The sequence below is a fragment of the Argiope bruennichi genome, chromosome 1 (genome assembly GCF_947563725.1).
Source record: "Argiope bruennichi chromosome 1, qqArgBrue1.1, whole genome shotgun sequence".
NCBI classification, from domain to species: domain Eukaryota; kingdom Metazoa; phylum Arthropoda; class Arachnida; order Araneae; family Araneidae; genus Argiope; species Argiope bruennichi.
This window is the reverse complement of record NC_079151.1, coordinates 4,024,377-4,096,465: the sequence shown is the minus strand read 5'-3', so window position 1 is coordinate 4,096,465 and position 72,089 is coordinate 4,024,377.

The following is a 72,089-nucleotide window of genomic DNA, read 5'->3' as shown; positions in this document are numbered from 1 at the left end:
ATTTAAGAAAAAAAAGGAGAGATTTTCGAGAAAAATAGAAATGCTTGGAAAAATATGGAGAAATGTTCAGAAAAATACAGGAAATTCTGGAGAGAAATAGTGAAAATTTCAGTGTAAAACTATAAAAATTATAAAAATTTAAGGAAGAAATAGGGGAAATTTTAGAGAAAAATAGGAGAAATGCTTGGGAAAATAGGGAGAAAGGTTCAGAAACATAGAGGAAGTTTTGTAGAGAAATAGTGAAAATTTGAGTGTATAACAGGAAAAATTATAAAAATTTAAGGAAAAGAGGAGAGAATTTAGAGAAAAATAGAACTGCTTTGAAAAGTAGGGAGAAATGTTCCAAAACACGGAGGTTTAGGAGAGAAATTGTGGCAATTTTAGAGTTAAACTGGAATAATTATGAAAATTTAAGGAAAAACTAGGTGTAATTTTAGAGAAAAATAGGAGAAATGCTTGGAAAAATAGAGAGAAATGTTCCAAAACATAGAGGAAGGAGAGGAGAGAAATATTGAATATTTTAGTGTAAAACTGGAAACAGTATGAAAATTTAAGGAGAAATGCTTTGGAAAATAGGGAGAAATGTTCAAAAACATAGAGGAAGTTTTGGAGAGAAATAGTTAAAATTTCAGTGTAAAACTATAAAAATTATAAACATTAAGGAAGAAATAGGGGAAATTTTAAAAATAATAGAAATGCTTTTGAATGTTCAGAAACATAGAGGAAGTTTTGTAGAAAAATAGTGAAAATTTGAGTGTATAACAGGAAAAATTATAAAAATTTAAGGAAAAAATGAGAGATTTTAGCGAAAAATAGGAGAACTGCTATGTAAAGTAGGGAGAAATGTTCCAAAACCCAGAGCAAGTTTTAAGGAGAAATAGTGGAAATTTTAGAGTTAAACTGGAAAAATTATGAAAATTTAAGGAAAAAATAGGAGAGATTTCAGAGAAAAAATGGACAACTGCTTTGGAAAGTAGGGAGAAATGTTCCAAAACACAGAGGAAGTTTTGGAGCGAAATAGTGGAAATTTAAGTATAAAACGAAAAATTATAAATTTAAAAAAAAGGATAGATTTTAGAGAAAAATATGAGAAATTCTTGGGAAAATATGGAGAAATGTTCCAAAACTGAGAGGAAGATTTGTAGAGAAATATTGAAAATTTGAGTGTATAACAGGAAAAATTATAAAAATTTAAGGAAAAAATGAGAGATTTTAGCGAAAAATAGGAGAACTGCTATGTAAAGTAGGGAGAAATGTTCCAAAACCCAGAGCAAGTTTTGGAGAGAAATAGTGGAAATTTTAGAGTTAAACTGGAAAAATTATGAAAATTTAAGGAAAAAATAGGAGAGATTTCAGAGAAAAAATGGACAACTGCTTTGGAAAGTAGGGAGAAATATTTCACACAGGAAGTTTTGGAGAAAAATAGTGAAATTTAAGTATAAAACAAAAAATTATAAATATTTTAAAAAAAAAGGATAGATTTTAGAGAAAAATATGAGAAATGCTTGGGAAAATAGTGAGAAATGTTCCAAAACATAGAGGAAGTAGAGGAGAGAAATATTGAAAATTTAATGTAAAACTGGAAACATTATAAAAATTTAAGGAGAAATGCTTGGGAAAATAGGGAGAAATGTTCAGAAACACAGAGGAAGTTTTGGAGAGAAATAGTGGAAATTTAAGTGTAAAACGAAAAAATATAAATATTTAAAAAAAAAGGATAGATTTTAGAGAAAAATAGGAGAAGTGCTTGGGAAAATAGTGAGAAATGTTCCAAAACATAGAGGAAGTAGAGGAGAGAAATATTGAAAATTTTAGTGTAAAACTGGAAAAATTATGAAAATTTAAGGAAAAAAGGAGAGATTTTAGAGAAAAATAGAAATGCTTGGGAAAATAGTGAGAAATGTTCCAAAACATAGAGGAAGTAGACGAGAGAAATATTGAAAATTTTAATGTAAAACTGGAAACATTATAAAAATTTAAGGAGAAATGCTTTTGAAAATAGGGAGAAATATTCAGAAACATACAGGAAGTTTTGTAGAGAAATAGTGAAAATTTTAATGTAAAAAAGGAAAAATTCAAAAAATTTAAGGAAAAAAGGAGAGATTTTAGAGAAAAATAGAAATGCTTGAAAAAATATGGAGAAATGTTCAGAAAAATACAGGAAGTTCTGGAGAGAAATAGTGAAAATTTCAGTGTAAAACTATAAAAATTATAAAAATTTAAGGAAGAAATAAGGGAAATTTTAGAGAAAAATAGGAGAAATGCTTGGGAAAATAGGGTGAAACGTTCAGAAGCATAGAGGAACTTTTGTAGAGAAATAGTGAAAATTTGTGTATAACAGGAAAAATTATAAAAATTTAAGGAAAAGAGGAGAGATTTTAGAGAAAAATAGAAGAACTGCTTTGGAAAGTAGGGAGAAATGTTCCAAAACACGGAGGAAGTTTTGGAGAGAAATAGTGGAAATTTTAAACTGGAATAATTATGAAAATTTAAGGAAAAACTAGGTGAGATTTTAGAGAAAAATAGGAGAAATGCTTGGAAAAATAGGGAGAAATGTTCAGAAACAGAGGAAGTTTTGTCGAGAAATAGTGAACATTTTAGTGTAAAACAGGAAAAATTATAAAAATTAAAGGAAAAAAGGAGAAATTTTAGAGAAAAAAATGAGAAATGCTTCGGAAAATAGGGAGAAATATTCAGAAACATACAGGAATTTTTAGAGAAAAATAGTGAAAACTTTAGTGTAAAAAAGAAAAATTTATGAAAATTTAAGGAAAAAAGGAGAGATTTTAAAGAAACATAAGAAAACTGCTTTGGAAAATAGAGAGAAAGGTTCAGAAACATAGAGGAAGTTTTGTAGAGAAATAGTGAAAATTTGAGTGTATAACAGGAAAAATTATAAAAATTTAAGGAAAAGAGGAGAGATTTTAGAGAAAAATAGAAGAACTGCTTTGGAAAGTAGGGAGAAATGTTCCAAAACACGGAGGAAGTTTTGGAGAGAAATAGTGGAAATTTTAGAGTTAAACTGGAATAATTATGAAAATTTAAGAAAAACTGGGTGAGATTTTAGAGAAAAATAAGAGAAATGCTTGGAAAAATATGGAGAAATGTTCAGAAAAATACAGGAAGTTTTAGAGAAAAATAGTGAACATTTTAGTGTAAAACAGGAAAAATTATAAAAATTTAAGGAAAAAAGGAGATATTTTAGAGAAAAAAAATGAGAAATGCTTCGGAAAATATGGAGAAATGTTCAGAAACATACAGGAAGTTTTAGAGAAAAATAGTGAAAAGTTTAGTGTAAAAAAGAAAAATTTATGAAAATTTAAGGAAAAAAGGAGAGATTTTAAAGAAAAATAAGAAACAGTTTTGGAAAATAGAGATAAATGTTCAGAAACATACAGGAACTTTTAGAGAGAAATAGTGAAAATTTTAGATTAAAACTAGAAAAATTATGAGCATTTAATAAAAAATAGGAGATATTTTAGAGAAAAATAGGAGAAATGCTTGGGAAAATGTGGAGAAATGTTCCAAAACAGAGAGGAAGTTTTGGAAAGAAATAATGAACATTTAAGTGTAAAACTGGAAAAATTATGAAAATTCAATTAAAAAATAGGAGATATTTTAGAGAAAAATAGGAGAAATGGTTGGAAAAATAGGGAGAAATTTTCAGAAACATAGAGGAAGTGTTGTAGAGAAATAGTGAAAATTTGAGTGTATAACAGAAAAAATTATAAAAATTTAAGGAAAAGAGGAGAGAATTTAGAGAAAAATAGAAGAACTGCTTTGTAAAGTAGGGAGAAATGTTCCAAAACCCAGAGTAAGTTTTGGAGAGAAATAGTGGAAATTTAAGTATAAAACGAAAAATTATAAATATTTAAAAAAAAAGGATAGATTTTAGAGAAAAATAAGAGAAATGCTTAGAAAAATATGGAGTGTAAAACTATAAAAATTATAAAAATTTAAGGAAGAAATAGGGGAAATTTTAGAGAAAAATAGGAGAAATGCTTGGGAAAATAGGGAGAAATATTCAGAAACATACAGGAAGTTTTAGAGAAAAATAGTGAAAACTTTAGTGTAAAAAAGAAAAATTTATGAAAATTTAATAAAAAATAGGAGATATTTTAGAGAAGAATAGGAGAAATGCTTGGAAAAATATGGAGAAGGGTTCCAAAACAGAGAGGAAGTTTTGGAGAAAAATAATGAAAATTTTAGTGTAACACTGGAAAAATTTTGAAAATTCAATTAAAAAATAGGAGATATTTCAGAGGAAAATAGGAGAAATGCTTGGAAAAATAGGGAGAAATCTTCAGAAACAGAGAGGAAGTTTTGGAAAGAAATAATGAACATTTAAGTGTAAAACTGGAAAAATTATGAAAATTCAATTAAAAAATAGGAGAAATTTTAGAGAAAAATAGGAGAAATGGTTGGAAAAATAAGGAGAAATTTTCAGAAACATAGAGGAAGATTTGTAGGGAAATAGTGAAAATTTGAGTGTATAACAGGAAAAATTATAAAAATTTAAGGTAAAAATGAGAGATTTTAGCGAAAAATAGAACTGCTTTGTAAAGTAGGGAGAAATGTTCCAAAACCCAGAGTAAGTTTTGGAGAGAAATAGTGGAAATTTAAGTATAAAACGAAAAATTATAAATATTTAAAAAAAAAGGATAGATTTTATAGAAAAATAGGAGAAATGCTTGGGAAAATAGAGAGAAATATTCAGAAACATAGAGGAAGTTTTGTAGAGAGTGAACATTTTAATGTAAAAAAGGAAATTATAAAAATTTAAGGAAAAAAGGAGAGATTTTAGAGAAAAATAAGAGAAATGCTTGGAAAAATATGGAGTGTAAAACTATAAAAATTATAAAAATTTAAGAAAGAAATAGGGGAAATTTTAGAGAAAAATAGGAGAAATGCTTGGGAAAATAGGGAGAAATATTCAGAAACATACAGGAAGAGAAAAATAGTGAAAACTTTAGTGTAAAAAAAAAAATTTATGAAAATTTAATAAAAAATAGGATATTTTTTAGAGAAGAATAGGAGAAATGCTTGGAAAAATATGGAGAAGGGTTCCAAAACAGAGAGGAAGTTTTGGAGAAAAATAATGAAAATTTTAGTGTAACACTGGAAAAATTTTGAAAATTCAATTAAAAAATAGGAGATATTTTAGAGAAAAATAGGAGAAATGCTTGGAAAAATAGGGAGAAATCTTCAGAAACAAAGAGGAAGTTTTGGAAAGAAATAATGAACATTTAAGTGTAAAACTGGAAAAATTATGAAAATTCAATTAAAAAATAGGAGATATTTTAGAGAAAAATAGCAGAAATGGTTGGAAAAATAGGGAGAAATTTACAGAAACATAGAGGAAGTTTTGTAGAGAAATAGGGAAGATTTGAGTGTATAACAGGAAAAATTATAAAAATTTAAGGAAAAGAGGAGAGAATTTAGAGAAAAATAGAAGAACTGCTTTGGAAAGTAGGGAGAAATGTTCCAAAACACAGAGAAAGTTTTGGAGAGAAATAGTGGAAATTTAAGTATCAAACGAAAAATTATAAATATTTAAAAAAAAAGGATAGATTTTAGAGAAAAATAGGAGAAATGCTTGGGAAAATAGTGAGAAATGTTCCAAAAAGAGGAAGTAGAGGAGAGAAATATTGAAAATTTTAGTGTAAAACTGGAAACATTATAAAAATTTAAGGAGAAATGCTTGGGAAAATAGGGAGAAATATTCAGAAACATAGAGGAAGTTTTGTAGAGAGTGAACATTTTAATGTAAAAAAGGAAAATATAAAAATTTAAGGAAAAAAGGGGAGATTTTAGAGAAAAATAGGAGAAATGCTTGGAAAAATATGGAGAAATGTTCAGAAAAATACAGGAAGTTCTGGAGAGAAATAGTGAAAATTTCAGTGTAAAACTATAAAAATTATAAAAATTTAAGGAAGAAATAGGGGAAATTTTAGAGAAAAATAGAAATGCTTGGGAAAATAGGGAGAAAGGTTCAGAAACATAGAGGAAGTTTTGTAGAGAAATAGTGAAAATTTGAGTGTATAACAGGAAAAATTATAAAAATTTAAGGAAAAGAGGAGAGATTTTAGAGAAAAATAGAAGAACTGCTTTGGAAAGTAGGGAGAAATGTTCCAAAACACGGAGGAAGTTTTGGAGAGAAATAGTGGAAATTTTAGAGTTAAACTGGAATAATTATGAAAATTTAAGCAAAAACTAGGTGAGATTTTAGAGAAAAATAGGAGAAATTCTTGGAAAAATAGGGAGAAATGTTCAGAAACAGAGGAAGTTTTGTCGAGAAATAGTGAACATTTTAGTGTAAAACAGGAAAAATTATAAAAATTTAAGGAAAAAAGGAGATATTTTAGAGAAAAAAAATGAGAAATGCTTCGGAAAATATGGAGAAATGTTCAGAAACATACAGGAAGTTTTAGAGAAAAATAGTGAAAAGTTTAGTGTAAAAAGAAAAATTTATGAAAATTTAAGGAAAAAAGGAGAGATTTTAAAGAAAAATAAGAAACAGTTTTGGAAAATAGAGATAAATGTTCAGAAACATACAGGAACTTTTAGAGAGAAATAGTGAAAATTTTAGATTAAAACTAAAAAAATTATGAGCATTTAATAAAAAATAGGAGATATTTTAGAGAAAAATAGGAGAAATGCTTGGGAAAATGTGGAGAAATGTTCCAAAACAAAGAAGAAGTTTTGGAAAGAAATAATGAACATTTAAGTGTAAAACTGTAAAAATTATGAAAATTCAATTAAAAAATAGGAGATATTTTAGAGAAAAATAGAACTGCTTTGTAAAGTAGGGAGAAATGTTCCAAAACCCAGAGTAAGTTTTGGAGAGAAATAGTGGAAATTTTAGAGTTAAACTTTAAAAATTATGAAAATTTAAGGAAAAAATAAGAGAGATTTTAGAGAAAAATAGGAGAACTGCTTTGGAAAGTAGGGAGAAATATTTCACAGAGGAAGTTTTGGAGAGAAATAGTGGAAATTTAAGTATAAAACGAAAAATTATAAATATTTAAAAAAAAAGGATTGATTTTAGAGAGAAATAGGAGAATACTTGGGAAAATAGTGAGAAATGTTCCAAAACATAGAGGAAGAAGAGGAGAGAAATATTGAAAATTTTAGTGTAAAACAGGAAAAATTATAAAAATTTAAGGAAAAGAGGAGAGAATTTAGAGAAAAATAGAAGAACTGCTTTGTAAAGTAGGGAGAAATGTTCCAAAACCCAGAGTAAGTTTTGGAGAGAAATAGTGGAAATTTAAGTATAAAACGAAAAATTATAAATATTTAAAAAAAAAGGATAGATTTTAGAGAAAAATAAGAGAAATGCTTAGAAAAATATGGAGTGTAAAACTATAAAAATTATAAAAATTTAAGGAAGAAATAGGGGAAATTTTAGAGAAAAATAGGAGAAATGCTTGGGAAAATAGGGAGAAATATTCAGAAACATACAGGAAGTTTTAGAGAAAAATAGTGAAAACTTTAGTGTAAAAAAGAAAAATTTATGAAAATTTAATAAAAAATAGGAGATATTTTAGAGAAGAATAGGAGAAATGCTTGGAAAAATATGGAGAAGGGTTCCAAAACAGAGAGGAAGTTTTGGAGAAAAATAATGAAAATTTTAGTGTAACACTGGAAAAATTTTGAAAATTCAATTAAAAAATAGGAGATATTTCAGAGGAAAATAGGAGAAATGCTTGGAAAAATAGGGAGAAATCTTCAGAAACAGAGAGGAAGTTTTGGAAAGAAGTAATGAACATTTAAGTGTAAAACTGGAAAAATTATGAAAATTCAATTAAAAAATAGGAGATATTTTAGAGAAAAATAGGAGAAATGGTTGGAAAAATAAGGAGAAATTTTCAGAAACATAGAGGAAGATTTGTAGGGAAATAGTGAAAATTTGAGTGTATAACAGGAAAAATTATAAAAATTTAAGGAAAAAATGAGAGATTTTAGCGAAAAATAGAACTGCTTTGTAAAGTAGGGAGAAATGTTCCAAAACCCAGAGTAAGTTTTGGAGAGAAATAGTGGAAATTTAAGTATAAAACGAAAAATTATAAATATTTAAAAAAAAAAGGATAGATTTTAGAGAAAAATAGGAGAAATGCTTGGGAAAATAGAGAGAAATATTCAGAAACATAGAGGAAGTTTTGTAGAGAGTGAACATTTTAATGTAAAAAAGGAAATTTTAAAAATTTAAGGAAAAAAGGAGAGATTTTAGAGAAAAATAAGAGAAATGCTTGGAAAAATATGGAGTGTAAAACTATAAAAATTATAAAAATTTAAGAAAGAAATAGGGGAAATTTTAGAGAAAAATAGGAGAAATGCTTGGGAAAATAGGGAGAAATATTCAGAAACATACAGGAAGAGAAAAATAGTGAAAACTTTAGTGGAAAAAGAAAATTTATGAAAATTTAATAAAAAATAGGAGATTTTTTAGAGAAGAATAGGAGAAATGCTTGGAAAAATATGGAGAAGGGTTCCAAAACAGAGAGGAAGTTTTGGAGAAAAATAATGAAAATTTTAGTGTAACACTGGAAAAATTTTGAAAATTCAATTAAAAAATAGGAGATATTTTAGAGAAAAATAGGAGAAATGCTTGGAAAAATAGGGAGAAATCTTCAGAAACAAAGAGGAAGTTTTGGAAAGAAATAATGAACATTTAAGTGTAAAACTGGAAAAATTATGAAAATTCAATTAAAAAATAGGAGATATTTTAGAGAAAAATAGCAGAAATGGTTGGAAAAATAGGGAGAAATTTACAGAAACATAGAGGAAGTTTTGTAGAGAAATAGGGAACATTTGAGTGTATAACAGGAAAAATTATAAAAATTTAAGGAAAAGAGGAGAGAATTTAGAGAAAAATAGAAGAACTGCTTTGGAAAGTAGGGAGAAATGTTCCAAAACACAGAGAAAGTTTTGGAGAGAAATAGTGGAAATTTAAGTATCAAACGAAAAATTATAAATATTTAAAAAAAAAAGGATAGATTTTAGAGAAAAATAGGAGAAATGCTTGGGAAAATAGTGAGAAATGTTCCAAAACATAGAGGAAGTAGAGGAGAGAAATATTGAAAATTTTAGTGTAAAACTGGAAACATTATAAAAATTTAAGGAGAAATGCTTGGGAAAATAGGGAGAAATATTCAGAAACATAGAGGAAGTTTTGTAGAGAGTGAACATTTTAATGTAAAAAAGGAAAATATAAAAATTTAAGGAAAAAAGGGGAGATTTTAGAGAAAAATAGGAGAAATGCTTGGAAAAATATGGAGAAATGTTCAGAAAAATACAGGAAGTTCTGGAGAGAAATAGTGAAAATTTCAGTGTAAAACTATAAAAATTATAAAAATTTAAGGAAGAAATAGGGGAAATTTTAGAGAAAAATAGAAATGCTTGGGAAAATAGGGAGAAAGGTTCAGAAACATAGAGGAAGTTTTGTAGAGAAATAGTGAAAATTTGAGTGTATAACAGGAAAAATTATAAAAATTTAAGGAAAAGAGGAGAGATTTTAGAGAAAAATAGAAGAACTGCTTTGGAAAGTAGGGAGAAATGTTCCAAAACACGGAGGAAGTTTTGGAGAGAAATAGTGGAAATTTTAGAGTTAAACTGGAATAATTATGAAAATTTAAGCAAAAACTAGGTGAGATTTTAGAGAAAAATAGGAGAAATTCTTGGAAAAATAGGGAGAAATGTTCAGAAACAGAGGAAGTTTTGTCGAGAAATAGTGAACATTTTAGTGTAAAACAGGAAAAATTATAAAAATTTAAGGAAAAAAGGAGAGATTTTAAAGAAAAATAAGAAACAGTTTTGGAAAATAGAGATAAATGTTCAGAAACATACAGGAACTTTTAGAGAGAAATAGTGAAAATTTTAGATTAAAACTAAAAAAATTATGAGCATTTAATAAAAAATAGGAGATATTTTAGAGAAAAATAGGAGAAATGCTTGGGAAAATGTGGAGAAATGTTCCAAAACAAAGAAGAAGTTTTGGAAAGAAATAATGAACATTTAAGTGTAAAACTGTAAAAATTATGAAAATTCAATTAAAAAATAGGAGATATTTTAGAGAAAAATAGAACTGCTTTGTAAAGTAGGGAGAAATGTTCCAAAACCCAGAGTAAGTTTTGGAGAAATAGTGGAAATTTTAGTTAAACTTTAAAAATTATGAAAATTTAAGGAAAAAATAAGAGAGATTTTAGAGAAAAATAGGAGAACTGCTTTGGAAAGTAGGGAGAAATATTTCACAGAGGAAGTTTTGGAGAGAAATAGTGGAAATTTAAGTATAAAACGAAAAATTATAAATATTTAAAAAAAAGGATTGATTTTAGAGAGAAATAGGAGAATACTTGGGAAAATAGTGAGAAATGTTCCAAAACATAGAGGAAGAAGAGGAGAGAAATATTGAAAATTTTAGTGTAAAACAGGAAAAATTATAAAAATTAAAGGAAAAAAGGAGAAATTTTAGAGAAAAAAATGAGAAATGCTTCGGAAAATAGGGAGAAATGTTCCAAAACAGAGAGGAAGTTTTGGAAAGAAATAATGAACATTTAAGTGTAAAACTGGAAAAATTATGAAAATTCAATTAAAAAATAGGAGATATTTCAGAGAAAAATAGGAGAAATGCTTGGAAAAATAGGGAGAAATCTTCAGAAACAAAGAGGAAGTTTTGGAAAGAAATAATGAACATTTAAGTGTAAAACTGGAAAAATTATGAAAATTCAATTAAAAAATAGGAGATATTTTAGAGAAAAATAGCAGAAATGGTTGGAAAAATAGGGAGAAATTTTCAGAAACATAGAGGAAGTTTTGTAGAGAAATAGGGAACATTTGAGTGTATAACAGGAAAAATTATAAAAATTTAAGGAAAAGAGGAGAGAATTTAGAGAAAAATAGAAGAACTGCTTTGGAAAGTAGGGAGAAATGTTCCAAAACACAGAGAAAGTTTTGGAGAGAAATAGTGGAAATTTAAGTATAAACAAAAAAATTATAAATATTTAAAAAAAAAGGATTGATTTTAGAGAAAAATAGGAGAAATGCTTGGGAAAATAGTGAGAAATGTTCCAAAACATAGAGGAAGTAGAGGAGAGAAATATTGAAAATTTTAGTGTAAAACTGGAAACATTATAAAAATTTAAGGAGAAATGCTTGGGAAAATAGGGAGAAATATTCAGAAACATAGAGGAAGTTTTGTAGAGAGTGAACATTTTAATGTAAAAAAGGAAAATATAAAAATTTAAGGAAAAAAGGGGAGATTTTAGAGAAAAATAGGAGAAATGCTTGGAAAAATATGGAGAAATGTTCAGAAAAATACAGGAAGTTCTGGAGAGAAATAGTGAAAATTTCAGTGTAAAACTATAAAAATTATAAAAATTTAAGGAAGAAATAGGGGAAATTTTAGAGAAAAATAGGAGAAATGCTTTGGAAAATAGGGAGAAATGTTCAGAAACAGAGGAAGTTTTGTCGAGAAATAGTGATTTTAGTGTAAAACAGGAAAAATTATAAAAATTAAAGGAAAAAAGGAGAAATTTTAGAGAAAAAAAATGAGAAATGCTTCGGAAAATAGGGAGAAATATTCAGAAACATACAGGAAGTTTTAGAGAAAAATAGTGAAAACTTTAGTGTAAAAAAGAAAAATTTATGAAAATTTAAGGAAAAAAGGAGAGATTTTAAAGAAAAATAAGAAAACTGCTTTGGAAAATAGAGAGAAATGTTCAGAAACATACAGGAACTTTTAGAGAGAAATAATGAAAATTTTAGATTAAAACTAGAAAAATTATGAGCATTTAATAAAAAATAGGAGATATTTTAGAGAAAAATAGGAGAAATGCTTGGGAAAATGTGGAGAAATGTTCCAAAACAGAGAGGAAGTTTTGGAAAGAAATAATGAACATTTAAGTGTAAAACTGGAAAAATTATGAAAATTCAATTTAAAAATAGGAGATATTTTAGAGAAAAATAGGAGAAATGCTTGGAAAAATAGGGAGAAATCTTCAGAAACAAAGAGGAAGTTTTGGAAAGAAATAATGAACATTTAAGTGTAAAACTGGAAAAATTATGAAAATTCAATTAAAAAATAGGAGATATTTTAGAGAAAAATAGCAGAAATGGTTGGAAAAATAGGGAGAAATTTTCAGAAACATAGAGGAAGTTTTGTAGAGAAATAGGGAACATTTGAGTGTATAACAGGAAAAATTATAAAAATATAAGGAAAAGAGGAGAGAATTTAGAGAAAAATAGAAGAACTGCTTTGGAAAGTAGGGAGAAATGTTCCAAAACACAGAGAAAGTTTTGGAGAGAAATAGTGGAAATTTAAGTATCAAACGAAAAATTATAAATATTTAAAAAAAAAGGATAGATTTTAGAGAAAAATAGGAGAAATGCTTGGGAAAATAGTGAGAAATGTTCCAAAACATAGAGGAAGTAGAGGAGAGAAATATTGAAAATTTTAGTGTAAAACTGGAAACATTATAAAAATTTAAGGAGAAATGCTTGGGAAAATAGGGAGAAATATTCAGAAACATAGAGGAAGTTTTGTAGAGAGTGAACATTTTAATGTAAAAAAGGAAAATATAAAAATTTAAGGAAAAAAGGGGAGATTTTAGAGAAAAATAGGAGAAATGCTTGGAAAAATATGGAGAAATGTTCAGAAAAATACAGGAAGTTCTGGAGAGAAATAGTGAAAATTTCAGTATAAAACTATAAAAATTATAAAAATTTAAGGAAGAAATAGGGGAAATTTTAGAGAAAAATAGGAGAAATGCTTTGGAAAATAGGGAGAAATGTTCAGAAACAGAGGAAGTTTTGTCGAGAAATAGTGATTTTAGTGTAAAACAGGAAAAATTATAAAAATTAAAGGAAAAAAGGAGAAATTTTAGAGAAAAAAAATGAGAAATGCTTCGGAAAATAGGGAGAAATATTCAGAAACATACAGGAAGTTTTAGAGAAAAATAGTGAAAACTTTAGTGTAAAAAAGAAAAATTTATGAAAATTTAAGGAAAAAAGGAGAGATTTTAAAGAAAAATAAGAAAACTGCTTTGGAAAATAGAGAGAAATGTTCAGAAACATACAGGAACTTTTAGAGAGAAATAGAGAAAATTTTAGATTAAAACTAGAAAAATTATGAGCATTTAATAAAAAATAGGAGATATTTTAGAGAAAAATAGGAGAAATGCTTGGGAAAATGTGGAGAAATGTTCCAAAACAGAGAGGAAGTTTTGGAAAGAAATAATGAACATTTAAGTGTAAAACTGGAAAAATTATGAAAATTCAATTAAAAAATAGGAGATATTTTAGAGAAAAATAGGAGAAATGGTTGGAAAAATAGGGAGAAATTTTCAGAAACATAGAGGAAGTTTTGTAGAGAAATAGTGAAAATTTGAGTGTATAACAGAAAAAATTATAAAAATTTAAGGAAAAGAGGAGAGAAATTAGAGAAAAATAGAAGAACTGCTTTGGAAAGTAGGGAGAAATGTTCCAAAACACAGAGGAAGTTTTGGAGAGAAATAGTGGAAATTTAAGTATAAAACGAAAAATTATAAATGTTTAAAAAAAAAGATAGATTTTAGAAAAAACTATGAGAAATGCTTAGGAAAATATGGAGAAATGTTCCAAAACGGAGAGGAAGATTTGTAGAGAAATAGTGAAAATGTGAGTGTATAACAGGAAAAATTATAAAAATTTAAGGAAAAAATGAGAGATTTTAGCGAAAAATAGAACTGCTTTGTAAAGTAGGGAGAAATGTTCCAAAACCCAGAGTAAGTTTTGGAGAGAAATAGTGGAAATTTTAGAGTTAAACTGGAAAAATTATGAAAATTTAAGGAAAAAATAGGAGAGATTTTAGAGAAAAATAGGAGAACTGCTTTGGAAAGTAGGGAGAAATATTTCAGAGGAAGTTTTGGAGGGAAATAGTGGAAATTTAAGTATAAAACGAAAAATTATAAATATTTAAAAAAAAAGGATTGATTTTAGAGAGAAATAGGAGAATACTTGGGAAAATAGTGAGAAATGTTCCAAAACATAGAGGAAGTAGAGGAGAGAAATATTGAAAATTTTAGTGTAAAACAGGAAAAATTATAAAAATTAAAGGAAAAAAGGAGAAATTTTAGAGAAAAAAAATGAGAAATGCTTCGGAAAATAGGGAGAAATATTCAGAAACATACAGGAAGTTTTAGAGAAAAATAGTGAAAACTTTAGTGTAAAAAAGAAAAATTTATGAAAATTTAAGGAAAAAAGGAGAGATTTTAAAGAAAAATAAGAAAACTGCTTTGGAAAATAGAGAGAAATGTTCAGAAACATACAGGAACTTTTAGAGAGAAATAGAGAAAATTTTAGATTAAAACTAGAAAAATTATGAGCATTTAATAAAAAATAGGAGATATTTTAGAGAAAAATAGGAGAAATGCTTGGGAAAATGTGGAGAAATGTTCCAAAACAGAGAGGAAGTTTTGGAAAGAAATAATGAACATTTAAGTGTAAAACTGGAAAAATTATGAAAATTCAATTAAAAAATAGGAGATATTTTAGAGAAAAATAGGAGAAATGGTTGGAAAAATAGGGAGAAATTTTCAGAAACATAGAGGAAGTTTTGTAGAGAAATAGTGAAAATTTGAGTGTATAACAGAAAAAATTATAAAAATTTAAGGAAAAGAGGAGAGAAATTAGAGAAAAATAGAAGAACTGCTTTGGAAAGTAGGGAGAAATGTTCCAAAACACAGAGGAAGTTTTGGAGAGAAATAGTGGAAATTTAAGTATAAAACGAAAAATTATAAATGTTTAAAAAAAAAGATAGATTTTAGAAAAAACTATGAGAAATGCTTAGGAAAATATGGAGAAATGTTCCAAAACGGAGAGGAAGATTTGTAGAGAAATAGTGAAAATGTGAGTGTATAACAGGAAAAATTATAAAAATTTAAGGAAAAAATGAGAGATTTTAGCGAAAAATAGAACTGCTTTGTAAAGTAGGGAGAAATGTTCCAAAACCCAGAGTAAGTTTTGGAGAGAAATAGTGGAAATTTTAGAGTTAAACTGGAAAAATTATGAAAATTTAAGGAAAAAATAGGAGAGATTTTAGAGAAAAATAGGAGAACTGCTTTGGAAAGTAGGGAGAAATATTTCAGAGGAAGTTTTGGAGGGAAATAGTGGAAATTTAAGTATAAAACGAAAAATTATAAATATTTAAAAAAAAAGGATTGATTTTAGAGAGAAATAGGAGAATACTTGGGAAAATAGTGAGAAATGTTCCAAAACATAGAGGAAGTAGAGGAGAGAAATATTGAAAATTTTAGTGTAAAACAGGAAAAATTATAAAAATTAAAGGAAAAAAAGAGAAATTTTAGAGGAAAAAATGAGAAATGCTTCGGAAAATAGGGAGAAATATTCAGAAACATACAGGAAGTTTTAGAGAAAAATAGTGAAAACTTTAGTGTAAAAAAGAAAAATTTATGAAAATTTAAGGAAAAAAGGAGAGATTTTAAAGAAAAATAAGAAAACTGCTTTGGAAAATAGAGAGAAATGTTCAGAAACATACAGGAACTTTTAGAGAGAAATAGTGAAAATTTTAGATTAAAACTAGAAAAATTATGAGCATTTAATAAAAAATAGGAGATATTTTAGAGAAAAATAGGAGAAATGCTTGGGAAAATGTGGAGAAATGTTCCAAAACAGAGAGGAAGTTTTGGAAAGAAATAATGAACATTTAAGTGTAAAACTGGAAAAATTATGAAAATTCAATTAAAAAATAGGAGATATTTCAGAGAAAAATAGGAGAAATGCTTGGAAAAATAGGGAGAAATCTTCAGAAACAAAGAGGAAGTTTTGGAAAGAAATAATGAACATTTAAGTGTAAAACTGGAAAAATTATGAAAATTCAATTAAAAAATAGGAGATATTTTAGAGAAAAATAGCAGAAATGGTTGGAAAAATAGGGAGAAATTTTCAGAAACATAGAGGAAGTTTTGTAGAGAAATAGGGAACATTTGAGTGTATAACAGGAAAAATTATAAAAATATAAGGAAAAGAGGAGAGAATTTAGAGAAAAATAGAAGAACTGCTTTGGAAAGTAGGGAGAAATGTTCCAAAACACAGAGAAAGTTTTGGAGAGAAATAGTGGAAATTTAAGTATCAAACGAAAAATTATAAATATTTAAAAAAAAAGGATAGATTTTAGAGAAAAATAGGAGAAATGCTTGGGAAAATAGTGAGAAATGTTCCAAAACATAGAGGAAGTAGAGGAGAGAAATATTGAAAATTTTAGTGTAAAACTGGAAACATTATAAAAATTTAAGGAGAAATGCTTGGGAAAATAGGGAGAAATATTCAGAAACATAGAGGAAGTTTTGTAGAGAGTGAACATTTTAATGTAAAAAAGGAAAATATAAAAATTTAAGGAAAAAAGGGGAGATTTTAGAGAAAAATAGGAGAAATGCTTGGAAAAATATGGAGAAATGTTCAGAAAAATACAGGAAGTTCTGGAGAGAAATAGTGAAAATTTCAGTATAAAACTATAAAAATTATAAAAATTTAAGGAAGAAATAGGGGAAATTTTAGAGAAAAATAGGAGAAATGCTTTGGAAAATAGGGAGAAATGTTCAGAAACAGAGGAAGTTTTGTCGAGAAATAGTGATTTTAGTGTAAAACAGGAAAAATTATAAAAATTAAAGGAAAAAAGGAGAAATTTTAGAGAAAAAAAATGAGAAATGCTTCGGAAAATAGGGAGAAATATTCAGAAACATACAGGAAGTTTTAGAGAAAAATAGTGAAAACTTTAGTGTAAAAAAGAAAAATTTATGAAAATTTAAGGAAAAAAGGAGAGATTTTAAAGAAAAATAAGAAAACTGCTTTGGAAAATAGAGAGAAATGTTCAGAAACATACAGGAACTTTTAGAGAGAAATAATGAAAATTTTAGATTAAAACTAGAAAAATTATGAGCATTTAATAAAAAATAGGAGATATTTTAGAGAAAAATAGGAGAAATGCTTGGGAAAATGTGGAGAAATGTTCCAAAACAGAGAGGAAGTTTTGGAAAGAAATAATGAACATTTAAGTGTAAAACTGGAAAAATTATGAAAATTCAATTAAAAAATAGGAGATATTTTAGAGAAAAATAGGAGAAATGGTTGGAAAAATAGGGAGAAACTTTCAGAAACATAGAGGAAGTTTTGTAGAGAAATAGTGAAAATTTGAGTGTATAACAGAAAAAATTATAAAAATTTAAGGAAAAGAGGAGAGAAATTAGAGAAAAATAGAAGAACTGCTTTGGAAAGTAGGGAGAAATATTTCAGAGGAAGTTTTGGAGAGAAATAGTGGAAATTTAAGTATAAAACGAAAAATTATAAATATTTAAAAAAAAGGATTGATTTTAGAGAGAAATAGGAGAATACTTGGGAAAATAGTGAGAAATGTTCCAAAACATAGAGGAAGTAGAGGAGAGAAATATTGAAAATTTTAGTGTAAAACAGGAAAAATTATAAAAATTAAAGGAAAAAAAGAGAAATTTTAGAGAAAAAAATGAGAAATGCTTCGGAAAATAGGGAGAAATATTCAGAAACATACAGGAAGTTTTAGAGAAAAATAGTGAAAACTTTAGTGTAAAAAAGAAAAATTTATGAAAATTTAAGGAAAAAAGGAGAGATTTTAAAGAAAAATAAGAAAACTGCTTTGGAAAATAGAGAGAAATGTTCAGAAACATACAGGAACTTTTAGAGAGAAATAGTGAAAATTTTAGATTAAAACTAGAAAAATTATGAGCATTTAATAAAAAATAGGAGATATTTTAGAGAAAAATAGGAGAAATGCTTGGGAAAATGTGGAGAAATGTTCCAAAACAGAGAGGAAGTTTTGGAAAGAAATAATGAACATTTAAGTGTAAAACTGGAAAAATTATGAAATTTCAATTAAAAAATAGGAGATATTTCAGAGAAAAATAGGAGAAATGCTTGGAAAAATAGGGAGAAATCTTCAGAAACAAAGAGGAAGTTTTGGAAAGAAATAATGAACATTTAAGTGTAAAACTGGAAAAATTATGAAAATTCAATTAAAAAATAGGAGATATTTTAGAGAAAAATAGCAGAAATGGTTGGAAAAATAGGGAGAAATTTTCAGAAACATAGAGGAAGTTTTGTAGAGAAATAGGGAACATTTGAGTGTATAACAGGAAAAATTATAAAAATATAAGGAAAAGAGGAGAGAATTTAGAGAAAAATAGAAGAACTGCTTTGGAAAGTAGGGAGAAATGTTCCAAAACACAGAGAAAGTTTTGGAGAGAAATAGTGGAAATTTAAGTATCAAACGAAAAATTATAAATATTTAAAAAAAAGGATAGATTTTAGAGAAAAATAGGAGAAATGCTTGGGAAAATAGTGAGAAATGTTCCAAAACATAGAGGAAGTAGAGGAGAGAAATATTGAAAATTTTAGTGTAAAACTGGAAACATTATAAAAATTTAAGGAGAAATGCTTGGGAAAATAGGGAGAAATATTCAGAAACATAGAGGAAGTTTTGTAGAGAGTGAACATTTTAATGTAAAAAAGGAAAATATAAAAATTTAAGGAAAAAAGGAGAGATTTTTGAGAAAAATAAGAGAAATGCTTGGGAAAATATGGAGAAATGTTCCAAAACAGAGAGGAAGTTTTGGAAAGAAATAATGAACATTTAAATGTAAAACTGGAAAAATTATGAAAATTCAATTAAAAAATAGGAGATATTTTAGAGAAAAATAGAAATTTTCAGAAACATAGAGGAAGTTTTGTAGAGAAATAGTGAACATTTGAGTGTATAACAGGAAAAATTATAAAAATTTAAGGAAAAGAGGAGAGAATTTAGAGAAAAATGGAAGAACTGCTTTGGAAAGTAGGGAGAAATGTTCCAAAACACAGAGAAAGTTTTGGAGAGAAATAGTGGAAATTTAAGTATCAAACGAAAAATTATAAATATTTAAAAAAAAAAGATAGATTTAGAGAAAAATAGGAGAAATGCTTGGGAAAATAGTGAGAAATGTTCCAAAACATAGAGGAAGTAGAGGAGAGAAATATTGAAAATTTTAGTGTAAAACTGGAAACATTATAAAAATTTAAGGAGAAATGCTTGGGAAAATAGGGAGAAATATTCAGAAACATAGAGGAAGTTTTGTAGAGAGTGAACATTTTAATGTAAAAAAGGAAAATATAAAAATTTAAGGAAAAAAGGGGAGATTTTAGAGAAAAATAGGAGAAATGCTTGGAAAAATATGGAGAAATGTTCAGAAAAATACAGGAAGTTCTGGAGAGAAATAGTGAAAATTTCAGTATAAAACTATAAAAATTATAAAAATTTAAGGAAGAAATAGGGGAAATTTTAGAGAAAAATAGGAGAAATGCTTTGGAAAATAGGGAGAAATGTTCAGAAACAGAGGAAGTTTTGTCGAGAAATAGTGATTTTAGTGTAAAACAGGAAAAATTATAAAAATTAAAGGAAAAAAGGAGAAATTTTAGAGAAAAAAAATGAGAAATGCTTCGGAAAATAGGGAGAAATATTCAGAAACATACAGGAAGTTTTAGAGAAAAATAGTGAAAACTTTAGTGTAAAAAAGAAAAATTTATGAAAATTTAAGGAAAAAAGGAGAGATTTTAAAGAAAAATAAGAAAACTGCTTTGGAAAATAGAGAGAAATGTTCAGAAACATACAGGAACTTTTAGAGAGAAATAATGAAAATTTTAGATTAAAACTAGAAAAATTATGAGCATTTAATAAAAAATAGGAGATATTTTAGAGAAAAATAGGAGAAATGCTTGGGAAAATGTGGAGAAATGTTCCAAAACAGAGAGGAAGTTTTGGAAAGAAATAATGAACATTTAAGTGTAAAACTGGAAAAATTATGAAAATTCAATTAAAAAATAGGAGATATTTTAGAGAAAAATAGGAGAAATGGTTGGAAAAATAGGGAGAAATTTTCAGAAACATAGAGGAAGTTTTGTAGAGAAATAGTGAAAATTTGAGTGTATAACAGAAAAAATTATAAAAATTTAAGGAAAAGAGGAGAGAAATTAGAGAAAAATAGAAGAACTGCTTTGGAAAGTAGGGAGAAATATTTCAGAGGAAGTTTGGAGAGAAATAGTGGAAATTTAAGTATAAAACGAAAAATTATAAATATTTAAAAAAAAGGATTGATTTTAGAGAGAAATAGGAGAATACTTGGGAAAATAGTGAGAAATGTTCCAAAACATAGAGGAAGTAGAGGAGAGAAATATTGAAAATTTTAGTGTAAAACAGGAAAAATTATAAAAATTAAAGGAAAAAAAGAGAAATTGAGAAAAAAATGAGAAATGCTTCGGAAAATAGGGAGAAATATTCAGAAACATACAGGAAGTTTTAGAGAAAAATAGTGAAAACTTTAGTGTAAAAAAGAAAAATTTATGAAAATTTAAGGAAAAAAGGAGAGATTTTAAAGAAAAATAAGAAAACTGCTTTGGAAAATAGAGAGAAATGTTCAGAAACATAGAGGAACTTTTAGAGAGAAATAGTGAAAATTTTAGATTAAAACTAGAAAAATTATGAGCATTTAATAAAAAATAGGAGATATGTTAGAGAAAAATAGGAGAAATGCTTGGGAAAATGTGGAGAAATGTTCCAAAACAGAGAGGAAGTTTTGGAAAGAAATAATGAACATTTAAGTGTAAAACTGGAAAAATTATGAAAATTCAATTAAAAAATAGGAGATATTTCAGAGAAAAATAGGAGAAATGCTTGGAAAAATAGGGAGAAATCTTCAGAAACAAAGAGGAAGTTTTGGAAAGAAATAATGAACATTTAAGTGTAAAACTGGAAAAATTATGAAAATTCAATTAAAAAATAGGAGATATTTTAGAGAAAAATAGCAGAAATGGTTGGAAAAATAGGGAGAAATTTTCAGAAACATAGAGGAAGTTTTGTAGAGAAATAGGGAACATTTGAGTGTATAACAGGAAAAATTATAAAAATATAAGGAAAAGAGGAGAGAATTTAGAGAAAAATAGAAGAACTGCTTTGGAAAGTAGGGAGAAATGTTCCAAAACACAGAGAAAGTTTTGGAGAGAAATAGTGGAAATTTAAGTATCAAACGAAAAATTATAAATATTTAAAAAAAAGGATAGATTTTAGAGAAAAATAGGAGAAATGCTTGGGAAAATAGTGAGAAATGTTCCAAAACATAGAGGAAGTAGAGGAGAGAAATATTGAAAATTTTAGTGTAAAACTGGAAACATTATAAAAATTTAAGGAGAAATGCTTGGGAAAATAGGGAGAAATATTCAGAAACATAGAGGAAGTTTTGTAGAGAGTGAACATTTAAATGTAAAAAAGGAAAATATAAAAATTTAAGGAAAAAAGGAGAGATTTTAGAGAAAAATAAGAGAAATGCTTGGGAAAATATGGAGAAATGTTCCAAAACAGAGGAAGTTTTGGAAAGAAATAATGAACATTTAAATGTAAAACTGGAAAAATTATGAAAATTCAATTAAAAAATAGGAGATATTTTAGAGAAAAATAGAAATTTTCAGAAACATAGAGGAAGTTTTGTAGAGAAATAGTGAACATTTGAGTGTATAACAGGAAAAATTATAAAAATTTAAGGAAAAGAGGAGAGAATTTAGAGAAAAATGGAAGAACTGCTTTGGAAAGTAGGGAGAAATGTTCCAAAACACAGAGAAAGTTTTGGAGAGAAATAGTGGAAATTTAAGTATAAAACGAAAAATTATAAATATTTAAAAAAAAAGGATAGATTTTAGAGAAAAATAGGAGAAATGCTTCGGAAAATAGAGAGAAATATTCAGAAACATAGAGGAAGTTTTGTAGAGAGTGAACATTTTAATGTAAAAAAGGAAAATATAAAAATTTAAGGAAAAAAGGAGAGATTTTAGAGAAAAATAAGAGAAATGCTTGGAAAAATATGGAGAAATGTTCAGAAAAATACAGGAAGTTCTGGAGAGAAATAGTGAAAATTTCAGTGTAAAACTATAAAAATTATAAAAATTTAAGGAAGAAATAGGGGAAATTTTAGAGAAAAATAGGAGAAATGCTTGGGAAAATAGGGAGAAATATTCAGAAACATACAGGAAGTTTTAGAGAAAAATAGTGAAAACTTTAGTGTAAAAAAGAAAAATTTATGAAAATTTAATAAAAAATAGGAGATATTTTAGAGAAGAATAGGAGAAATGCTTGGAAACATATGGAGAAGGGTTCCAAAACAGAGAGGATGTTTTGGAGAAAAATAATGAAAATTTTAGTGTAACACTGGAAAAATTTTGAAAATTCAATTAAAAAATAGGAGATATTTCAGAGAAAAATAGGAGAAATGCTTGGAAAAATAGGGAGAAATCTTCAGAAACAGAGGAAGTTTTAGAAAGAAATAATGAACATTTAAGTGTAAAACTGGAAAAATTATGAAAATTCAATTAAAAAATAGATATTTTAGAGAAAAATAGGAGAAATGGTTGGAAAAATAGGGAGAAATTTTCAGAAACATAGGAAGTTTTGTAGAGAAATAGGGAACATTTGAGTGTATAACAGGAAAAATTATAAAAATTTAAGGAAAAGAGGAGAGAATTTAGAGAAAAATAGAAGAACTGCTTTGGAAAGTAGGGAGAAATGTTCCAAAACACAGAGAAAGTTTTGGAGAGAAATAGTGGAAATTTAAGTATAAAACGAAAAATTATAAATATTTAAAAAAAAGGATAGATTTTAGAGAAAAATAGGAGAAATGCTTGTTAAAATAGTGAGAAATGTTCCAAAACATAGAGGAGAGAAATATTGAAAATTTTAGTGTAAAACTGGAAACATTATAAAAATTTAAGGAGAAATGCTTGGGGAAATAGGGAGAAATATTCAGAAACATAGAGGAAGTTTTGTAGAGAGTGAACATTTTAATGTAAAAAAGGAAAATATAAAAATTTAAGGAAAAAAGGAGAGATTTTAGAGAAAAATAGGAGAAATGCTTGGAAAAATATGGAGAAATGTTCAGAAAAATACAGGAAGTTCTGGAGAGAAATAGTGAAAATTTCAGTGTAAAACTATAAAAATTATAAAAATTTAAGGAAGAAATAGGGGAAATTTTAGAGAAAAATAGGAGAAATGCTTGGGAAAATAAGGAGAAAGGTTCAGAAACATAGAGGAAGTTTTGTAGAGAAATAGTGAAAATTTGAGTGTATAACAGGAAAAATTATAAAAATTTAAGGAAAAGAGGAGAGATTTTAGAGAAAAATAGAAGAACTGCTTTGGAAAGTAGGGAGAAATGTTCCAAAATACGAAGGAAGTTTTGGAGAGAAATAGTGGAAATTTTAGTTAAACAGGAATAATTATGAAAATTTAAGCAAAAACTAGGTGAGATTTTAGAGAAAAATAGGAGAAATGCTTGGGAAAATGTGGAGAAATGTTTCAAAACAGAGAGGAAGTTTTGGAAAGAAATAATGAACATTTAAGTGTAAAACTGAAAAATTATGAAAATTCAATTAAAAAATAGGAGATATTTTAGAGAAAAATGGTTGGAAAAATAGGGAGAAATTTTCAGAAACATATAGGAAGTTTTGTAGAGAAATAGTGAACATTTGAGTGTATAACAGGAAAAATTATAAAAATTTAAGGAAAAGAGGAGAGAATTTAGAGAAAAATAGAAGAACTGCTTTGGAAAGTAGGGAGAAATGTTAAAAAACACAGAGGAAGTTTTGGAGAGAAATAGTGGAAATTTAAGTATAAAACGAAAAATTATAAATGTTTAAAAAAAAGGATAGATTTTAGAAAAAAATATGAGAAATGCTTGGGAAAATATGGAGAAATGTTCAAAAACAGAGAGGAAGATTTGTAGAGAAATAGTGAAAATTTGAGTGTATAACAGGAACAATTATAAAAATTTAAGAAAAAAATGAGAGATATTAGCGAAAAATAGGAGAACTGCTTTGTAAAGTAGGGAGAAATGTTCCAAAACCCAGAGTAAGTTTTGGAGAGAAAGTGGAAATTTTAGAGTTAAACTAGAAAAATTATGAAAATTTAAGGAAAAAATAGCAGAGATTTTAGAGAAAAATAGGAGAACTGCTTTGGAAAGTAGGGAGAAATATTTCACAGAGGAAGTTTTGGAGAGAAATAGTGGAAATTTAAGTATAAAACGAAAAATTATAAATATTTAAAAAAAAAGGATTCATTTTAGAGAAAAATAGGAGAAATGCTTGGGAAAATAGTGAGAATTGTTCCAAAACATAGAGGAAGTAAAGGAGAGAAATATTGAAAATTTTAGCGTAAAACTGGAAACATTATAAAAATTTAAGGAGAAATGCTGGGGAAAATAGGGAGAATGTTCAGAAACATAGAGGAAGTTTTGTCGAGAAATAGTGAACATTTTAGTGTAAAACCGGAAAAATTATAAAAATTTAAGGAAAAAAGGAGAGAATTTTAAGAAAAATAAGAGAACTGCTTTGGAAAATAGGGAGAAATGTTCCAAAACACAGAGGAAGTTTTGGAGAGAAATAGTGGAAATTTAAGTATAAAACGAAAAATTATGAATATTTAAAAAAAAGATAGATTTTAGAGAAAAATAGGAGAAATGCTTTGGAAAGTAGGGAGAAGTTCCAAAACACAGAGGAAGTTTTGGAGAGAAATAGTGGAAATTTGTGTAAAACGAAAAAATATAAATATTTAAAAAAAAGGATAGATTTCAGAGAATAATAGGAGAAGTGCTTGGGAAAATAGTGAGAAATGTTCCAAAACATAGAGGAAGAAGAGGAGAGAAATATTGAAAATTTTAGTGTAAAACTGGAAAAATTAGGAAAATTTAAGTAAAAAAGGAGAGATTTAAGAGAAAAATAGGAGAAATGCTTGGGAAAATAGGGAGAAATCTTCCAAAACATAGAGGAATAATAGGAGAGAAATATTGAAAAGTTTTGTGTAAAACTGGAAAAATTATGAAAATTTAAGGAAAAAATAGGAGAGATTTTAGAGAAAAATCCGAGAAATCCATGAAAAAATAGGGAGAAATGTTCAGAAACATAGAGGAAGATTTGTAGAGAAATAGTGAAAATTTCAGTGTATAACAGGAAAAATTATAAAAATTTAAGGAAAAAATGAGAGATTTTAGAGAAAATCAGGAGAACTGCTTTGGAAAGTAGTGAGAAATGTTCCAAAACACAGAGGAAGTTTTAGAGAGAAATAGTGGAAATTTTAGAGTTAAACTGGAATAATTATGAAAATTTAGGGAGTTAAAAGGATTGATTTTAGAAAAAAATAGGAGAAATGCTTGGGAAAATAGTGAGAAATGTTCCAAAACATAGAGGAAGTAGAGGAGAGAAATATTGAACATTTGAGTGTATAACAGGAAAAATTATAAAAATTTAAGGAAAAGAGGAGAGAATTTAGAGAAAAATAAAAGAACTGCTTTGGAAAGTAGGGAGAAATGTTAAAAAACACAGAGGAAGTTTTGGAGAGAAATAGTGGAAATTTAAGTATAAAACGAAAAATTATAAATGTTTAAAAAAAAGGATAGATTTTAGAAAAAAATATGAGAAATGCTTGGGAAAATATGGAGAAATGTTCCAAAACGGAGAGGAAGATTTGTAGAGAAATAGTGAAAATTTGAGTGTATAACAGGAAAAATTATCAAAATTTAAGGAAAAAAGGAGAGATTTTTAAGAAAAATAAGAGAACTGCTTTGAAAATAGGGAGAATAATCGAAACACTCCTATCCTACTCGATTTATCTATATTTTTCCATTAATCTTAGAGTTACTATGAATCTAGCCACCAAGTCTCGTACCTCGAGAGCGTCTTAAGGTTCTAGGATCCACATTAAGACTCGGCAATAAGTTTTAAGTACAGTGTAAATCTGGTTTTAAAAGCACAATGCTAAGAATACGAGTAGATTCTGCGCATGTGCGCGAACTTGACTCTTGAAATTCCGATTAAACATAGAAATATTTTGAAATTAAAATATTGTTTTGAAATATATGATTTGGATGGATTCATAGTAACTCTATCATTAATGGAAAAATATAGATAAAATTTATTTAAAAAAAAAAGAAAAATTACAAAATTATTTATCGCTCTCGAGATTTGAACAGAAGACCAGAAAAATACAACGCCATATCCTGCCGATCTAGCCACCAAGTCTCGTACCTCGAGAGCGTCTGAGGGGTGTAAAAATCTCATTACGACAAGGCAATAAGTTTTAAGTACAGTGTAAATCTGGTTTTAAAAGCACAATGCTAAGAATACGAGTAGATTCTGCGCATGTGCGCGAAATTGACTCTAGAAATTCCGATTAAATATAGAAATATTTTTAAATTAAAATAGAGTTTTGAAATATATGATTTGGAATAATTCATCATAACTGCATGAATAATTGAGAAATAGAGATAAAATTTATTAAAAAAAAGAAAATTTACAAAATTATTTGTCGCTCTCGAGATTCGAACAGGAGACCAGAAAAATACAACGGCACATCCTGCCGATCTAGCCACCAAGTCTCGTACCTCGAGAGCGTCTGAAGGGTCTAAGAACCTCATTACCACTCGGCAGTAAGTTTTAAGTACAGTGTAAATCTGGTTTTAAAAGCACAATGCTAAGAATACGAGTAAATTCTGCGCATGTGCGCGAACTTGACTCTAGAAATTGCGATTAAATATAGAAATATTTTGAAATTAAAATAGAGTTATGAAATATATGATTTGGAATAATTCATCACAACTGCATGAATAATTGAGAAATATAGATAAAAATTATTAAAAAAAAAAGAAAAATTACAAAATTATTTGTCGCTCTCGAGATTCGAACAGTAGACCAGAAAAATACAATGGCACATCATGCCGATCCAGATATGTAGTCTCGTACCTCTAGAGCGTCTGAAGGGTCTAAAAATCTCATTACGACTCGGCAAAAAATTTTAAGTACAGTGTAAATCTGGATTTAAAAGCACATTGCTAAGAATACGAGTAGATTCTGCGCATGTGCGCGAACTTGACTCTTGAATTTCCGATTAAATATAGAAATATTTTGAAATTAAAATATAGTTTTGAAATATATGATTTGGAATAATTCATCATAACTGCATGAATAATTGAGAAATATAGATAAAATTAATTTTAAAAAAATAAAAATTACAAAATTATTTGTCGCTCTGGAGATTCGAACTGAAGACCAGCAAAATAAAATGGCACATCTCAAATCTGGCCACCAACTCTCGTACCTCGAGAGCGTCTGAAGGGTCTAAGAACCTCATTACGACTCGGCAAAAAATTTTAAGTACAGTGTAAATCTGGTTTTAAAAGCACATTGCTAAGAATACGAGTAGATTCTGCGCATGTGCGCGAACTTGACTCTTGAATTTCCGATTAAATATAGAAATATTTTGAAATTAAAATATTGTTTTGAAATATATGATTTGGATTGATTCATAGTAACTCTATGATTAATGGAGAAATAAAGATAAAATTTATTAAAAAAAATAAAAATTACAAAATTATTTGTCGCTGTCGAGATTCGAACTGAAAACCAGCAAAATACAATGGCACATCCTGCCGATCCAGCCATCTAGTCTCGTACCTTTAGAGCGTCTGAAGGGTCTAAAAATCTGATTACTACTCGGCAAAAAATTTTAAGTACAGTGTAAATCTGGTTTTAAAAGCACATTGCTAAGAATACGAGTAGATTCTGCGCATGTGCGTGAATTTGACTCTTAAAATTCCGATTAAATATAGATATATTTTGAAATTAAAATATAGTTTTGAAATATATGATTTGGAATAATTCATCATAACTGCATGAATAATTGAGAAATATAGATAAAATTAATTTAAAAAAAAATAAAAATTACAAAATTATTTGTCGTTGTCGAGATTCGAACTGAAGACCAGAAAAATACAATGGCACATCCTGCCGATCCAGCCATCTAGTCTCGTACCTTTAGAGCGTCTGAAGGGTCTAAAAATCTGATTACTACTCGGCAAAATATTTTAAGTACAGTGTAAATCTGGTTTTAAAAGCACATTGCTAAGAATACGAGTAGATTCTGCGCATGTGCGTGAATTTGACTCTTAAAGTTCCGATTAAATATAGATATATTTTGAAATTAAAATATTGTTTTGAAATATATGATTTGGATTGATTCATAGTAACTCTATGATTAATGGAGAAATATAGATAAAATTTATTAAAAAAAATAAAAATTACAAAATTATTTGTCGCTGTCGAGATTCGAACTGAAAACCAGCAAAATAATATGGCACATCCTACCGATTTGGCCACTAAGTCTCGTACCTCGAGAGCGTCTGAAGGGTCTTAGAACCTCATTACGACTCGGCAATAAGTTTTACGTACGGTGTAAATTTGGTTTTAAAAGCACAATGCTAAGAATACGAGTAGATTCTGCGCATGTGCGCGAACTTGACTCTTGAATTTCCGATTAAATATAGAAATATTTTGAAATTAAAATATTGTTTTCAAATACATGATTTGGAATAATTCATCATAACTGCATGAATTATTAAGAAATATAGATAAAATTTATTAAAAAAAAAGAAAAATTACAAAATTATATTCTCTCTCGAGATTCGAACAGAAAACCAGCAAAATACAACGCCCCATCCATCCGATCTAGCCACCATGTCTCGTACCTCGAGAGCGTCTTAAGGTTCTAGGATCCTCATTACGACTCGGCAATAAGTTTTAAGTACAGTGTAAATCTGGTTTTAAAAGCACAATGCTAAGAATACGAGTAGATTCTGAGCATGTGCGCGAACTTGACTCTAGAAATTCCGATTAAATATAGAAATATTTTGAAATTAAAATAGAGTTTTCAAATATATGATTTGGAATAATTCATCATAACTGCATGAATAATTGAGAAATATAGATAAAATTTATTAAAAAAAAAAGAAAAATTACAAAATTATTTGTCGTTCTCGAGATTCGAACAGGAGACTAGAAAAATACAATGGCACATCCTGCCGATCCAACCATCAAGGCTCGTACCTCGAGAGCGTCTGAAGGGTCTAAAAATGTGATTACGACTCGGCAAAAAATTTTAAGTACAGTGTAAATCTGGTTTTAAAAGCACAATGCTAAGAATACGAGTAGATTCTGCTCATGTGCGCGAACTTGACTCTAGAAATTCCTATTAAATATAGAAATATTTTGAAATTAAAATAGAGTTTTCAAATATATGATTTGGATTGATTCGTAGTAACTCTATGAATAATGGAGAAATAAAGATAAAATTTATTTAAAAAAAAGAAAAATTATAATTTATTTGTCGATCTCGAGATTCGAACAGAAGAGCAGCAAAATACAATGACACACACTGCCGATCTAGCCTCCAAGACTCGTCCCTCGAGAGCTTCTGAGGGGTCAAAGATTCTCATTACGACTCGGCAATGAGTTTTAAGTACAGTGTAAATCTGGTTTTAAAAGCACAATTCTAAGAATACGAGTAGATTCTGCGCATGTGCGGGAACTGGACTCTTGAAATTCCGATTAAATGTAGAAATATTTTGAAATTAAAATATTGTTTTGAACTATATGCTTTGGAATAATTCATCATAACTTCATGAATAATTGAGAAATATAGGTAAATTTTTTTTAAAAAAAAGAAAAACTACAAAATTATTTGTCGCTCTCGAGATTCGAACAGAAGACCAGAAAATATAATGGCACATTCCTACCGATCTAGCCACCAAGTCTCGTACCTCGAGAGCGTCTTAAGGTTCAAGGATCCTTATTACGACTCGGCAATAAGTTTGAAGTACAGAGTAAATCTGGTTTTAAAAGCGCAATGCTAAGGATACGAGTAGATTCTGCGCATGTGCGCGAACATGACTCTTGAATTTCCGATTAAATATAGAAATATTTTGAAATAAAAATAGAGTTTTCAAATATATGATTTGTAATAATTCATAGTAACTGTATGATTAATGGAGAAATATAGATAAAATTTATTAAAAAAATAAAAATTACAAAATTATTTGTCGCTCTCGAGATTCGAACAGGAGACCAGAAAAATACAATGGCACATCCTGCCGATCCAGCCATCAAGTCTCGTACCTCGAGAGCGTCTGAAGGGTCTAAAAATCTCATTACGACTCAGCAATAAGTTTTAAGTACAGTGTAAATCTGGTTTCAAAAGCACAATGCTAAGAATACGAGTAGATTTTGCGCATGTGCGTGAATTTGACTCTTAAAATTCCAATTAAATATAGATATATTTTGAAATTAAAATATAGTTTTGAAATATATGATTTGGAATAATTCATCATAACACCATGAATAATTGAGAAATATAGATAAAATTTATTAAAAAAGAAGAAAAATTATAAAATTATTTGTCGCTCTCGAGATTCGAACTTCTGTTCGAAATATAATATAATGGCACATCCTACCGATCTGGTCACCAAGTCTCGTACCTGCAGAGCGTCTGAAGGGTCTAAGAACCTTATTACGACTCGGCAAAAAATTTTAAGTACAGTGTAAATCTGGATTTAAAAGTACATTGGTAAGAATACGAGTGGATTCTGCGCATGTGCGGGAACTTGATTCTAGAAATTCCGATTAAATATAGAAATATTTTGAAATTAAAATAGAGTTTTCAAATATATGATTTGGAATAATTCATCATAACTACATGAATAATTGAGAAATATAGATAAAATTAATTTAAAAAAAATAAAAATTACAAAATTATTTGTCGCTCTCGAGATTCGAACTGAAGACCAGCAAAATAAAATGGCACATCCTAAATCTGGCCACCAACTCTTGTACCTCGAGAGCGTCTGAAGGGTCTAAGAACCTCATTACGACTCGGCAAAAAATTTTAAGTACAGTGTAAATCTGGTTTTAAAAGCACATTGCTAAGAATACGAGTAGATTCTGCGCATGTGCGTGAATTTGACTCTTAAAATTCCGATTAAATATAGAAATATTTTGAAATTAAAATAGAGTTTTCAAATATATGATTTGGAATAATTCATCATAATTGCATGAATAATTGAGAAATATAGATAAAATTTATTAAAAAAAAATTACAAAATTATTTGCCACTCTCGAGATTCGAACAGGAGACCTGAAAAATACAATAACACATCCTACCGAACTGGCCACCAAGTCTCGTACCTGGAGAGCGTCTGAAGGGTCTAAGAACCTTATTACGACTCGGCAAAAAATTTTAAGTACAGTGTAAATCTGGTTTTAAAAGCACATTGGTAAGAATACGAGTAGATTCTCCGCATGTGCGCGAACTTGACTCTTAAAATTCCGATTGAATATAGATATATTTTGAAATTAAAATATAGTTTTGAAATATATGATTTGGAATAATTCATCATAACTGCATGAAAAATTGAGAAATATAGATAAAATTTATTAAAAAAAAAGAAAAATTACAAAATTATTTGTCGCTCTCGAGATTCGAACAGGAGACCAGAAAAATACAATGGCACATCATGCCGATCCAGATATGTAGTCTCGTACCTCTAGAGCGTCTGAAGGGTCTAAAAATCTCATTACGACTCGGCAAAAAATTTTAAGTACAGTGTAAATCTGGTTTTAAAAGCACATTGCTAAGAATACGAGTAGATTCTGCGCATGTGCGCGAACTTGACTCTTGAATTTCCGATTAAATATAGAAATATTTTGAAATTAAAATATAGTTTTGAAATATATGATTTGGAATAATTCATCATAACTGCATGAATAATTGAGAAATATAGATAAAATTAATTGAAAAAAAAATAAAAATTACAAAATTATTTGTCGCTCACGAGATTCGAACTGAAGACCAGCAAAATAAAATGGCACATCCTAAATCTGGCCACACACGCTCGTACCTCGAGAGCGTCTGAAGGGTCTAAGAACCTCATTACGACTCGGCAAAAAATTTTAAGTACAGTGTAAATCTGGTTTTAAAAGCACATTGCTAAGAATACGAGTAGATTCTGCGCATGTGCGTGAATTTGACTCTTAAAATTCCGATTAAATATTAGATATATTTTGAAATTAAAATATAGTTTTGAAATATATGATTTGGAATAATTCATCATAACTGCATGAATAATTGAGAAATATAGATAAAATTAATTTAAAAAAAAATAAAAATTACAAAATTATTTGTCGCTCTCGAGATTCGAACTGAAGACCAGCAAAATAAAATGGCACATCCTAAATCTGGCCACCAACTCTCGTACCTCGAGAGCGTCTGAAGGGCCTGAGAACCTCATTACGACTCGGCAAAAAATTTTAAGTACAGTGTAAATCTGGTTTTAAAAGCACATTGCTAAGAATACGAGTAGATTCTGCGCATGTGCGTGAATTTGACTCTTAAAATTCCGATTAAATATAGATATATTTTGAAATTAAAATATAGTTTTGAAATATATGATTTGGAATAATTCATCATAACTGCATGAATAATTGAGAAATATAGATAAAATTAATTGAAAAAAAAAATAAAAATTACAAAATTATTTGTCGCTCTCGAGATTCGAACTGAAGACCAGCAAAATAAAATGGCACATCCTAAATCTGGCCACACACGCTCGTACCTCGAGAGCGTCTGAAGGGTCTAAGAACCTCATTACGACTCGGCAAAAAATTTTAAGTACAGTGTAAATCTGGTTTTAAAAGCACATTGCTAAGAATACGAGTAGATTCTGCGCATGTGCGTGAATTTGACTCTTAAAATTCCGATTAAATATAGATATATTTTGAAATTAAAATATAGTTTTGAAATACATGATTTGGAATAATTCATCATAACTGCATGAATAATTGAGAAATATAGATAAAATTAATTTAAAAAAAATAAAAATTACAAAATTATTTGTCGCTGTCGAGATTCGAACTGAAAACCAGCAAAATACAATGGCACATCCTGCCGATCCAGCCATCTAGTCTCGTACCTTTAGAGCGTCTGAAGGGTCAAAAAATCTGATTACTACTCGGGAAAAAATTTTAAGTACAGTGTAAATCTGGTTTTAAAAGCACATTGCTAAGAATACGAGTAGATTCTGCGCATGTGCGTGAATTTGACTCTTAAAGTTCCGATTAAATATAGATATATTTTGAAATTAAAATATAGTTTTGAAATATATGATTTGGAATAATTCATCATAACTGCATAAATAATTGAGAAATATAGATAAATTTAATTTAAAAAAAATAAAAATTACAAAATTATTTGTCGTTCTCGAGATTCGAACTGAAGACCAGAAAAATACAATGGCACATCCTGCCGATCCAGCCATCTAGTCTCGTACCTTTAGAGCGTCTGAAGGGTCTAAAAATCTGATTACTACTCGGCAAAAAATTTTAAGTACAGTGTAAATCTGGTTTTAAAAGCACATTGCTAAGAAAACGAGTAGATTCTGCGCATGTGCGTGAATTTGACTCTTAAAGTTCCGATTAAATATAGATATATTTTGAAATTAAAATATAGTTTTGAAATATATGATTTGGAATAATTCATCATAACTGCATGAATAATTGAGAAATATAGATAAAATTTATTAAAAAAAAAGAAAAATTACAAAATTATTTGTTGTTCTCGAGATTCGAACAGGAGACTAGAAAAATACAATGGCACATAATGCCGATCCATCATCTCGAGGTACGCCTCGAGAGCGTCTGAAGGGTCTAAAAATGTGATTACGACTCGGCAAAAAATTTTAAGTACAGTGTAAATCTGGTTTTAAAAGCACAATGCTAAGAATACGAGTAGATTCTGCTCATGTGCGCGAACTTGACTCTAGAAATTCCGATTAAATATAGAAATATTTTGAAATAAAAATAGAGTTTTCAAATATATGATTTGGATTGATTCGTAGTAACTCTATGAATAATGGAGAAATAAAGATAAAATTTATTTAAAAAAAAGAAAAATTATAAATTATTTGTCGATCTCGAGATTCGAAAGAAGACCAGCAAAATACAATGACACACCCTGCCGATCTAGCCACCAAGACTCGTACCTCGAGAGCTGCTGAAGGGACAAAGATTCTCATTACGACTCGGCAATAAGTTTTAAGTATTGTGTAAATCTGGTTTTAAAAGCACAATGCTAAGAATATTAATAGATTCAGCGCATGTGCGGGAACATGACTCTTAAAATTCCGATAAAATATAGAAATATTTTAAATTTATAATATTGTTTTCAAATATATGATTGGGAATGATTCATAGTAACTCTATGAATAATGGAGAAAAAATGTGATTACGTAAAATGTGATTACGACTCGGCAAAAAATTTTAAGTACAGTGTAAATCTGGTTTTAAAAGCACAATGCTAAGAATACGAGTAGATTCTGCTCATGTGCGCGAACTTGACTCTAGAAATTCCGATTAAATATAGAAATATTTTGAAATTAAAATAGAGTTTTCAAATATATGATTTGGATTGATTCGTAGTAACTCTATGAATAATGGAGAAATAAAGATAAAATTTATTTAAAAAAAAGAAAAATTATAAATTATTTGTCGATCTCGAGACTCGAAAGAAGACCAGCAAAATACAATGACACACCCTGCCGATCTAGCCACCAAGACTCGTACCTCGAGAGCTGCTGAAGGGACAAAGATTCTCATTACGACTCGGCAATAAGTTTTAAGTATTGTGTAAATCTGGTTTTAAAAGCACAATGCTAAGAATATTAATAGATTCAGCGCATGTGCGGGAACATGACTCTTAAAATTCCGATAAAATATAGAAATATTTTAAATTTATAATATTGTTTTCAAATATATGATTGGGAATGATTCATAGTAACTCTATGAATAATGGAGAAATAAAGATAAAATTTATTTAAAAAAAAAAGAAAAATTATAATTTATTTGTCGATCTCGAGATTCGAACAGAAGACCAGCAAAATACAATGACACACACTGCCGATCTAGCCACCAAGACTCGTCCCTCGAGAGCTTCTGAGGGGTCAAAGATTCTCATTACGACTCGGCAATGAGTTTTAAGTACAGTGTAAATCTGGTTTTAAAAGCACAATTCTAAGAATACGAGTAGATTCTGCGCATGTGCGGGAACTGGACTCTTGAAATTCCGATTAAATGTAGAAATATTTTGAAATTAAAATATTGTTTTGAACTATATGAGAGATATAGGTAATTGAGAAATATAGGTAAATTTTTTTTAAAAAAAAGAAAAACTACAAAATTATTTGTCGCTCTCGAGATTCGAACAGAAGACCAGAAAAATATAATGGCACATTCCTACCGATCTAGCCACCAAGTCTCGTACCTCGAGAGCGTCTTAAGGTTCAAGCATCCTTATTACGACTCGGCAATAAGTTTTAAGTACAGAGTAAATCTGGTTTTAAAAGCGCAATGCTAAGGATACGAGTAGATTCTGCGCATGTGCGCGAACTTGACTCTTGAATTTCCGATTAAATATAGAAATATTTTGAAATAAAAATAGAGTTTTCAAATATATATTATTTGAAATAATTCATCATAACTGCATGAATAATTGAGAAATATAGTTAAATTTATTAAAAAAAAAAGAAAAATTACAAAATTATTTCTCGCTCTCGAGATTCGAACAGGAGACCAGAAAAATACAATGGCACATCCAGCCGATCCAGCCATCTAGTCTCGTACCTCTAGAGCGTTTGAAGGGTCTAAAAATCTCATTACGACTCGGCAAAAAATTTTAAGTACAGTTTAAATCTGGTTTTAAAAGCACAATGCTAAGAATACGAGTAGATTCTGCACATGTGCGTGAACTTGACTCTTAAAATTCCGATTAAATATAGAAATATTTTGAAATTAAAATATAGTTTTGAAATATATGATTTGGAATAATTCATCATAACTCCATGAATAATTGAGAAATATAGATTTTTCGATTATTTGTCGATTTGAAATTATAAATTATTTGTCGATCTCGAGATTCGAAAGAAGACCAGCAAAATACAATGACACACCCTGCCGATCTAGCCACCAAGACTCGTACCTCGAGAGCTGCTGAAGGGACAAAGATTCTCATTACGACTCGGCAATAAGTTTTAAGTATTGTGTAAATCTGGTTTTAAAAGCACAATGCTAAGAATATTAATAGATTCAGCGCATGTGCGGGAACATGACTCTTAAAATTCCGATAAAATATAGAAATATTTTAAATTTATAATATTGTTTTCAAATATATGATTGGGAATGATTCATAGTAACTCTATGAATAATGGAGAAAAAATGTGATTACGTAAAATGTGATTACGACTCGGCAAAAAATTTTAAGTACAGTGTAAATCTGGTTTTAAAAGCACAATGCTAAGAATACGAGTAGATTCTGCTCATGTGCGCGAACTTGACTCTAGAAATTCCGATTAAATATAGAAATATTTTGAAATTAAAATAGAGTTTTCAAATATATGATTTGGATTGATTCGTAGTAACTCTATGAATAATGGAGAAATAAAGATAAAATTTATTTAAAAAAAAGAAAAATTATAAATTATTTGTCGATCTCGAGACTCGAAAGAAGACCAGCAAAATACAATGACACACCCTGCCGATCTAGCCACCAAGACTCGTACCTCGAGAGCTGCTGAAGGGACAAAGATTCTCATTACGACTCGGCAATAAGTTTTAAGTATTGTGTAAATCTGGTTTTAAAAGCACAATGCTAAGAATATTAATAGATTCAGCGCATGTGCGGGAACATGACTCTTAAAATTCCGATAAAATATAGAAATATTTTAAATTTATAATATTGTTTTCAAATATATGATTGGGAATGATTCATAGTAACTCTATGAATAATGGAGAAATAAAGATAAAATTTATTTAAAAAAAAAAGAAAAATTATAATTTATTTGTCGATCTCGAGATTCGAACAGAAGACCAGCAAAATACAATGACACACACTGCCGATCTAGCCACCAAGACTCGTCCCTCGAGAGCTTCTGAGGGGTCAAAGATTCTCATTACGACTCGGCAATGAGTTTTAAGTACAGTGTAAATCTGGTTTTAAAAGCACAATTCTAAGAATACGAGTAGATTCTGCGCATGTGCGGGAACTGGACTCTTGAAATTCCGATTAAATGTAGAAATATTTTGAAATTAAAATATTGTTTTGAACTATATGATTTGGAATAATTCATCATAACTTCATGAATAATTGAGAAATATAGGTAAATTTTTCTTAAAAAAAAGAAAAACTACAAAATTATTTGTCGCTCTCGAGATTCGAACAGAAGACCAGAAAAATATAATGGCACATTCCTACCGATCTAGCCACCAAGTCTCGTACCTCGAGAGCGTCTTAAGGTTCAAGCATCCTTATTACGACTCGGCAATAAGTTTTAAGTACAGAGTAAATCTGGTTTTAAAAGCGCAATGCTAAGGATACGAGTAGATTCTGCGCATGTGCGCGAACTTGACTCTTGAATTTCCGATTAAATATAGAAATATTTTGAAATAAAAATAGAGTTTTCAAATATATATTATTTGAAATAATTCATCATAACTGCATGAATAATTGAGAAATATAGTTAAATTTATTAAAAAAAAAAGAAAAATTACAAAATTATTTCTCGCTCTCGAGATTCGAACAGGAGACCAGAAAAATACAATGGCACATCCAGCCGATCCAGCCATCTAGTCTCGTACCTCTAGAGCGTTTGAAGGGTCTAAAAATCTCATTACGACTCGGCAAAAAATTTTAAGTACAGTTTAAATCTGGTTTTAAAAGCACAATGCTAAGAATACGAGTAGATTCTGCACATGTGCGTGAACTTGACTCTTAAAATTCCGATTAAATATAGAAATATTTTGAAATTAAAATATAGTTTTGAAATATATGATTTGGAATAATTCATCATAACTCCATGAATAATTGAGAAATATAGATAAAATTTATTAAAAAAGAAGAAAAATTACAAAATTATTTGTCGCTCTCGAGATTCGAACAGAAGACCAGAAAAATATAATGGCACATCCTACCGATCTGGTCACCAAGTCTCGTACCTGGAGAGCGTCTGAAAGGTCTAAGAACCTTATTACGACTCGGCAAAAAATTTTAAGTACAGTGTAAATCTGGTTTTAAAAGTACATTGGTAAGAATACGAGTAGATTCTGCGCATGTGCGCGAACTGGACTCTTGAATTTCCGATTAAATATAGAAATATTTTGAAATTAAAATATAGTTTTGAAATATATGATTTGGAATAATTCATCATAATTGCATGAATAATTGAGAAATATAGATAAAATTTATTAAAAAAAAATTACAAAATTATTTGCCACTCTCGAGATTCGAACAGGAGACCAGAAAAATACAATAACACATCCTACCGAACTGGCCACCAAGTCTCGTACCTGGAGAGCGTCTGAAGGGTCTAAGAACCTTATTACGACTCGGCAAAAAATTTTAAGTACAGTGTAAATCTGGTTTTAAAAGCACATTGGAAAGAATACGAGTAGATTCTCCGCATGTGCGCGAACTTGACTCTTAAAATTCCGATTAAATATAGATATATTTTGAATTTAAAATATAGTTTTGAAATATATGATTTGGAATAATTCATCATAACTGCATGAACAATTGAGAAATATAGATAAAATTTATTAAAAAAAAAGAAAAATTACAAAATTATTTGTCGCTCTCGAGATTCGAACAGGAGACCAGAAAAATACAATGGCACATCATGCCGATCCAGATATGTAGTCTCGTACCTCTAGAGCGTCTGAAGGGTCTAAAAATCTCATTACGACTCGGCAAAAAATTTTAAGTACAGTGTAAATCTGGTTTTAAAAGCACATTGCTAAGAATACGAGTAGATTCTGCTCATGTGCGCGAACTTGACTCTAGAAATTCCGATTAAATATAGAAATATTTTGAAATTAAAATAGAGTTTTCAAATATATGATTTGGATTGATTCGTAGTAACTCTATGAATAATGGAGAAATAAAGATAAAATTTATTTAAAAAAAAGAAAAATTATAAATTATTTGTCGATCTCGAGATTCGAAAGAAGACCAGCAAAATACAATGACACACCCTGCCGATCTAGCCACCAAGACTCGTACCTCGAGAGCTGCTGAAGGGACAAAGATTCTCATTACGACTCGGCAATAAGTTTTAAGTATTGTGTAAATCTGGTTTTAAAAGCACAATGCTAAGAATATTAATAGATTCAGCGCATGTGCGGGAACATGACTCTTAAAATTCCGATAAAATATAGAAATATTTTAAATTTATAATATTGTTTTCAAATATATGATTGGGAATGATTCATAGTAACTCTATGAATAATGGAGAAATAAAGATAAAATTTATTTAAAAAAAAGGAAAATTATAATTTATTTGTCGATCTCGAGATTCGAACAGAAGACCAGCAAAATACAATGACACACACTGCCGATCTAGCCACCAAGACTCGTCCCTCGAGAGCTTCTGAGGGGTCAAAGATTCTCATTACGACTCGGCAATGAGTTTTAAGTACAGTGTAAATCTGGTTTTAAAAGCACAATTCTAAGAATACGAGTAGATTCTGCGCATGTGCGGGAACTGGACTCTTGAAATTCCGATTAAATGTAGAAATATTTTGAAATTAAAATATTGTTTTGAACTATATGATTTGGAATAATTCATCATAACTTCATGAATAATTGAGAAATATAGGTAAATTTTTTTTTTAAAAAAGAAAAACTACAAAATTATTTGTCGCTCTCGAGATTCGAACAGAAGACCAGAAAAATATAATGGCACATTCCTACCGATCTAGCCACCAAGTCTCGTACCTCGAGAGCGTCTTAAGGTTCAAGGATCCTTATTACGACTCGGCAATAAGTTTTAAGTACAGAGTAAATCTGGTTTTAAAAGCGCAATGCTAAGGATACGAGTAGATTCTGCGCATGTGCGCGAACTTGACTCTTGAATTTCCGATTAAATATAGAAATATTTTGAAATAAAAATAGAGTTTTCAAATATATATTATTTGAAATAATTCATCATAACTGCATGAATAATTGAGAAATATAGTTAAATTTATTAAAAAAAAAGAAAAATTACAAAATTATTTCTCGCTCTCGAGATTCGAACAGGAGACCAGAAAAATACAATGGCACATCCAGCCGATCCAGCCATCTAGTCTCGTACCTCTAGAGCGTTTGAAGGGTCTAAAAATCTCATTACGACTCGGCAAAAAATTTTAAGTACAGTTTAAATCTGGTTTTAAAAGCACAATGCTAAGAATACGAGTAGATTCTGCACATGTGCGTGAACTTGACTCTTAAAATTCCGATTAAATATAGAAATATTTTGAAATTAAAATATAGTTTTGAAATATATGATTTGGAATAATTCATCATAACTCCATGAATAATTGAGAAATATAGATAAAATTTATTAAAAAAGAAGAAAAATTACAAAATTATTTGTCGCTCTCGAGATTCGAACAGAAGACCAGAAAAATATAATGGCAAATCCTACCGATCTGGCCACCAAGTCTCGTGCTTGGAGAGCGTCTGAAGGGTCTAAGAACATTATTACGACTCTGCAAAAAATTTTAAGTACAGTGTAAATCTGGTTTTAAAAGCACATTGCTAAGAATACGAGTAGATTCTGCGCATGTGCGCGAACTTGACTCTAGAAATTCCGATTAAATATAGAAATATTTTGAAATTGAAATAGAGTTTTCAAATATATGATTTGGAATAATTCATCATAACTGCATGAACAATTGAGAAATATAGATAAAATTTATTTAAAAAAAAAAGATATATTATAAAAGCATTTGTCGCTCTCTAGATTCGAACGGAAGACCAAAAAAATGCAATGGCACATCCTGCCGATCTAGCCACCAAGTCTCGTACCTCAAGAGTGTCTGAAGGTTCTAAGATTCTCATTTCGATTCGTCAATAAGTTTTAAGTACAGTGTAAATCTGGTTTTAAAAGCACAATTCTAAGAATACGAGTAGATTCTACGCTTGTGCGCGAACTTGACTGTTGAAATTCCGATTAAATTAGAAATATTTTGAAATTAAAATATAGTTTTGAAATGTATGATTTGGAATAATTCATCATAACTCCATGAATAATTGAGAAGTATAGATAAAATTTATTAAAAAAAAAAGAAATATTACAAAACTATTTGTCGCTCTCGAGATTCGAACAGAAGACCAAATATATACAACGGCACATCCTGACGATTTAGCCACCAAGTCTCGTACCTCGAGAGCGTCTTAAGGTTCAAGGATCCTTATTACGACTCGGCAATAAGTTTTAAGTACAGAGTAAATCTGGTTTTAAAAGCACAATGCTAAGAATACGAGTAGATTCTGCGCATGTGCGCGAACTTGACTCTTGAATTTCCGATTAAATATAGAAATATTTTGAAATAAAAAAGAGTTTTCAAATATATATTATTTGGAATAATTCATCATAACTGCATGAATAATTGAGAAATATAGTTAAATTTATTAAAAAAGAAGAAAAATTACAAAATTATTTGTCGCTCTCGAGATTCGAACAGAAGACCAGAAAAATATAATGGCAAATCCTACCGATCTGGCCACAAAGTCTCGTGCTTGGAGAGCGTCTGAAGGGTCTAAGAACCTTAATACGACTCTGCAAAAAATTTTAAGTACAGTGTAAATCTGGTTTTAAAAGCACATTGCTAAGAATACGAGTAGATTCTGCGCATGTGCGCGAACTTGACTCTAGAAATTCCGATTAAATATAGAAATATTTTGAAATTGAAATAGAGTTTTCAAATATATGATTTGGAATAATTCATCATAACTGCATGAACAATTGAGAAATATAGATAAAATTTATTTAAAAAAAAAGATATATTATAAAAGCATTTGTCGCTCTCTAGATTCGAACGGAAGACCAAAAAAATGCAATGGCACATCCTGCCGATCTAGCCACCAAGTCTCGTACCTCAAGAGTGTCTGAAGGTTCTAAGATTCTCATTTCGATTCGTCAATAAGTTTTAAGTACAGTGTAAATCTGGTTTTAAAAGCACAATTCTAAGAATACGAGTAGATTCTGCGCTTGTGCGCGAACTTGACTGTTGAAATTCCGATTAAATTAGAAATATTTTGAAATTAAAATATAGTTTTGAAATGTATGATTTGGAATAATTCATCATAACTCCATGAATAATTGAGAAGTATAGATAAAATTTATTAAAAAAAAAAGAAATATTACAAAACTATTTGTCGCTCTCGAGATTCGAACAGAAGACCAAATATATACAACGGCACATCCTGACGATTTAGCCACCAAGTCTCGTACCTCGAGAGCGTCTTAAGGTTCAAGGATCCTTATTACGACTCGGCAATAAGTTTTAAGTACAGAGTAAATCTGGTTTTAAAAGCACAATGCTAAGAATACGAGTAGATTCTGCGCATGTGCGCGAACTTGACTCTTGAATTTCCGATTAAATATAGAAATATTTTGAAATAAAAAAGAGTTTTCAAATATATATTATTTGGAATAATTCATCATAACTGCATGAATAATTGAGAAATATAGATAAAATTAATTAAAAAAGAAGAAAAATTACAAAATTATTTGTCGCTCTCGAGATTCGAACAGAAGACCAGAAAAATATAATGGCACATTCTACCGATCTGGTCACCAAGTCTCGTACCTGGAGAGCGTCTGAAGGGTCTAAGAACCTTATTACGACTCGGCAAAAAATTTTAAGTACAGTGCAAATCTGGTTTTAAAAGCACATTGGTAAGAATACGAGTAGATTCTCCGCATGTGCGCGAACTTGACTCTTAAAATTCCGATTAAATATAGATATATTTTGAAATTAAAATATAGTTTTGAAATATATGATTTGGAATAATTCATCATAACTGCATGAACAATTGAGAAATATAGATAAAATTTATTAAAAAAAAAGAAAAATTACAAAATTATTTGTCGCTCTCGAGATTCGAACAGGAGACCAGCAAAATAAAATGGCACATCCTAAATCTGGCCACCAACTCTCGTACCTCGAGAGCGTCTGAAGGGTCTAAGAACCTCATTACGACTCGGCAAAAATTTTTAAGTACAGTGTAAATCTGGTTTTAAAATAACATTGCTAAGAATACGAGTAGATTCAGCGCATGTGCGCGAACTTGACTCTAGAAATTGCGATTAAATATAGAAATATTTTGAAATTAAAATAGAGTTATGAAATATACGATTTGAATAATTCATCACAACTGCATGAATAATTGAGAAATATAGATAAAAATTATTAAAAAAAAAGAAAAATTACAAAATTATTTGTCGTTCTCGAGATTCGAACTGAAAACCAGCAAAATAATATGGCACATCCTACCGATCTGGCCACCAAGTCTCGTACCTCGAGAGCGTCTGAAGGGTCTAAGAACCTCATTACGACTCGGCAATAAGTTTTAAGTACGGTGTAAATTTGGTTTTAAAAGCACAATGCTAAGAATACGAGTAGATTCTGCGCATGTGCGCGAACTTGACTCTTGAATTTCCGATTAAATATAGAAATATTTTGAAATTAAAATATTGTTTTCAAATACATGATTTGGAATAATTCATCATAACTGCATGAATTATTGAGAAATATAGATAAAATTTATTAAAAAAAAGAAAAATTACAAAATTATATTCTCTCTCGAGATTCGAACAGAAGACCAGCAAAATACAACGCCCCATCCATCCGATCTAGCCACTATGACTCGTACCTCGAGAGTGTCTTAAGGTTCTAGGATCCTCATTACGACTCGGCAATAAGTTTTAAGTACAGTGTAAATCTGGTTTTAAAAGCACAATGCTAAGAATACGAGTAGATTCTGAGCATGTGCGCGAACTTGACTCTAGAAATTCCGATTAAATATAGAAATATTTTGAAATTAAAATAGAGTTTTCAAATATATGATTTGGAATAATTCATCATAACTGCATGAATAATTGAGAAATATAGATAAAATTTATTAAAAAAAAAAGAAAAATTACAAAATTATTTGTCGTTCTCGAGATTCGAACAGGAGACTAGAAAAATACAATGGCACATCCTGCCGATCCAACCATCAAGGCTCGTACCTCGAGAGCGTCTGAAGGGTCTAAAAATGTGATTACGACTCGGCAAAAAATTTTAAGTACAGTGTAAATCTGGTTTTAAAAGCACAATGCTAAGAATACGAGTAGATTCTGCTCATGTGCGCGAACTTGACTCTAGAAATTCCGATTAAATATAGAAATATCTTGAAATTAAAATAGAGTTTTCAAATATATGATTTGGATTGATTCATAGTAACTCTATGAATAATGGAGAAATAAAGATAAAATTTATTTAAAAAAAAGAAAAATTATAAATTATTTGTCGATCTCGAGATTCGAACTGAAGACCAGCAAAATACAATGACACACCCTGCCGATCTAGCCACAAAGACTCGTACCTCGAGAGCTGCTGAAGGGTCAAAGATTCTCATTACGTCTCGGCAATAAGTTTTAAGTATTGTGTAAATCTGGTTTTAAAAGCACAATGCTAAGAATATTAATAGATTCAGCGCATGTGCGGGAACATGACTCTTAAAATTCCGATAAAATATAGAAATATTTTAAATTTATAATATTGTTTTCAAATATATGATTTGGAATGATTCATAGTAACTCTATGAATAATGGAGAAATAAAGATAAAATTTATTTAAAAAAAAGAAAAATTATAATTTATTTGTCGATCTCGAGATTCGAACAGAAGACCAGCAAAATACAATGACACACCCTACCGATCTAGCCACCAAGACTCGTACCTCGAGAGCTTCTGAAGGGTCAAAGATTCTCATTACGACTCTTCAATAAGTTTTAAGTATTGTGTAAATCTGGTTTTAAAAGCACAATATTAAGATAATTAATAGATTCTGCGCATGTGCGGGAACTTGACTCTTAAAATTCCGATAAAATATAGAAATATTTTAAATTTATGATATTGTTTTGAAATATATGATTTGGAATGATTCATAGTAACTCTATGAATAATGGAGAAATAAAGATAAAATTTATTTAAAAAAAAGAAAAATTATAAATTATTTGTCGATCTCGAGATTCGAACAGAAGACCAGCAAAATACAAAGACACACCCTGGCGATCTAGCCACCAAGACTCGTATCTCGAGAGCTTCTGAAGGGTCAAAGATTCTCATTACGACTCGGCAATAAGTTTTAAGTATTGTGTAAATCGGGTTTTAAAAGCACAATGCTAAGAATATTAATAGATTCTGCGCATGTGCGGGATCTTGACTCTTAAAACTCCGATAAAATATAGAAATATTTTAAATTTATAATATTGTTTTGAAATATATGATTTGGAATGATTCATAAAAACTCTATGAATAATGGAGAAATAAAGATAAAATTTATTTAAAAAAAAGAAAAATTATAAATTATTTGTCGATCTTGAGATTCGAACAGAAGACCAGCAAAATACAATGACACACCCTGCCGATCTAGCCACCAAGACTCGTACCTCGAGAGCTGCTGAAGGGTCAAAGATTCTCATTACGACTCGGCAATAAGTTTTAAGTATTGTGTAAATCTGGTTTTAAAAGCACAATGCTAAGAATATTAATAGATTCTGCGCATGTGCGGGAACTTGACTCTTAAAATTCCGATAAAATATAGAAATATTTTAAATTTATGATATTGTTTTGAAATATATGATTTAGAATGATTCATAGTAACTCTATGAATAATGGAGAAATAAAGATAAAATTTATTTAAAAAAAAGAAAAATTATAAATTATTTGTCGATCTCGAGATTCGAACAGAAGACCAGCAAAATACAATGACACACCCTGCCGATCTAGCCACCAAGACTCGTATCTCGATAGCTTCTGAAGGGTCACAGAATCTCATTACGACTCGGCAATAAGTTTTAAGTATTGTGTAAATCTGGTTTTAAAAGCACAATGCTAAGAATATTAGTAGATTCTGCGCATGTGCGGGAACTGGACTCTTAAAATTCCGATAAAATATAGAAATATTTTAAATTTATAATATTGTTTTGAAATATATGATTTGGAATGATTCATAGTAACTCTATAAATAATGGAGAAATAAAGATAAAATTTATTTACAAAAAAAAGAAAAATTATAAATTATTTGTCGATCTCGAGATTCGAACTGAAGACCAGCAAAATACAATGACACACCCTGCCGATCTGGCCACCAAGACTCGCACCTCGAGAGCTGCTGAAGGGTCAAAGATTCTCATTACGACTCGGCAATAAGTTTTAAGTATTGTGTAAATCTGGTTTTAAAAGCACAATGCTAAGAATATTAATAGATTCTGCGCATGTGCGGGAACTTGAATCTTAAAATTCCTATAAAATATAGAAATATTTTAAATTTATGATATTGTTTTGAAATATATGATTTAGAATGATTCATAGTAACTCTATGAATAATGGAGAAAAAAAGATAAAATTTATTTAAAAAAAAGAAAAATTATAAATTATTTGTCGATCTCGAGATTCGAACAGAAGACCAGCAAAATACAATGACACACCCTGCCGATCTAGCCACCCAGACTCGTATCTCGAGAGCTTCTGAAGGGTCACAGAATCTCATTACGACTCGGCAATAAGTTTTAAGTATTGTGTAAATCTGGTTTTAAAAGCACAATGCTAAGAATATTAGTAGATTCTGCGCATGTGCGGGAACTGGACTCTGAAAATTCCGATAAAATTTAGAAATATTTTAAATTTATGATATTGTTTTGAAATATATGATTTAGAATGATTCATAGTAACTCTATGAATAATGTAGAAATAAAGATAAAATTTATTTAAAAAAAAAGAAAAATTATAAATTATTTGTCGATCTCGAGATTCGAACAGAAGACCAGCTAAATACAATGACACACCCTGCCGATCTAGCCACCAAGACTCGTATCTCGAGAGCGTCTGAAGGGTCACAGAATCTCATTACGACTCGGCAATAAGTTTTAAGTATTGTGTAAATCTGGTTTTAAAAGCACAATGCTAAGAATATTAATAGATTCTGCGCATGTGCGGGAACTGGACTCTTAAAATTCCGATAAAATATAGAAATATTTTAAATTTATAATAATGTTTTGAAATATATGATTTGGAATGATTCATAGTAACTCTATAAATAATGGAGAAATAAAGATAAAATTTATTTTAAAAAAAAGAAAAATTATAAATTATTTGTCGATCTCGAGATTCGAACTGAAGACCAGCAAAATACAATGACACACCCTGCCGATCTGGCCACCAAGACTCGTACCTCGAGAGCTGCTGAAGGGTCAAAGATTCTCATTACGACTCGGCAATAAGTTTTAAGTATTGTATAAATCTGGTTTTAAAAGCACAATGCTAAGAATATTAATAGATTCTGCGCATGTGCGGGAACTTGACTCTTAAAATGCCGATAAAATATAGAAATATTTTAAATTTATAATATTGTTTTGAAATATATGATTTGGAATGATTCATAGTAACTCTATAAATAATGGAGAAATAAAGATAAAATTTATTTAAAAAAAAAGAAAAATTATAAATTATTTGTCGATCTCGAGATTCGAACTGAAGACCAGCAAAATACAATGACACACCCTGCCGATCTGGCCACCAAGACTCGCACCTCGAGAGCTGCTGAAGGGTCAAAGATTCTCATTACGACTCGGCAATAAGTTTTAAGTATTGTGTAAATCTGGTTTTAAAAGCACAATGCTAAGAATATTAATAGATTCTGCGCATGTGCGGGAACTTGAATCTTAAAATTCCTATAAAATATAGAAATATTTTAAATTTATGATATTGTTTTGAAATATATGATTTAGAATGATTCATAGTAACTCTATGAATAATGGAGAAAAAAAGATAAAATTTATTTAAAAAAAAGAAAAATTATAAATTATTTGTCGATCTCGAGATTCGAACAGAAGACCAGCAAAATACAATGACACACCCTGCCGATCTAGCCACCCAGACTCGTATCTCGAGAGCTTCTGAAGGGTCACAGAATCTCATTACGACTCGGCAATAAGTTTTAAGTATTGTGTAAATCTGGTTTTAAAAGCACAATGCTAAGAATATTAGTAGATTCTGCGCATGTGCGGGAACTTGACTCTTAAAATGCCGATAAAATATAGAAATATTTTAAATTTATAATATTGTTTTGAAATATATGATTTGGAATGATTCATAGTAACTCTATAAATAATGGAGAAATAAAGATAAAATTTATTTAAAAAAAAAGAAAAATTATAAATTATTTGTCGATCTCGAGATTCGAACTGAAGACCAGCAAAATACAATGACACACCCTGCCGATCTGGCCACCAAGACTCGCACCTCGAGAGCTGCTGAAGGGTCAAAGATTCTCATTACGACTCGGCAATAAGTTTTAAGTATTGTGTAAATCTGGTTTTAAAAGCACAATGCTAAGAATATTAATAGATTCTGCGCATGTGCGGGAACTTGAATCTTAAAATTCCTATAAAATATAGAAATATTTTAAATTTATGATATTGTTTTGAAATATATGATTTAGAATGATTCATAGTAACTCTATGAATAATGGAGAAAAAAAGATAAAATTTATTTAAAAAAAAGAAAAATTATAAATTATTTGTCGATCTCGAGATTCGAACAGAAGACCAGCAAAATACAATGACACACCCTGCCGATCTAGCCACCCAGACTCGTATCTCGAGAGCTTCTGAAGGGTCACAGAATCTCATTACGACTCGGCAATAAGTTTTAAGTATTGTGTAAATCTGGTTTTAAAAGCACAATGCTAAGAATATTAGTAGATTCTGCGCTTGTGCGGGAACTGGACTCTGAAAATTCCGATAAAATTTAGAAATATTTTAAATTTATGATATTGTTTTGAAATATATGATTTAGAATGATTCATAGTAACTCTATGAATAATGTAGAAATAAAGATAAAATTTATTTAAAAAAAAAGAAAAATTATAAATTATTTGTCGATCTCGAGATTCGAACAGAAGACCAGCTAAATACAATGACACACCCTGCCGATCTAGCCACCAAGACTCGTATCTCGAGAGCGTCTGAAGGGTCACAGAATCTCATTACGACTCGGCAATAAGTTTTAAGTATTGTGTAAATCTGGTTTTAAAAGCACAATGCTAAGAATATTAGTAGATTCTGCGCATGTGCGGGAACTTGACTCTTAAAATGCCGATAAAATATAGAAATATTTTAAATTTATAATATTGTTTTGAAATATATGATTTGGAATGATTCATAGTAACTCTATAAATAATGGAGAAATAAAGATAAAATTTATTTAAAAAAAAAGAAAAATTATAAATTATTTGTCGATCTCGAGATTCGAACTGAAGACCAGCAAAATACAATGACACACCCTGCCGATCTGGCCACCAAGACTCGCACCTCGAGAGCTGCTGAAGGGTCAAAGATTCTCATTACGACTCGGCAATAAGTTTTAAGTATTGTGTAAATCTGGTTTTAAAAGCACAATGCTAAGAATATTAATAGATTCTGCGCATGTGCGGGAACTTGAATCTTAAAATTCCTATAAAATATAGAAATATTTTAAATTTATGATATTGTTTTGAAATATATGATTTAGAATGATTCATAGTAACTCTATGAATAATGGAGAAAAAAAGATAAAATTTATTTAAAAAAAAGAAAAATTATAAATTATTTGTCGATCTCGAGATTCGAACAGAAGACCAGCAAAATACAATGACACACCCTGCCGATCTAGCCACCCAGACTCGTATCTCGAGAGCTTCTGAAGGGTCACAGAATCTCATTACGACTCGGCAATAAGTTTTAAGTATTGTGTAAATCTGGTTTTAAAAGCACAATGCTAAGAATATTAGTAGATTCTGCGCATGTGCGGGAACTGGACTCTGAAAATTCCGATAAAATTTAGAAATATTTTAAATTTATGATATTGTTTTGAAATATATGATTTAGAATGATTCATAGTAACTCTATGAATAATGTAGAAATAAAGATAAAATTTATTTAAAAAAAAAGAAAAATTATAAATTATTTGTCGATCTCGAGATTCGAACAGAAGACCAGCTAAATACAATGACACACCCTGCCGATCTAGCCACCAAGACTCGTATCTCGAGAGCGTCTGAAGGGTCACAGAATCTCATTACGACTCGGCAATAAGTTTTAAGTATTGTGTAAATCTGGTTTTAAAAGCACAATGCTAAGAATATTAATAGATTCTGCGCATGTGCGGGAACTGGACTCTTAAAATTCCGATAAAATATAGAAATATTTTAAATTTATAATAATGTTTTGAAATATATGATTTGGAATGATTCATAGTAACTCTATAAATAATGGAGAAATAAAGATAAAATTTATTTTAAAAAAAAGAAAAATTATAAATTATTTGTCGATCTCGAGATTCGAACTGAAGACCAGCAAAATACAATGACACACCCTGCCGATCTGGCCACCAAGACTCGTACCTCGAGAGCTGCTGAAGGGTCAAAGATTCTCATTACGACTCGGCAATAAGTTTTAAGTATTGTATAAATCTGGTTTTAAAAGCACAATGCTAAGAATATTAATAGATTCTGCGCATGTGCGGGAACTTGACTCTTAAAATGCCGATAAAATATAGAAATATTTTAAATTTATGATATTGTTTTGAAATATATGATTTAGAATGATTCATAGTAACTCTATGAATAATGGAGAAATAAAGATAAAATTTATTTAAAAAAAAGAAAAATTATAAATTATTTGTCGATCTCGAGATTCGAACAGAAGACCAGCAAAATACAATGACACACCCTGCCGATCTAGCCACCAAGACTCGTATCTCGAGAGCTTCTGAAGGGTCACAGAATCTCATTACGACTCGGCAATAAGTTTTAAGTATTGTGTAAATCTGGTTTTAAAAGCACAATGCTAAGATAATTAATAGATTCTGCGCATGTGCGGGAACTTGACTCTTAAAATTCCGATAAAATATAGAAATATTTTAAATTTATGATATTGTTTTGAAATATATGATTTGGAATGATTCATAGTAACTCTATGAATAATGGAGAAATAAAGATAAAATTTATTTTAAAAAAAAGAAAAATTATAAATTATTTGCCGATCTCGAGATTCGAACAGAAGACCAGCAAAATACAAAGACACACCCTGGCGATCTAGCCACCAAGACTCGTATCTCGAGAGCTTCTGAAGGGTCAAAGATTCTCATTACGACTCGGCAATAAGTTTTAAGTATTGTGTAAATCTGGTTTTAAAAGCACAATGCTAAGAATATTAATAGATTCTGCGAATGTGCGGGATCTTGACTCTTAAAACTCCGATAAAATATAGAAATATTTTAAATTTATAATATTGTTTTGAAATATATGGTTTGGAATGATTCATAAAAACTCTATGAATAATGGAGAAATAAAGATAAAATTTATTTAAAAAAAAGAAAAATTATAAATTATTTGTCGATCTCGAGATTCGAACAGAAGACCAGCAAAATACAATGACACACCCTGCCGATCTAGCCACCAAGACTCGTACCTCGAGAGCTGCTGAAGGGTCAAAGATTCTCATTACGACTCGGCAATAAGTTTTAAGTATTGTGTAAATCTGGTTTTAAAAGCACAATGCTAAGAATATTAATAGATTCTGCGCATGTGCGGGAACTTGACTCTTAAAATTCCGATAAAATATAGAAATATTTTAAATTTATGATATTGTTTTGAAATATATGATTTAGAATGATTCATAGTAACTCTATGAATAATGGAGAAATAAAGATAAAATTTATTTAAAAAAAAGAAAAATTATAAATTATTTGTCGATCTCGAGATTCGAACAGAAGACCAGCAAAATACAATGACACACCCTGCCGATCTAGCCACCAAGACTCGTATCTCGAGAGCTTCTGAAGGGTCACAGAATCTCATTACGACTCGGCAATAAGTTTTAAGTATTGTGTAAATCTGGTTTTAAAAGCACAATGCTAAGAATATTAGTAGATTCTGCGCATGTGCGGGAACTGGACTCTTAAAATTCCGATAAAATATAGAAATATTTTAAATTTATAATATTGTTTTGAAATATATGATTTGGAATGATTCATAGTAACTCTATAAATAATGGAGAAATAAAGATAAAATTTATTTTAAAAAAAAGAAAAATTATAAATTATTTGTCGATCTCGAGATTCGAACTGAAGACCAGCAAAATACAATGACACACCCTGCCGATCTGGCCACCAAGACTCGTACCTCGAGAGCTGCTGAAGGGTCAAAGATTCTCATTACGACTCGGCAATAAGTTTTAAGTATTGTGTAAATCTGGTTTTAAAAGCACAATGCTAAGAATATTAATAGATTCTGCGCATGTGCGGGAACTTGACTCTTAAAATTCCGATAAAATATAGAAATATTTTAAATTTATGATATTGTTTTGAAATATATGATTTAGAATGATTCATAGTAACTCTATGAATAATGGAGAAATAAAGATAAAATTTATTTAAAAAAAAGAAAAATTATAAATTATTTGTCGATCTCGAGATTCGAACAGAAGACCAGCAAAATACAATGACACACCCTGCCGATCTAGCCACCCAGACTCGTATCTCGAGAGCTTCTGAAGGGTCACAGAATCTCATTACGACTCGGCAATAAGTTTTAAGTATTGTGTAAATCTGGTTTTAAAAGCACAATGCTAAGAATATTAGTAGATTCTGCGCATGTGCGGGAACTGGACTCTTAAAATTCCGATAAAATATAGAAATATTTTAAATTTATGATATTGTTTTGAAATATATGATTTAGAATGATTCATAGTAACTCTATGAATAATGGAGAAATAAAGATAAAATTTATTTAAAAAAAGAAAAATTATAAATTATTTGTCGATCTCGAGATTCGAACAGAAGACCAGCAAAATACAATGACACACCCTGCCGATCTAGCCACCAAGACTCGTATCTCGAGAGCTTCTGAAGGGTAACAGAATCTCATTACGACTCGGCAATAAGTTTTAAGTATTGTGTAAATCTGGTTTTAAAAGCACAATGCTAAGAATATTAATAGATTCTGCGCATGTGCGGGAACTTGACTCTTAAAATTCCGATAAAATATAGAAATATTTTAAATTTATAATAATATTTTGAAATATATGATTTGGAATGATTCATAGTAACTCTATAAATAATGGAGAAATAAAGATAAAATTTATTTAAAAAAAAAGAAAAATTATAAATTATTTGTCGATCTCGAGATTCGAACTGAAGACCAGCAAAATACAATGACACACCCTGCCCATCTGGCCACCAAGACTCGTATCTCGAGAGCTGCTGAAGGGTCAAAGATTCTCATTACGACTCGGTAATAAGTTTTAAGTATTCTGTAAATCTGGTTTTAAAAGCACAATACTAAGAATATTAATAGATTCTGCGCATGTGCGGGAACTTGACTCTTAAAATTCCGATAAAATATAGAAATATTTTAATTTTATGATATTGTTTTGAAATATATGATTTAGAATGATTCATAGTAACTCTATGAATAATGGAGAAATAAAGATAAAATTTATTTAAAAAAAAGAAAAATTATAAATTATTTGTCGATCTCGAGATTCGAACAGAAGACCAGCAAAATACAATGACACACCCTGCCGATCTAGCCACCAAGACTCGTATCTCGAGGGCTTCTGAACTGTCACAGAATCTCATTACGACTCGGCAATAAGTTTTAAGTATTGTGTAAATCTGGTTTTAAAAGCACAATGCTAAGAATATTAGTAGATTCTGCGCATGTGCGGGAACTGGACTCTTAAAATTCCGATAAAATATAGAAATATTTTAAATTTATAATATTGTTTTGAAATATATGATTTGGAATGATTCATAGTAACTCTATGAATAATGGTTAAATAAAAATAAAATTTATTTAAAAAAAAAGAAAAATTATAAATTATTTGTCGATCTCGGGATTCGAACAGAAGACCAGCAAAATACAAAGACACACCCTGGCGATCTAGCCACCAAGACTCGTATCTCGAGAGCTTCTGAAGGGTCAAAGATTCTCATTACGACTCGGCAATAAGTTTTAAGTATTGTGTAAATCTGGTTTTAAAAGCACAATGCTAAGAATATTAGTAGATTCTGCGCATGTGCGGGAACTGGACTCTTAAAATTCCGATAAAATATAGAAATATTTTAAATTTATAATATTGTTTTGAAATATATGATTTGGAATGATTCATAGTAACTCTATGAATAATGGTTAAATAAAAATAAAATTTATTTAAAAAAAAAGAAAAATTATAAATTATCTGTCGATCTCGAGATTCGAACAGAAGACCAGCAAAATACAAAGACACACCCTGCCGATCTAGCCACCAAGACTCGTATCTCGAGAGCTTCTGAAGGGTCAAAGATTCTCATTACGACTCGGCAATAAGTTTTAAGTATTGTGTAAATCTGGTTTTAAAAGCACAATGCTAAGAATATTAGTAGATTCTGCGCATGTGCGGGAACTTGACTCTTAAAATGCCGATAAAATATAGAAATATTTTAAATTTATAATATTGTTTTGAAATATATGATTTGGAATGATTCATAGTAACTCTATAAATAATGGAGAAATAAAGATAAAATTTATTTAAAAAAAAAGAAAAATTATAAATTATTTGTCGATCTCGAGATTCGAACTGAAGACCAGCAAAATACAATGACACACCCTGCCGATCTGGCCACCAAGACTCGCACCTCGAGAGCTGCTGAAGGGTCAAAGATTCTCATTACGACTCGGCAATAAGTTTTAAGTATTGTGTAAATCTGGTTTTAAAAGCACAATGCTAAGAATATTAATAGATTCTGCGCATGTGCGGGAACTTGAATCTTAAAATTCCTATAAAATATAGAAATATTTTAAATTTATGATATTGTTTTGAAATATATGATTTAGAATGATTCATAGTAACTCTATGAATAATGGAGAAAAAAAGATAAAATTTATTTAAAAAAAAGAAAAATTATAAATTATTTGTCGATCTCGAGATTCGAACAGAAGACCAGCAAAATACAATGACACACCCTGCCGATCTAGCCACCCAGACTCGTATCTCGAGAGCTTCTGAAGGGTCACAGAATCTCATTACGACTCGGCAATAAGTTTTAAGTATTGTGTAAATCTGGTTTTAAAAGCACAATGCTAAGAATATTAGTAGATTCTGCGCATGTGCGGGAACTGGACTCTGAAAATTCCGATAAAATTTAGAAATATTTTAAATTTATGATATTGTTTTGAAATATATGATTTAGAATGATTCATAGTAACTCTATGAATAATGTAGAAATAAAGATAAAATTTATTTAAAAAAAAAGAAAAATTATAAATTATTTGTCGATCTCGAGATTCGAACAGAAGACCAGCTAAATACAATGACACACCCTGCCGATCTAGCCACCAAGACTCGTATCTCGAGAGCGTCTGAAGGGTCACAGAATCTCATTACGACTCGGCAATAAGTTTTAAGTATTGTGTAAATCTGGTTTTAAAAGCACAATGCTAAGAATATTAATAGATTCTGCGCATGTGCGGGAACTGGACTCTTAAAATTCCGATAAAATATAGAAATATTTTAAATTTATAATAATGTTTTGAAATATATGATTTGGAATGATTCATAGTAACTCTATAAATAATGGAGAAATAAAGATAAAATTTATTTTAAAAAAAAGAAAAATTATAAATTATTTGTCGATCTCGAGATTCGAACTGAAGACCAGCAAAATACAATGACACACCCTGCCGATCTGGCCACCAAGACTCGTACCTCGAGAGCTGCTGAAGGGTCAAAGATTCTCATTACGACTCGGCAATAAGTTTTAAGTATTGTATAAATCTGGTTTTAAAAGCACAATGCTAAGAATATTAATAGATTCTGCGCATGTGCGGGAACTTGACTCTTAAAATGCCGATAAAATATAGAAATATTTTAAATTTATGATATTGTTTTGAAATATATGATTTAGAATGATTCATAGTAACTCTATGAATAATGGAGAAATAAAGATAAAATTTATTTAAAAAAAAGAAAAATTATAAATTATTTGTCGATCTCGAGATTCGAACAGAAGACCAGCAAAATACAATGACACACCCTGCCGATCTAGCCACCAAGACTCGTATCTCGAGAGCTTCTGAAGGGTCACAGAATCTCATTACGACTCGGCAATAAGTTTTAAGTATTGTGTAAATCTGGTTTTAAAAGCACAATGCTAAGATAATTAATAGATTCTGCGCATGTGCGGGAACTTGACTCTTAAAATTCCGATAAAATATAGAAATATTTTAAATTTATGATATTGTTTTGAAATATATGATTTGGAATGATTCATAGTAACTCTATGAATAATGGAGAAATAAAGATAAAATTTATTTTAAAAAAAAGAAAAATTATAAATTATTTGCCGATCTCGAGATTCGAACAGAAGACCAGCAAAATACAAAGACACACCCTGGCGATCTAGCCACCAAGACTCGTATCTCGAGAGCTTCTGAAGGGTCAAAGATTCTCATTACGACTCGGCAATAAGTTTTAAGTATTGTGTAAATCTGGTTTTAAAAGCACAATGCTAAGAATATTAATAGATTCTGCGAATGTGCGGGATCTTGACTCTTAAAACTCCGATAAAATATAGAAATATTTTAAATTTATAATATTGTTTTGAAATATATGGTTTGGAATGATTCATAAAAACTCTATGAATAATGGAGAAATAAAGATAAAATTTATTTAAAAAAAAGAAAAATTATAAATTATTTGTCGATCTCGAGATTCGAACAGAAGACCAGCAAAATACAATGACACACCCTGCCGATCTAGCCACCAAGACTCGTACCTCGAGAGCTGCTGAAGGGTCAAAGATTCTCATTACGACTCGGCAATAAGTTTTAAGTATTGTGTAAATCTGGTTTTAAAAGCACAATGCTAAGAATATTAATAGATTCTGCGCATGTGCGGGAACTTGACTCTTAAAATTCCGATAAAATATAGAAATATTTTAAATTTATGATATTGTTTTGAAATATATGATTTAGAATGATTCATAGTAACTCTATGAATAATGGAGAAATAAAGATAAAATTTATTTAAAAAAAAGAAAAATTATAAATTATTTGTCGATCTCGAGATTCGAACAGAAGACCAGCAAAATACAATGACACACCCTGCCGATCTAGCCACCCAGACTCGTATCTCGAGAGCTTCTGAAGGGTCACAGAATCTCATTACGACTCGGCAATAAGTTTTAAGTATTGTGTAAATCTGGTTTTAAAAGCACAATGCTAAGAATATTAGTAGATTCTGCGCATGTGCGGGAACTGGACTCTTAAAATTCCGATAAAATATAGAAATATTTTAAATTTATGATATTGTTTTGAAATATATGATTTAGAATGATTCATAGTAACTCTATGAATAATGGAGAAATAAAGATAAAATTTATTTAAAAAAAGAAAAATTATAAATTATTTGTCGATCTCGAGATTCGAACAGAAGACCAGCAAAATACAATGACACACCCTGCCGATCTAGCCACCAAGACTCGTATCTCGAGAGCTTCTGAAGGGTAACAGAATCTCATTACGACTCGGCAATAAGTTTTAAGTATTGTGTAAATCTGGTTTTAAAAGCACAATGCTAAGAATATTAATAGATTCTGCGCATGTGCGGGAACTTGACTCTTAAAATTCCGATAAAATATAGAAATATTTTAAATTTATAATAATATTTTGAAATATATGATTTGGAATGATTCATAGTAACTCTATAAATAATGGAGAAATAAAGATAAAATTTATTTAAAAAAAAAGAAAAATTATAAATTATTTGTCGATCTCGAGATTCGAACTGAAGACCAGCAAAATACAATGACACACCCTGCCCATCTGGCCACCAAGACTCGTATCTCGAGAGCTGCTGAAGGGTCAAAGATTCTCATTACGACTCGGTAATAAGTTTTAAGTATTCTGTAAATCTGGTTTTAAAAGCACAATACTAAGAATATTAATAGATTCTGCGCATGTGCGGGAACTTGACTCTTAAAATTCCGATAAAATATAGAAATATTTTAATTTTATGATATTGTTTTGAAATATATGATTTAGAATGATTCATAGTAACTCTATGAATAATGGAGAAATAAAGATAAAATTTATTTAAAAAAAAGAAAAATTATAAATTATTTGTCGATCTCGAGATTCGAACAGAAGACCAGCAAAATACAATGACACACCCTGCCGATCTAGCCACCAAGACTCGTATCTCGAGGGCTTCTGAACTGTCACAGAATCTCATTACGACTCGGCAATAAGTTTTAAGTATTGTGTAAATCTGGTTTTAAAAGCACAATGCTAAGAATATTAGTAGATTCTGCGCATGTGCGGGAACTGGACTCTTAAAATTCCGATAAAATATAGAAATATTTTAAATTTATAATATTGTTTTGAAATATATGATTTGGAATGATTCATAGTAACTCTATGAATAATGGTTAAATAAAAATAAAATTTATTTAAAAAAAAAGAAAAATTATAAATTATTTGTCGATCTCGGGATTCGAACAGAAGACCAGCAAAATACAAAGACACACCCTGGCGATCTAGCCACCAAGACTCGTATCTCGAGAGCTTCTGAAGGGTCAAAGATTCTCATTACGACTCGGCAATAAGTTTTAAGTATTGTGTAAATCTGGTTTTAAAAGCACAATGCTAAGAATATTAGTAGATTCTGCGCATGTGCGGGAACTGGACTCTTAAAATTCCGATAAAATATAGAAATATTTTAAATTTATAATATTGTTTTGAAATATATGATTTGGAATGATTCATAGTAACTCTATGAATAATGGTTAAATAAAAATAAAATTTATTTAAAAAAAAAGAAAAATTATAAATTATCTGTCGATCTCGAGATTCGAACAGAAGACCAGCAAAATACAAAGACACACCCTGCCGATCTAGCCACCAAGACTCGTATCTCGAGAGCTTCTGAAGGGTCAAAGATTCTCATTACGACTCGGCAATAAGTTTTAAGTATTGTGTAAATCTGGTTTTAAAAGCACAATGCTAAGAATATTAGTAGATTCTGCGCATGTGCGGGAACTTGACTCTTAAAATGCCGATAAAATATAGAAATATTTTAAATTTATAATATTGTTTTGAAATATATGATTTGGAATGATTCATAGTAACTCTATAAATAATGGAGAAATAAAGATAAAATTTATTTAAAAAAAAAGAAAAATTATAAATTATTTGTCGATCTCGAGATTCGAACTGAAGACCAGCAAAATACAATGACACACCCTGCCGATCTGGCCACCAAGACTCGCACCTCGAGAGCTGCTGAAGGGTCAAAGATTCTCATTACGACTCGGCAATAAGTTTTAAGTATTGTGTAAATCTGGTTTTAAAAGCACAATGCTAAGAATATTAATAGATTCTGCGCATGTGCGGGAACTTGAATCTTAAAATTCCTATAAAATATAGAAATATTTTAAATTTATGATATTGTTTTGAAATATATGATTTAGAATGATTCATAGTAACTCTATGAATAATGGAGAAAAAAAGATAAAATTTATTTAAAAAAAAGAAAAATTATAAATTATTTGTCGATCTCGAGATTCGAACAGAAGACCAGCAAAATACAATGACACACCCTGCCGATCTAGCCACCCAGACTCGTATCTCGAGAGCTTCTGAAGGGTCACAGAATCTCATTACGACTCGGCAATAAGTTTTAAGTATTGTGTAAATCTGGTTTTAAAAGCACAATGCTAAGAATATTAGTAGATTCTGCGCATGTGCGGGAACTGGACTCTGAAAATTCCGATAAAATTTAGAAATATTTTAAATTTATGATATTGTTTTGAAATATATGATTTAGAATGATTCATAGTAACTCTATGAATAATGTAGAAATAAAGATAAAATTTATTTAAAAAAAAAGAAAAATTATAAATTATTTGTCGATCTCGAGATTCGAACAGAAGACCAGCTAAATACAATGACACACCCTGCCGATCTAGCCACCAAGACTCGTATCTCGAGAGCGTCTGAAGGGTCACAGAATCTCATTACGACTCGGCAATAAGTTTTAAGTATTGTGTAAATCTGGTTTTAAAAGCACAATGCTAAGAATATTAATAGATTCTGCGCATGTGCGGGAACTGGACTCTTAAAATTCCGATAAAATATAGAAATATTTTAAATTTATAATAATGTTTTGAAATATATGATTTGGAATGATTCATAGTAACTCTATAAATAATGGAGAAATAAAGATAAAATTTATTTTAAAAAAAAGAAAAATTATAAATTATTTGTCGATCTCGAGATTCGAACTGAAGACCAGCAAAATACAATGACACACCCTGCCGATCTGGCCACCAAGACTCGTACCTCGAGAGCTGCTGAAGGGTCAAAGATTCTCATTACGACTCGGCAATAAGTTTTAAGTATTGTATAAATCTGGTTTTAAAAGCACAATGCTAAGAATATTAATAGATTCTGCGCATGTGCGGGAACTTGACTCTTAAAATGCCGATAAAATATAGAAATATTTTAAATTTATGATATTGTTTTGAAATATATGATTTAGAATGATTCATAGTAACTCTATGAATAATGGAGAAATAAAGATAAAATTTATTTAAAAAAAAGAAAAATTATAAATTATTTGTCGATCTCGAGATTCGAACAGAAGACCAGCAAAATACAATGACACACCCTGCCGATCTAGCCACCAAGACTCGTATCTCGAGAGCTTCTGAAGGGTCACAGAATCTCATTACGACTCGGCAATAAGTTTTAAGTATTGTGTAAATCTGGTTTTAAAAGCACAATGCTAAGATAATTAATAGATTCTGCGCATGTGCGGGAACTTGACTCTTAAAATTCCGATAAAATATAGAAATATTTTAAATTTATGATATTGTTTTGAAATATATGATTTGGAATGATTCATAGTAACTCTATGAATAATGGAGAAATAAAGATAAAATTTATTTTAAAAAAAAGAAAAATTATAAATTATTTGCCGATCTCGAGATTCGAACAGAAGACCAGCAAAATACAAAGACACACCCTGGCGATCTAGCCACCAAGACTCGTATCTCGAGAGCTTCTGAAGGGTCAAAGATTCTCATTACGACTCGGCAATAAGTTTTAAGTATTGTGTAAATCTGGTTTTAAAAGCACAATGCTAAGAATATTAATAGATTCTGCGAATGTGCGGGATCTTGACTCTTAAAACTCCGATAAAATATAGAAATATTTTAAATTTATAATATTGTTTTGAAATATATGGTTTGGAATGATTCATAAAAACTCTATGAATAATGGAGAAATAAAGATAAAATTTATTTAAAAAAAAGAAAAATTATAAATTATTTGTCGATCTCGAGATTCGAACAGAAGACCAGCAAAATACAATGACACACCCTGCCGATCTAGCCACCAAGACTCGTACCTCGAGAGCTGCTGAAGGGTCAAAGATTCTCATTACGACTCGGCAATAAGTTTTAAGTATTGTGTAAATCTGGTTTTAAAAGCACAATGCTAAGAATATTAATAGATTCTGCGCATGTGCGGGAACTTGACTCTTAAAATTCCGATAAAATATAGAAATATTTTAAATTTATGATATTGTTTTGAAATATATGATTTAGAATGATTCATAGTAACTCTATGAATAATGGAGAAATAAAGATAAAATTTATTTAAAAAAAAGAAAAATTATAAATTATTTGTCGATCTCGAGATTCGAACAGAAGACCAGCAAAATACAATGACACACCCTGCCGATCTAGCCACCAAGACTCGTATCTCGAGAGCTTCTGAAGGGTCACAGAATCTCATTACGACTCGGCAATAAGTTTTAAGTATTGTGTAAATCTGGTTTTAAAAGCACAATGCTAAGAATATTAGTAGATTCTGCGCATGTGCGGGAACTGGACTCTTAAAATTCCGATAAAATATAGAAATATTTTAAATTTATAATATTGTTTTGAAATATATGATTTGGAATGATTCATAGTAACTCTATAAATAATGGAGAAATAAAGATAAAATTTATTTTAAAAAAAAGAAAAATTATAAATTATTTGTCGATCTCGAGATTCGAACTGAAGACCAGCAAAATACAATGACACACCCTGCCGATCTGGCCACCAAGACTCGTACCTCGAGAGCTGCTGAAGGGTCAAAGATTCTCATTACGACTCGGCAATAAGTTTTAAGTATTGTGTAAATCTGGTTTTAAAAGCACAATGCTAAGAATATTAATAGATTCTGCGCATGTGCGGGAACTTGACTCTTAAAATTCCGATAAAATATAGAAATATTTTAAATTTATGATATTGTTTTGAAATATATGATTTAGAATGATTCATAGTAACTCTATGAATAATGGAGAAATAAAGATAAAATTTATTTAAAAAAAAGAAAAATTATAAATTATTTGTCGATCTCGAGATTCGAACAGAAGACCAGCAAAATACAATGACACACCCTGCCGATCTAGCCACCCAGACTCGTATCTCGAGAGCTTCTGAAGGGTCACAGAATCTCATTACGACTCGGCAATAAGTTTTAAGTATTGTGTAAATCTGGTTTTAAAAGCACAATGCTAAGAATATTAGTAGATTCTGCGCATGTGCGGGAACTGGACTCTTAAAATTCCGATAAAATATAGAAATATTTTAAATTTATGATATTGTTTTGAAATATATGATTTAGAATGATTCATAGTAACTCTATGAATAATGGAGAAATAAAGATAAAATTTATTTAAAAAAAGAAAAATTATAAATTATTTGTCGATCTCGAGATTCGAACAGAAGACCAGCAAAATACAATGACACACCCTGCCGATCTAGCCACCAAGACTCGTATCTCGAGAGCTTCTGAAGGGTAACAGAATCTCATTACGACTCGGCAATAAGTTTTAAGTATTGTGTAAATCTGGTTTTAAAAGCACAATGCTAAGAATATTAATAGATTCTGCGCATGTGCGGGAACTTGACTCTTAAAATTCCGATAAAATATAGAAATATTTTAAATTTATAATAATATTTTGAAATATATGATTTGGAATGATTCATAGTAACTCTATAAATAATGGAGAAATAAAGATAAAATTTATTTAAAAAAAAAGAAAAATTATAAATTATTTGTCGATCTCGAGATTCGAACTGAAGACCAGCAAAATACAATGACACACCCTGCCCATCTGGCCACCAAGACTCGTATCTCGAGAGCTGCTGAAGGGTCAAAGATTCTCATTACGACTCGGTAATAAGTTTTAAGTATTCTGTAAATCTGGTTTTAAAAGCACAATACTAAGAATATTAATAGATTCTGCGCATGTGCGGGAACTTGACTCTTAAAATTCCGATAAAATATAGAAATATTTTAATTTTATGATATTGTTTTGAAATATATGATTTAGAATGATTCATAGTAACTCTATGAATAATGGAGAAATAAAGATAAAATTTATTTAAAAAAAAGAAAAATTATAAATTATTTGTCGATCTCGAGATTCGAACAGAAGACCAGCAAAATACAATGACACACCCTGCCGATCTAGCCACCAAGACTCGTATCTCGAGGGCTTCTGAACTGTCACAGAATCTCATTACGACTCGGCAATAAGTTTTAAGTATTGTGTAAATCTGGTTTTAAAAGCACAATGCTAAGAATATTAGTAGATTCTGCGCATGTGCGGGAACTGGACTCTTAAAATTCCGATAAAATATAGAAATATTTTAAATTTATAATATTGTTTTGAAATATATGATTTGGAATGATTCATAGTAACTCTATGAATAATGGTTAAATAAAAATAAAATTTATTTAAAAAAAAAGAAAAATTATAAATTATTTGTCGATCTCGGGATTCGAACAGAAGACCAGCAAAATACAAAGACACACCCTGGCGATCTAGCCACCAAGACTCGTATCTCGAGAGCTTCTGAAGGGTCAAAGATTCTCATTACGACTCGGCAATAAGTTTTAAGTATTGTGTAAATCTGGTTTTAAAAGCACAATGCTAAGAATATTAGTAGATTCTGCGCATGTGCGGGAACTGGACTCTTAAAATTCCGATAAAATATAGAAATATTTTAAATTTATAATATTGTTTTGAAATATATGATTTGGAATGATTCATAGTAACTCTATGAATAATGGTTAAATAAAAATAAAATTTATTTAAAAAAAAAGAAAAATTATAAATTATCTGTCGATCTCGAGATTCGAACAGAAGACCAGCAAAATACAAAGACACACCCTGGCGATCTAGCCACCAAGACTCGTATCTCGAGAGCTTCTGAAGGGTCAAAGATTCTCATTACGACTCGGCAATAAGTTTTAAGTATTGTGTAAATCTGGTTTTAAAAGCACAATGCTAAGAATATTAATAGATTCTGCGCATGTGCGGGAACTTGACTCTTAAAACTCCGATAAAATATAGAAGTATTTTAAATTTGTAATATTGTTTTGAAATATATGATTTGGAATGATTCATAAAAACTCTATGAATAATGGAGAAATAAAGATAAAATTTATTTAAAAAAAAGAAAAATTATAAATTATTTGTCGATCTCGAGATTCGAACAGAAGAATAGCAAAATACAATGACACACCCTGCCGATCTAGAAACCAAGACTCGTACCTCGAGAGCTTCTGAAGGGTCAAAGATTCTCATTACGACTCGTCAATAAGTTTTAAGTATTGTGTAAATCTGGTTTTAAAAGCACAATGCTAAGATAATTAATAGATTCTGCGCATGTGCGGGAACTTGACTCTTAAAATTCCGATAAAATATAGAAATATTTTAAATTTATGATATTGTTTTGAAATATATGATTTGGAATGATTCATAGTAACTCTATGAATAATGGAGAAATAAAGATAAAATTTATTTAAAAAAAACAAAAATTATAAAATCTTTGTCGATCTCGAGATTCGAACAGAAGACCAGCAAAATACAATGACACACCCTGCCGATCTAGCCACCAAGACGCGCACCTCGCGAGCTTCTGAAGGGTCAAAGATTCTCATTACGACTCGGCAATAAGTTTTAAGTATTGTGTAAATCTGGTTTTAAAAGCACAATGCTAAGAATATTAGTAGATTCTGCGCATGTGCGGGAACTGGACTCTTAAAATTCCGATAAAATATAGAAATATTTTAAATTTATAATATTGTTTTGAAATATATGATTTGGAATGATTCATAGTAACTCTATAAATAATGGAGAAATAAAGATAAAATTTATTTAAAAAAAAAGAAAAATTATAAATTATTTGTCGATCTCGAGATTCGAACAGAAGACCAGCAAAATACAATGACACACCCTGCCGATCTAGCCACCCAGACTCGTATCTCGAGAGCTTCTGAAGGGTCACAGATTCTCATTACGACTCGGCAATAAGTTTTAAGTATTGTGTAAATCTGGTTTTAAAAGCACAATGCTAAGAATATTAGTAGATTCTGCGCATGTGCGGGAACTGGACTCTTAAAATTCCGATAGAATATAGAAATATTTTAAATTTATAATATTGTTTTGAAATATATGATTTGGAATGATTCATAGTAACTCTATGAATAATGGTTAAATAAAGATAAAACTTATTTAAAAAAAAGAAAAATTATAAATTATTTGTCGATCTCGAGATTCGAACAGAAGACCAGCAAAATACAAAGACACACCCTGGCGATCTAGCCACCAAGACTCGTACCTCGAGAGCTTCTGAAGGGTCAAAGATTCTCATTACGACTCGTCAATAAGTTTTAAGTATTGTGTAAATCTGGTTTTAAAAGCACAATGCTAAGATAATTAATAGATTCTGCGCATGTGCGGGAACTTGACTCTTAAAATTCCGATAAAATATAGAAATATTTTAAATTTATGATATTGTTTTGAAATATATGATTTGGAATGATTCATAGTAACTCTATGAATAATGGAGAAATAAAGATAAAATTTATTTAAAAAAAAAGAAATTTATAAATTATTTGTCGATCTCGAGATTCGAACAGAAGACCAGCAAAATACAAAGACACACCCTGGCGATCTAGCCACCAAGACTCGTATCTCGAGAGCTTCTGAAGGGTCAAAGATTCTCATTACGACTCGGCAATAAGTTTTAAGTATTGTGTAAATCTGGTTTTAAAAGCACAATGCTAAGAATATTAATAGATTCTGCGCATGTGCGGGAACTTGACTCTTAAAACTCCGATAAAATATAGAAATATTTTAAATTTATAATATTGTTTTGAAATATATGATTTGGAATGATTCATAGTAACTCTATGAATAATGGAGAAATAAAGATAAAATTTATTTTAAAAAAAACAAAAATTATAAAATCTTTGTCGATCTCGAGATTCGAACAGAAGACCAGCAAAATACAATGACACACCCTGCCGATCTAGCCACCAAGACTCGTATCTCGAGAGCTTCTGAAGGGTCACAGATTCTCATTACGACTCGGCAATAAGTTTTAACTGTTGTGTAAATCTGGTTTTAAAAGCACAATGCTAAGAATATTAGTAGATTCTGCGCATGTGCGGGAACTGGACTCTTAAAATTCCGATAAAATATAGAAATATTTTAAATTTATAATATTGTTTTGAAATATATGATTTGGAATGATTCATAGTAACTCTATAAATAATGGAGAAATAAAGATAAAATTTATTTAAAAAAAAAGAAAAATTATAAATTATTTGTCGATCTCGAGATTCGAACTGAAGACCAGCAAAATACAATGACACACCCTGCCGATCTAGCCACCAAGACTCGGACCTCGAAAGCTTCTGAAGGATCAAAGATTCTCATTACGACTCGGCAATAAGTTTTAAGTATTGTGTAAATCTGGTTTTAAAAGCACAATGCTAAGAATATTAATAGATTCTGCGCATGTGCGGGAACTTGACTCTTAAAATTCCGATAAAATATAGAAATATTTTAAATTTATAATATTGTTTTGAAATATATGATTTTGAATGATTCGTAGTAACTCTATGAATAATGGAGAAATAAAGATAAAATTTATTTTAAAAAAAAGAAAAATTATAAATTATTTGCCGATCTCGAGATTCGAACAGAAGACCAGCAAAATACAATGACACACCCTGCCGATCTAGCCACCAAGACGCGTACCTCGAGAGCTTCTGAAGGGTCAAAGATTCTCATTACGACTCGGCAAAAAGTTTTAAGTATTGTGTAAATCTGGTTTTAAAAGCACAATGCTAAGAATATTAATTGATTCTGCGCATGTGCGCGAACTTGACTCTTAAAATTCCGATAGAATATAGAAATATTTTAAATTTATAATATTGTTTTGAAATATATGATTTGGAATGATTCATAGTAACTCTATGAATAATGGTTAAATAAAGATAATATTTATTTAAAAAAAAGAAAAATTATAAATTATTTGTCGATCTCGAGATTCGAACAGAAGACCAGCAAAATACAATGACACACCCTGCCGATCTAGCCACCAAGACTCGTACCTCGAGAGCTTCTGAAGGGTCAAAGATTCTCATTACGACTCGGCAATAAGTTTTAAGTATTGTGTAAATCTGGTTTTAAAAGCACAATGCTAAGAATATTAATAGATTCTGCGCATGTGCGGGAACTTGACTCTTAAAATTCCGATTAAATATAGAAATATTTTAAATTTATAATATTGTTTTGAAATATATGATTTGGAATGATTCATGGTAAATCTATGAATAATGGAGAAATAAAGACAAAATTTATTTTAAAAAAAGAAAAATTATAAATTATTTGTCGATCTCGAGATTCGAACAGAAGACCAGCAAAATACAATGACACACCCTGCCGATCTAGCCACCAAGACTCGTACCTCGAGAGCTTTTGAAGGGTCAAAGATTCTCATTACGACTCGACAATAAGTTTTAAGTATTGTGTAAATCTGGTTTTAAAAGCAATATGCTAAGAATATTAATAGATTCTGCGCATGTGCGGGAACTTGACTCTTAAAATTCCGATAAAATATAGAAATATTTTAAATTTATAATATTGTTTTGAAATATATGATTTGGAATGATTCATGGTAAATCTATGAATAATGGAGAAATAAAGACAAAATTTATTTTAAAAAAAGAAAAATTATAAATTATTTGTCGATCTCGAGATTCGAACAGAAGACCAGCAAAATACAATGACACACCCTGCCGATCTAGCCACCAAGACGCGCACCTCGCGAGCTTCTGAAGGGTCAAAGATTCTCATTACGACTCGGCAATAAGTTTTAAGTATTGTGTAAATCTGGTTTTAAAAGCACAATGCTAAGAATATTAGTAGATTCTGCGCATGTGCGGGAACTGGACTCTTAAAATTCCGATAAAATATAGAAATATTTTAAATTTATAATATTGTTTTGAAATATATGATTTGGAATGATTCATAGTAACTCTATAAATAATGGAGAAATAAAGATAAAATTTATTTAAAAAAAAAGAAAAATTATAAATTATTTGTCGATCTCGAGATTCGAACAGAAGACCAGCAAAATACAATGACACACCCTGCCGATCTAGCCACCAAGACTCGTATCTCGAGAGCTTCTGAAGGGTCACAGATTCTCATTACGACTCGGCAATAAGTTTTAAGTATTGTGTAAATCTGGTTTTAAAAGCACAATGCTAAGAATATTAGTAGATTCTGCGCATGTGCGGGAACTGGACTCTTAAAATTCCGATAAAATATAGAAATATTTTAAATTTATAATATTGTTTTGAAATATATGATTTGGAATGATTCATAGTAACTCTATAAATAATGGAGAAATAAAGATAAAATTTATTTAAAAAAAAAGAAAAATTATAAATTATTTGTCGATCTCGAGATTCGAACAGAAGACAATCAAAATACAATGACACACCCTGCCGATCTAGCCACCAAGACTCGTATCTCGAGAGCTTCTGAAGGGTCACAGATTCTCATTACGACTCGGCAATAAGTTTTAAGTATTGTGTAAATCTGGTTTTAAAAGCACAATGCTAAGAATATTAGTAGATTCTGCGCATGTGCGGGAACTGGACTCTTAAAATTCCGATAAAATATAGAAATATTTTAAATTTATAATATTGTTTTGAAATATATGATTTGGAATGATTCATAGTAACTCTATAAATAATGGAGAAATAAAGATAAAATTTATTTAAAAAAAAAAGAAAAATTATAAATTATTTGTCGATCTCGAGATTCGAACTGAAGACCAGCAAAATACAATGACACACCCTGCCGATCTAGCCACCAAGACTCGGACCTCGAGAGCTTTTGAAGGGTCAAAGATTCTCATTACGACTCGACAATAAGTTTTAAGTATTGTGTAAATCTGGTTTTAAAATCAATATGCTAAGAATATTAATAGATTCTGCGCATGTGCGGGAACTTGACTCTTAAAATTCCGATAAAATATAGAAATATTTTAAATTTATAATATTGTTTTGAAATATATGATTTGGAATGATTCATAGTAACTCTATAAATAATGGAGAAATAAAGATAAAATTTATTTAAAAAAAAAGAAAAATTATAAATTATTTGTCGATCTCGAGATTCGAACTGAAGACCAGCAAAATACAATGACACACCCTGCCGATCTAGCCACCAAGACTCGGACCTCGAAAGCTTCTGAAGGATCAAAGATTCTCATTACGACTCGGCAATAAGTTTTAAGTATTGTGTAAATCTGGTTTTAAAAGCACAATGCTAAGAATATTAATAGATTCTGCGCATGTGCGGGAACTTGACTCTTAAAATTCCGATAAAATATAGAAATATTTTAAATTTATAATATTGTTTTGAAATATATGATTTTGAATGATTCGTAGTAACTCTATGAATAATGGAGAAATAAAGATAAAATTTATTTTAAAAAAAAGAAAAATTATAAATTATTTGCCGATCTCGAGATTCGAACAGAAGACCAGCAAAATACAATGACACACCCTGCCGATCTAGCCACCAAGACGCGTACCTCGAGAGCTTCTGAAGGGTCAAAGATTCTCATTACGACTCGGCAAAAAGTTTTAAGTATTGTGTAAATCTGGTTTTAAAAGCACAATGCTAAGAATATTAATTGATTCTGCGCATGTGCGCGAACTTGACTCTTAAAATTCCGATAGAATATAGAAATATTTTAAATTTATAATATTGTTTTGAAATATATGATTTGGAATGATTCATAGTAACTCTATGAATAATGGTTAAATAAAGATAATATTTATTTAAAAAAAAGAAAAATTATAAATTATTTGTCGATCTCGAGATTCGAACAGAAGACCAGCAAAATACAATGACACACCCTGCCGATCTAGCCACCAAGACTCGTACCTCGAGAGCTTTTGAAGGGTCAAAGATTCTCATTACGACTCGACAATAAGTTTTAAGTATTGTGTAAATCTGGTTTTAAAAGCAATATGCTAAGAATATTAATAGATTCTGCGCATGTGCGGGAACTTGACTCTTAAAATTCCGATAAAATATAGAAATATTTTAAATTTATAATATTGTTTTGAAATATATGATTTGGAATGATTCATGGTAAATCTATGAATAATGGAGAAATAAAGACAAAATTTATTTTAAAAAAAGAAAAATTATAAATTATTTGTCGATCTCGAGATTCGAACAGAAGACCAGCAAAATACAATGACACACCCTGCCGATCTAGCCACCAAGACGCGCACCTCGCGAGCTTCTGAAGGGTCAAAGATTCTCATTACGACTCGACAATAAGTTTTAAGTATTGTGTAAATCTGGTTTTAAAAGCAATATGCTAAGAATATTAATAGATTCTGCGCATGTGCGGGAACTTGACTCTTAAAATTCCGATAAAATATAGAAATATTTTAAATTTATAATATTGTTTTGAAATATATGATTTGGAATGATTCATGGTAAATCTATGAATAATGGAGAAATAAAGACAAAATTTATTTTAAAAAAAGAAAAATTATAAATTATTTGTCGATCTCGAGATTCGAACAGAAGACCAGCAAAATACAATGACACACCCTGCCGATCTAGCCACCAAGACTCGTACCTCGAGAGCTTTTGAAGGGTCAAAGATTCTCATTACGACTCGACAATAAGTTTTAAGTATTGTGTAAATCTGGTTTTAAAAGCAATATGCTAAGAATATTAATAGATTCTGCGCATGTGCGGGAACTTGACTCTTAAAATTCCGATAAAATATAGAAATATTTTAAATTTATAATATTGTTTTGAAATATATGATTTGGAATGATTCATGGTAAATCTATGAATAATGGAGAAATAAAGACAAAATTTATTTTAAAAAAAGAAAAATTATAAATTATTTGTCGATCTCGAGATTCGAACAGAAGACCAGCAAAATACAATGACACACCCTGCCGATCTAGCCACCAAGACGCGCACCTCGCGAGCTTCTGAAGGGTCAAAGATTCTCATTACGACTCGGCAATAAGTTTTAAGTATTGTGTAAATCTGGTTTTAAAAGCACAATGCTAAGAATATTAGTAGATTCTGCGCATGTGCGGGAACTGGACTCTTAAAATTCCGATAAAATATAGAAATATTTTAAATTTATAATATTGTTTTGAAATATATGATTTGGAATGATTCATAGTAACTCTATAAATAATGGAGAAATAAAGATAAAATTTATTTAAAAAAAAAGAAAAATTATAAATTATTTGTCGATCTCGAGATTCGAACAGAAGACCAGCAAAATACAATGACACACCCTGCCGATCTAGCCACCAAGACTCGTATCTCGAGAGCTTCTGAAGGGTCACAGATTCTCATTACGACTCGGCAATAAGTTTTAAGTATTGTGTAAATCTGGTTTTAAAAGCACAATGCTAAGAATATTAGTAGATTCTGCGCATGTGCGGGAACTGGACTCTTAAAATTCCGATAAAATATAGAAATATTTTAAATTTATAATATTGTTTTGAAATATATGATTTGGAATGATTCATAGTAACTCTATAAATAATGGAGAAATAAAGATAAAATTTATTTAAAAAAAAAGAAAAAT